This window comes from Pipistrellus hanaki (assembly GCF_964339955.1).
Source record: "Pipistrellus hanaki genome assembly, chromosome: 11".
Taxonomy (NCBI): Eukaryota; Metazoa; Chordata; class Mammalia; order Chiroptera; family Vespertilionidae; genus Pipistrellus; species Pipistrellus hanaki.
This window is the reverse complement of record NC_140513.1, coordinates 66,810,371-66,881,402: the sequence shown is the minus strand read 5'-3', so window position 1 is coordinate 66,881,402 and position 71,032 is coordinate 66,810,371. Positions and strand designations below refer to the sequence as shown.

General features: G+C 46.8%; 2 protein-coding genes across 2 annotated transcripts; one reads left to right on the top strand and one right to left on the bottom strand.

Moving 5' to 3' along the window:
- The first annotated feature begins 18,974 nt into the window (after positions 1-18,974).
- Positions 18,975-23,238, top strand: LOC311629981 (procathepsin L-like). The gene is made up of 8 exons (XM_084898617.1): positions 18,975-19,095; positions 19,570-19,706; positions 20,001-20,123; positions 20,226-20,372; positions 20,562-20,786; positions 21,208-21,370; positions 22,220-22,337; positions 22,825-23,238. Exons 2-8 carry the CDS (start codon positions 19,581-19,583, stop codon positions 22,922-22,924), a joined length of 1,002 nt encoding a protein of 333 aa, XP_084754743.1. The 5' UTR covers positions 18,975-19,095; positions 19,570-19,580; the 3' UTR covers positions 22,925-23,238.
- Positions 23,239-28,450: 5,212 nt separating this feature from the next.
- FBP2 (fructose-bisphosphatase 2) lies at positions 28,451-56,092 on the bottom strand. The gene is made up of 7 exons (XM_084898994.1): positions 55,800-56,092; positions 50,508-50,670; positions 46,274-46,366; positions 39,403-39,543; positions 33,690-33,827; positions 32,294-32,413; positions 28,451-29,157 (listed from the first exon to the last, which is right to left on the bottom strand). Exons 1-7 carry the CDS (start codon positions 55,967-55,969, stop codon positions 28,963-28,965), a joined length of 1,020 nt encoding a protein of 339 aa, XP_084755120.1. The 5' UTR covers positions 55,970-56,092; the 3' UTR covers positions 28,451-28,962.
- Positions 56,093-71,032: the final 14,940 nt, after the last annotated feature.

Here is a 71,032-nt window from a genome sequence, read left to right as displayed (position 1 = left end):
GACATATCAAGGGAACAGATTACAGAGTCCACAAATAGATCCAAGTTCATATGGACTTTGATATGTAATAAAATGGTTTGCAATTAATAAAATAATAATTATGGATTATAAAATTATGACACACTCTGTATTAACATTAATTTTGGAGGGAAAAAATACCAGCATTACTCTTTTAATTCTTATTCCAAAATGATTTAAATGCATCCAAAGATTTAAAGAGAACACATAAAATATCAGAAAAAATAACAGGTGAAAATGTATACATCTTGAGTTTGGATGGCCTTTCAATGCCTGCCAATAGTGAAAAAAAAAAAAAAAAAAAAAGACTCACTATGTAAAAACGTAACACTTTTACTTGGCCAACAACAACCACAATGAGAAGTTATAAGTAATGTTCCAAAACAGATGCCAAAGATACTGTGCAGAGCAACTGCAATACAATAAGGAAAAGCTCATTTGTAGAGAGAAAAGTGATGCAAACTCAACAAAAATATGAATATACAACATAAACATTGAATTCATTGAGCTCTTAAAGGCTAGCCAGTGTTGAAAGGCTGTGGGGAAACAACATAAATTAGCACTTTTTAAAATTTTTTAATTCTCACCCGAGGATATTGTTCCATTGTCTTTTAGAGAGAGTGGAAGAGAGAGGGAGAGACAGAGAGAAACATCGATGTGAATGAAACACATGGATTGGCTGCCTCCTGCAGAAGCCTTGACTATGGCTGGGGCTGTGGAGGAGGCTGCAACCGATATGTGCCCTTTGGTCTGCAGGCTGACACTCTATCCACTGAGCCAAACTGGCTAGGGCAGCACATTCTTTCTGAAGATGATTTGTTAACATTTTCCAAATTTTTACATGTACACACATTTCAATGGAAAAAATCTTAGGTTTTTGGTATTTGTACCGCAGAAATCACATAAATTTGCAAAAATATATGGATAGAGATATTCACTGCACATTATTTATGATGATAATTGGAAAGGAATTAAGAATCCAGTAAAGAGGTATTAATTAAATAAATATTCTATACCCTTACATGGAATAATATGCAGCAAGGGAAAAAATGTTCTACAAAGCATGTCCAGACAACTGGGACAAAACATTGTAAGTGAGAAAACAGTAAATGGACACAGTACTTTTTGAGAAATGTGTGTTTATTTGTGTCTGCACTGAATAAAGCCTAGTTAACATTGGTTATGTTTGGGAAGAGGGATGGAGAGTGGAAGGGAGCTTCTATGATCCCATAGTGCACTGAAGAAAGCATCTACCTAATAAAGGAGTAACATGCTAATTGATCAATCCTTCAGGACTCCCACTAGCCAATCAGTAGTGGGTACACAAATTAACCCAACAAAGATGGTGGTTAATTTGCATACATAGGCGCCAAGCAGTTGGGGACTGGGCAGGATGCTTGCATCATCACCATGGAGATGACGCAGGCATTCTACACCATCCCAGCCACTCAAGGCCTCTTGGCACTGTGGGAAGGCAGAAAGGTGGCTCCAGTTAGAGGGAAGGCGGTGCCAGCAGCCAGGGCGACAAAGGCCCATTCCTGCATCGTACCACTAGTGTTTTATAATTCAAAAGTAAATGTTTAAATGTATTTATATGAAATAAGGAAAATGGGAAACATCTATGAAGTGTTTAAGGAGTAACAAAACTCACTAACAGACTTGTTCAGTATAGAATTTCAAGGGGGATGAAGAGAACCAAGTTGCAAAACTTATTCTTGATTTTCTGTGAGCATCTTGTTTACATAAAACAAATACACATGACAGGGTTGAAGGTTTATTAAACTGCCACCACTGTTGGTCATATTTACCTTTTGCATTCGGTTCATATTTGCAAAAAAAAAATGGAAAATTCAATCCTTATTAAGAAGGCAAATCCACGACCTTTGGGGATCCATGGACACACAGGACTGTTCCCAGCTAGGGCAGCGCCCAGCAGGGCCTGTGGAACATGACAAGGACATGGCACGGTGGGTAGTGCACCAGAGTGGCTCACAGAGGACACGTGCAGCGAGGTCACATAGAAGGGACGGGCTGGGGGAGTGGATCTCTATTCCCACTTTGCTGAGAGTGTTTATCAAAAAAGAGTGCTGGATTTTGTCCAATGCTATTTCTGTGATATTGATATGATCATGTGATTTTTATCTTCTATTGTGTTTATGTGATGTATGGTATTTATTGATTTGTGAATAATGTACAAGTCTTGCATCCTCTGAAAAAAATCCCACTTGATCATGATATATATTTACATATATATTTAAATATATTTTTATTGATTTCAAAGAAGAAGACAGAGAGAGAAATATCAATGATGAGAGAGAATCCTTAATTGGCGGCCTCCTGCACGCCCCCTACTGGGGATTGAGCCCACAACCCGGCATATGCCCGGACCGGGAATTGAACCCATGATCTTTTGATGCACATACCAATGCTCAACCACTGAGCTAAGCTGGCCAGGCTGATATTTTAAATATATTGCTGGATCTGACTTGCTAATATTTTGTCAAGGATTTTAGCTTCTGTGTTCATCAGGAATGTTGGCCTGTAATTTTCTTTCTTTGTAGTGGCTTTATCTGGTTTTGGAATTAGGATAATGCTGGCTTTATAAAAAGAGCTTGGAAGTGTTCCTTCCTCTTGAATTTTTTTTTGGAATTGAGAGGGCAGGACAGGGCTAACTCCGGACTCCATTTTGTACTGTGTCCTCCATCTTGTATAACTATGTCACTGTGTAACTAGACCCTAGTCCTCGCCCAACCAATCGGGGTCAGCCAAATCAGTGATCCAAGCTTCATCCCACCACCCATCCCCTAGACCCAATAAATCCTTTGTTCTGTAGAAGCTCTCTCTCTCTCCACCTCGCTGCTGCATCGGTGTGCGTGGGATTGAGCTTGGGCTAGCTCGAATAAAAAGGCTCTTTGTTTTTACATCGGACTCAGCTCCCTGGTGGTCTTTGGGGATCACGAAATCTGGGCATAACAGGAATAATTTGAGGAGGATAGGTGTTAGCTTTTCTTGAATTTTTGGTAAAATTATTCTTTAAGTCCATCCATTCTAAGACTTTTGTTTGCTGGGAGTTTTAAAATTACTGCTTCAATTTCATTAGTTGTTATTGGTCTATTCAGGTTTTCTGATTCTTTCTAATTTAGTTTTGGAAGATTGTTTCTAGGAATTTATCAATTTCACCCAGGTGTCCTGTTTGTTGGCATATAATGGTTCATAGTATTTTCTTATAATCCTTTGTTTGCCTCTTTCATTTCTGACTTTATTTATTTGGGTCCTTTTTCTTTGTTTCTTTATTTGTCTGGCTAAAGTTCATCAATCTTGTGTTTGTTTGCTTTTCAAAGAACCAGTTTTTGGACTCATTGATCTTTTATACTGTTTTTTTGTTTTGTTTTGTTTTTGTTTTGTCTCTATGTCATTTATTTCCACTCTGACCTTTATTATTTCCTTCCTTCTACTTCCTCTGGGCTTTTCTTGCTGTTGTCTTTCCAATTCATTTAGTTGAGGGTTAAATAGTGGCTCATTTTACTTAGCATAATACTCTCCAGGTCCCTCAGTGCTGCCTCAAAGGGTAAGAGATCCTTCTGTTTTACTGCTGCATAGTATTCCATGGTGTAACTGTACCACAGCTTTTTAATCCACTGGTCTCCTGATGGGCACCTAGGCTGTTTGCAAAATTTAGCTATTGTAAATAGTGCTGCTATGAACATAGGTGTGCATATATTCCTTCTGATGGTGTTTCGAGATTCTTAGCATCTATACCCAGAATTGGCATTGCTGGGTCAAAAGTTAGTTTCAGTTTTTATTTTGTAAGGAAACTCCATACTGTTCTCCACAGCGGCTGCACCAGTCTGCATTCCCACCAGCAGTGCACGAGGGTTCCCTTCCCCCTACATCTTCTCCAGCTCCTATTGTTTGTTGATTTATTGATGGTAGCCATTCTGGCAGGTGTGAGGTGGTACTTCAATGTAGTTTTAATTTGCATCTCTCTGATGATTAGTGACCGTGAGCATTTTTTTCATATGTCTCTTGGTCATCTGTATATCTTAAGGTGACCAGACGTCGGGACAATCCCAATTTTTAACAATTTGTCCCACGTCCAGTGGAGTTTTTAAAAAGTCCAAAAGATTTAAAAGATTTTTTCCAAAAATCGAGACTTTTTTAAAACACCGAGGGACGCGGGACAAATTGTTAAAAATCGGAACTGTCCCGCCAAAAGCGGGACGTCTGGTCACCTTAGTATCTTCTAGGAAAGGGGTTACTGGACAGCCTCTTGAAGGGGAGGGAGAGGCCCCACCTCAATTCTTGCTCAGAGCAATGAATTCAAATGAGTGATGGGTAGCATTGTGACGAAGCTAATTTATTAAGAAAGGACTGCATGCTGATTTATTAAAGGAGCTAGGCAAGCAAATTATGCAACATAATGCTTGGCTGGGTTCTTTTTCTAATCTGAAGAACGGATGGGGTGGGGGGTTCTGCCTTATATACTTTTCTGTCTACAGATTTTAGATTCCTCTGCCGGATATCTTGATACAGGTTAATCTTCAAGAGCCCCTTTTACTTTTTCTCAGCTTTCCCAGGATTTGTGAGGTGCACCTGGCAATTTCATCTTGCCAAGCCCGAGTCAGCTGGCTTCTCTGTGTAGGGAGTGAAAAACAAACTGTCCTTTCCCCTGCTCCCCTTCCCCCTCCTTCCCTGCGTTCTCTCCTAGGGGGGCGTTTAACGATTTGCTCTCAGGGGTCCTCGCTTTGGGGAAGACAATGGCGTGTTCTTTATAAGCCAGCTGCAAGCTGTCCGAACGGCGTGGCCTTAATTTTCTTTTTTCAGTTTCATTATTCCTTCTGCCTTGAAGTTTCTCCAGCTTCTCCCTATCCTGTAACATTTGAAGAAGTGTCTATTCAGGTCCTTTGCCCATTTTTAAAATTGGATTGCTTGTCTTCCTGGTGTTGAGTTGTATAAGTTCTTTACATATTTTGGAGCTTAATCTGAATATGTTCTTCATAAACTGGGTTCCCTTTTCTTTTGCTAGTGGTTTCTTTGGCTCTGAAGAAGCCTTTTAGTTTCGTGTAGCCCCATGTGTTTCTTTTTCCTATGTTTCCCTTGCCCTCGGAAACATATTGGCCCAAGTATTGCTCCGAGAAGTATCTGACATTTTCCTGCCTATGTTTTCTTCTAGGATTTTCATGGTTTTGCAACTTACATTTAAGTCCTTTATCCATTTTGGGTTAATTCTTATGTGTGGTGTAAGGAGGAGTAAGAGAATTTTTGCAGGAAAAAATTTCTATACAACTTTACTGGAAAGACGTGTCATGGTCGAGATTTGGTCCAGAAAAAAATCTTGAATTTTTACAAATTTCAAAATGGGTTTTCATAACCACCCACAGGCTCCCGTCCTGAGGATGTACCCAGTGAGCACCTAGAAAAGACTAATTCTTTGTTGGAGGGAGCTGCACTCAATGACCAACTTGCTTTACTAATGTGTAGGTATCAGGAGAAAGAGGAGGAAAGTTGGGTCCATTAATCAGTCTATTGTTTGCAAACTATAACTAATCTGGAAAACCAAAACCTGTGTGATCATCAACAGCAGTGAGCCAGCTTCCAGGGGGGAGGTCAGAGTCCATTTAGCCAGGAGTGGGCAGAGTTCACAATCCCTGCTGTGTGTGTCCTGAATCTGCAATGACACCGCAGCCTGAGTTCTGTGTGTGTTCTTTCAGCACAGATTGCAATCTGAGGCTGAAATAGCCTACAGCAGGTAGAATCAGGTTTCAGTTTGGAGTCAGGTACCAGACAGTTATTATCTGTAAGTTAGGATTCCAAGAAAAACCCCTGCACAGCCAGGAGCAATGTTCTAAATCCAAGTGACCAGCAAGGCTTTCCTAAATCCTCTTAAAGCTTATTATTAGGGCCAGTTGATCCATTCAAAAAGGGCAGAGGCCGGCGTGGCTCAGTGGTTGAGCATCGACCTATGAACCAGGAGGTCATGGTTTGATTCCCCATCAGGGCACATGTCCGGGTTACAGGTTCAATCCCCAGTGTGGGACGTGCTGGAGGCAGCTGATCAAGGATTCTCTCTCATCATTGATGTTCCTATCTTATTCTCACTCTCCCTTCCTCTCTGAACTCAATTAAAAATATATGTATATGTGGGTGTGTGTGTGTGTGTGTGTGTGTGTGTGTGTAGACCAGAAAATGATCAGCCTCTATTAGATGTCTGATTTTACAAGATCTCATTAACAACTAAAAACTGTTTTTTAAAACCCCAAAAGTAGAAATTACCTCTCTTTTCAGGCTGTCTCCCTTGTTTTCAGAGGCTCCAATAGGCAGAATTATAACAAAAATCATCACCTATGGAAATTTATATTGTTTTTTGTACTCAAGTCAATTGTAAACATGGCAATGGTGAGAAGGCTAACTCCTATTTTGTAAAACTACTGTTTAAAATTCTCTGTTATTTAGACAGTCCCTTATTCTGGAAAAATAACTTTGCTTTCTAGCCGGCTTGAATAATAAGGAAGATAAACTTATCTGTCTGACATTGTAGAGCTGGATACTCCCAGGCTCTCATGCCAGATGTGTTTTTCAACTGAATAGAACTGTGTTGTTCTCAAGGCCACAAGCTCCGAGCGAGATAACTACTAAGCACATGTAGGCCTGACTTTTTTTTTTTTTTTAAATATGTTTTATTGATTTTGTACAGAGAGGAAGGGAGAGAGATAGAGAGTTAGAAACATCGATGAGAGAGAGTCATCGATCAGCTGCCTCTTGCACACCCCCTACTGGGGATATGCCCGCAACCAAGGTACATGCCCCCGACCGGAATCGAACCCGGGACCCTTCAGTCCCCAAGCCTTTGAGCCAAACCGGTCTCGGCTAGGCCTGACTTTTTAATAAAAAGAAAACGTCTGCCTGTTGCTTTGCTCAGAATTTGAAAGACATTTTTTTTTTCCTCTCTGAGCTCGCTGACATAATAATAATAAAGTGTAACTCCATTTCTTTAAGTGTTGCTTGGTTTTCTCTGATCTTCTGTAACAATAGACTCACCAGCAACCAAAAGCAAAGAGGTGTGCAACATTTGAGGGGTTTGGGGGTTGTTGGTTTTGTTTGTTTGTTTGTTTGTTTGTTTGTTTTAGCTTTACTGACCAGAAAATTATTTATGAAATTACAAGCATAAAATATTTTGTATTAGTTATTATCATGTATCCAGATGCAATAGCCATAAAATACAAAACATAAAGCCACTTTAAAAAATCTCCTAAAAAATAAAATTAAAAAATAAACCTCCTTTTCCTTTCATTGTAAATTTACTTAAATCTTCAGAGGCAAATTTGGCATTTATGGGGTTAATAATTTCACCTGCTGGCTAATGCCTAGGAATTGGGGGAGGGGTGGGGAGGTGTTGAGAAGGATCTGAAGTGGGATTTCTCCCTGCCCCCTTTTGGATTTCTCCCTCCTTTCCCCCTTCCCTCTTTCCCCCACCCTGGCTTACCTGTGCTTTGTTTGATCCCTGGAACCTGATTTAAATTTGAACCCTGTCCAGCACCACCTGAGGAAGAATTAAAGAAAGCGGAGTAAGAGAATACAGTCGGGGCTAGGTGGATCACTGCCTGGATGAGGAAACAGTGATCCTTGCCTATAAGCAGGATCTTTATTTTATAGTCAGATCACACAAAGCAAAACAAGGTCAACATGTTTACAATATTCTTGCGAGTTTCAAATCTATTTCCTTTCTCAAGCCTTGTTTTGGCAGCACTTGCTGCACCTCCCACAGCCCATTAGCTACCTAGGAACAAGGGAGGACGATAAGGTCAAGCTCAATTGTGCTGGAGGGCTCTTCCCTCCAAGCTGGGACTTGTAGGTGGCTCTGCCACAGGTCAGTCCGAGGCTTGACCCTATAGCCGCTCCCTACAATTGTTTTATAGGAGAAAGAAACAAACTTCTAACAGTTTTGGCCCACTCAGAGCTCAACTCTGGGAATGTTTGGGCCCGTCTCCTCCCACCTGGAGGAGAGGAAAAAAAGAAAGACAACACCAGGACTATGCTCTTTATTCGTTTTGTTTTGTTCCTTAGGCCTGCTGAAGGTTGGACCAATGTATCCTCGAACCAGCAGTATTTGAGAGAAACCAACCCTTTAGCAAGCATTCCTTAAGAGGTTGTAGACAATACTGTGTGGGCAGGAGCTTTTGACTCTACACTGTGTGGTATTTTATATATTTTTACACTATAGTAAAATAAATATAACATAAAATTGAAATAAGAAATTAAGAATATGCAATTCATGTAAAGACTGCTGTTTGAATTTTAAACCCTGCTAAGGCAATTTTCCTGTGCCTGGGACCATAACCTTTGGAGATTAACCACTGAGTTCTGCTTCTGCAAGATAGGGCCACATTCTAATGTCCAGCGGGATGTGACTGGGAACAACCCTGCGGGCTGACCCCAGTTTTTAGAATATAGTCTTTAGGATTTAGAATTTAGAACAAAGGAAAATTCCTGTGGTTTGAACTGTTGCAGAGTTTCCAAGCGGTCGGATGGTGCAGGGGGAGAATTTGAAGAGATTTGCTTTGTTTATCGTGCAATGGGCTTAGGGAGGATGAGTTCAAGTTCTGGGCAAGGTTACAGGCAGAACTTTCTTTTCCATTAAAGAGCCAGCCCTATGTACACTTAGTGGTTATCTCGATGCTGGCCTTGGAAACAATGCTGTTCTATCCAATTGAGAAGGTGCACCTGGCATGGTATTGAAATTGTGGGCATATCTGGTCTCCGGCCCGCAAGGTCAGACAGCTGAGTTTATCTTCATCATTCTTCAAACAGGCTAAAGCAAACTAGAAAGTAACATTTTATCTAGGAAGAACAACAGAGAATTCCAAACGACAGTTTGCTGCAGAATGGGGGTTTTCCTTCTCAGAACCTTTAAAATTAACTACCTGCTCCTAAAGCGGCGCAGTTGTGTAGGGTCCGCCTGCGTGCGGTGCTCTTGCGGCTGCCCTGACCAGTTCAATAAATTCTTGTTTGCTTTTTTTTAAAATAAATTATCAGCCTCTGGTGGTCTTATTTTGAACCCAGGGTTCGACCCCACAACAACAATTTGCCATTTAAACCATTTATAAGTGCATCTAGTTCAGTGGCATTAATTACGTTCACAAGGTTGGGCAGACATCACCACTGTTTTCAAAACTTTTCATCATCCCGAATAGAAACTCTGTATCCAATAGGCAATAAGTCCCTATTCTTTCTCTCCCTCAGTTTCTGGTAACATCTATCCTCTGTTCCACTACGTTCTATCTCTGTGATGTATCCATTCTAGATATTTCATAGAAATGGGATTGTTGGCAGTGAGAATGACACCAGGTATTAGATAGATGGAGTCAGATCAAACTTTGGTTCAGCAACCTTGGTACTTGAGTTCTGGCTAAGAACAATTCAGAGCCAAGACTCAAACCATAAGAGAAAGTTTATTTAGAAAGTCACAGAGGTAGAAAGAAGTGAGCTGTAGAAGAAATGGGCTCAGGAAACAAGTTACAGAGACAAAAGAAGGGCCCTTGGACCTTAATGAAGAGAGGGCAAGGAAAATGTGCCTGGGGGAAGGAGGCTGGGAAAGTCGCAGGCATACTCCCTGAAGAGCCACCTGGGTCCTCTGTCTTGAGGGTATTTATCTGGGGGTCTCAGGGGAGGATCCCAATAGACTATTCATCAGCTTTCCAGATGTGTCTCCACAGCATCCTGGTCTCTACTGGTTGGTTGGCACCAGGGCAGGAGGTCATATGTTAAGGAGGCTGGTCCTGATATCAGTCTTGGCATTGCTTGTTTGGTTTTGCTGCTTTTCTAGGCCTGGAGTTGAAACACAACTGAGACCTATATGTTATCCCTAAGGGTTAGTGCTTAAGGGAGTGGTCCTGCAAGCCACAAGGCCACTCTTTGGCCCCTTGTTCCTCCTTCAAGGGAGTCTATCGCAATACTAGTGACATGCGAGGGGAGGAAAAGTTTGAACCACATCACAAGCAATACGCACTGTCAGGAGGTCTAAGTCACATGACCATGAGTGCTAGGGGAGGAAAGGTTACCCTGGGGATGTGGTCCTTGTTTTCCCAGCTTTGGCCATTCCTAGGCACCTGGGGCTTTCCACCCTTCTGTACCTGGCCCATTGTCGTTGCTCTGCTCATGCCTGTCTGTCTACCACGGACACAGAAAGCATGTGACCTTTTGTGTTTGGTTTAGCACAATGCTTTCAGGTTCACCACATTATAGGTCTTTTTAAGTGTGAAAAATAGTCTATTGCCTATATATATCACACATTTTGTTCGTCCATTCCTCTGTTGCTGGACATTCAGGTTGTTTCCACATTTTGTCTGTTGTAAATAATGGTACAATGAGCATTTCTGTATAAATATTTGAGTTACTGTTTTCCCTTCTTTGGGGTATATAACTAAGAGTGTAATTCCTGGGTCTCCCACACTATTTTCAGGTGCAAATGATTCCCTAAAAAGACTCCCAGGACCCAGAAGTTATTGTACCCATGTTTATTCTTTATTACAATAACAACAAAAAATACAGATGAAAATTAGTAAAGGGAAAAGGCCTATGGCAGGGATGGTGGTGATGGTGTGTGTGTGGGGGAGAGAGAATCCAGCCATAAGCTTCCAAAAGTTGTCTAAGTGGAACTGCCCAGGATATGCTCAATTCCTCCTGCACTGACATGTGACAACACTGATAGGTTGTCAACCAGGGTAGCTCATTAAGATTCAACGTGTGGCCAAAACCGGTTTGGCTCAATGGATAGAGTGTCGGCTTGGGGACTGAAGGGTCCCGGGTTCGATTCCGGTCGGGGGCATGTACCTTGGTTGCGGGCATATCCCCAGTAGGGGTGTGCAAGAGGCAGCTGATCGATGATGGCTCTCATCGATGTTTCTAGCTCTCTCTTCCTTCCTCTCTGTACAAAATCAATAAAATATATATTTTTTAAAAAATTCAGTGTGTGCTATGGACTGAAAGTGGGTGTTCCCCCACCCCGAAATCCATATGTAGGAACTCTAATCCCCAGTGTGATGGTTTTTGGAGATGGGCCTTTGTGAGGTAAATAGATCTTGATGGGATTAGTGCCCATATAAGAAGAGACATGAAAGACCTTGCTTCCACTCTCTGCTCTCTCCCACGTTGGGATACAATGGGCAGACGGCCACCTCCACACAAGAGGCAGGAGCACACCAGCCCCCACATCAGCTGGCTCCCTGGTCCTGGCCTCCCCAGCCTTTAGTGCTTGCTGTTAAAGCGACCTAATCTTTGTGGCTTTAGTTTGTGATAGCAATCCAAAACCAGTATGACAGTGCCCAAGATTTGTATGGGGGCTGGTCACATGGGCACCCTCTGCCTAACATGTACCAAAATCCCAGACTCCCAAAGGAAAGCGGGTAGGTGCTGAACATAGATCATAGATTGCACAAACAGCTTAGGCACACTAAACCACCCTTATTAATTAGGGAAATGGTGGGAACCCTTAACAATCTGTTTGCAGATGGTAGCGATCAGACAATCTTGCAAGCAGACCTTTCTCAATATGGCTAGCTCAGGCTTGCTATGTTAACTCTCTTTTACACTGTCACTCCTAATAACATCCAGTGAATATTTATAGTAGAACTAAATAGCTTTTTATGGAATACATAGGTACAGGAGAACTCTGTCAAGAAAAATACTTGGATATTATACACATACACACACACACAGTGAGGGAAGTAAGCATAAAAATATTTTAGAAATTCATTCAGGTAATTTTGAGAGTACATTTATTAGAGCTGGGGTCAGTGAAACAAGGAAGGGCTTAGAACAAAAGAAGCAACAGGAGAGAGCCTGGGTGGGGCCGCTTTGGCTCACAGGAAAGTCAGAGGAAAGGGGGCCTTGGAGACAGGTTCAGGGGGTTCGCCCAGGTGAGCTGCTTCTGCCCGTTGCTCTTTTTTTTTTTTTTTTTTTTTTTTTTAAGAAAACTCCCTATTTTTTTCCAATTTTATTATTTTTTTAATTAAATTATTATCTGTGTACATATTTTAACATTGTCCACCCCCCCTTACATACCCTCCCTCCCCAGAGTTTTGTGTCCATTGGTTGTACTTATATGCATGTACAATATATAAGTCCTTCGGTTGATCTCTTATCTCCCCCAGATCTCCCTCCCCTCCCCACTTTAATTTGACAGTCTGCTTGTTGCTTTATTGTCTTTATATCTGCCTTTTGGTTCACCAATTTATAATGTTCTTTAATATCCATAAATGGAAAACTCCTTATTTAAAAATATATATATATATATATATATATATATATATATATATATATATATATATATATATATATATTTAATTGATTTTTTACAGAGAGGAAGAGAGAGGGATAGAGAGTTAGAAACATCAATGAGAGAGAATCATCTATCAGCTGCCTCTTGCACACCTCCTACTGGGAAGTTCCCGCAACCAAGGTACATGCCCTTGATCGGAATTGAACCCGGGACCCTTCTGTCTGCAGGCCGATGCTCTATCCACTGAGCCAAACCGGTTTCGGCGCCCATGGCTCTTGTGGTTGTAAGCCTCACGGGGGCCCTTAGAGGTTAGGAGATGCACACCTGAGATGGAAGAAGAAGGGAAAGGAAAGGGCATGCTCACAGGAAGCTCCTTCGCGGTGAGGCTTTTTAAAGGATGGAAATAAAGGGGAGGTCTCAGGGAAGGATTGCAATAGCATGTTCGTCACTTTTCAGGTGTCTGCTTTCAGGGCAGTGATCCTCACTGATTAGGATCATAAGTCACCAAAGCTGGTCCTGGCATTGCCCACCTAGTTTTACTGTGTTGCTGGGCCTGAAGCTGACATACAATTGAGACCTAGATGTTCTTTCTAGGGAGGAGAGGCCAGGGGGTCTAAGTCACCTGACCAATGACATGAAAGGTCAGAGATCTAAACTGCATGATCTGCCAAAACCGGTTTGGCTCAGTGGATAGTGTTGGCCTGCAGACTGAAAGGTCCCAGGTTCTATTCCGATCAAGGGCATGTACCTTGGTTGCGGGTGTTGTGGGGTCGAAATCTGGGTTCAAAAATAAGACCACCGGAGGCTGATGATTAATTTTTAAAAAGCAGGCAAGAATTTATTGAAATAAAAACTGGCCAGGACAGCCGCGAGAGCAGCACCACATGCAGGTGGTCTCCACACGACTGTACCATCTCAGGGGTAGGCAGTCCCTCTTAAAGGCTCAAACCACAGGAATTTTCCTTTGTTCCTAAATCCTAAAGACTAAATTTTAAAGACTGGGGACAGCCCACAGGGTTGGTTCCCAGTCACATCCTGCTGGACATTGGAATGTGGCCCTATCTTGCAATAGCCCATAACACAGAAGCAGAGCTCAGCGGTTAGACTCTAAAGGTTATCTACAGTTTCTATCTCTGAAGCTACTGAGTCAGTGGGAATCAATCTCCTGTGGTCCTGGTCCCAGGCAAGGGAAAATTGCCTTAGCCTCCAGGTCTCCACCTGGAAGCTGAGGTAAGTATTCTGTGTTTAATCAGGCAGGAGCCAGACTTGGCAGGGTTAAAATTCAAACAGCAGTTTTTACCAAAGTATTATTGCCACTATATTTCAGCGGGCAAGTCCCCAGTACAGGGTGTGCAAGAGGTAGCTGATCGATGTTTCTCTGTCATCGATGTTTCTAACTATCTCTCTCCCTTACTCTCTGTGAAAAATCAATAAAGCATATTTCAAAAAAAATAAACTGCATGATCCGTGATATGCTAGGGGAGTGAAGTATGGCACCAGTGTTACCCTTTGCGAGGCATCTGAGGCTTTCCACCAGTTTGCTCTGCTGATTTTTTCAGCTACCTGTTTTGGTTTCCCCATTCCACGGGCCAAGGAGTTTTCCTAGATTCTTACTGTCCTCCCTCATAGTGAGTGAAACCAAGGCATGAAGAGGATACGTTACCTGCAAAACATGATGTTGAAATTATTTACATTTCAAAGCCAGTGCAATTGGGCGATAAAATAATGAAGTCAAGGTGTTTGTATCTTTTTTTATTTTATTGATTTTTTACAGAGAGGAAGGGAGAGAGATAGAGAGCTAGAAATGTCAATGAGAGAGAAATGTCGACCAGCTGCCTCTTGCATGCCCCTACTGGGGATGTGCCCACAACCAACGTACATGCCTCTGACCAGAATCGAACCTGAGACCTTTCAGTTCACAGACCGACGCTCCACCACTGAGCCAAACCAGCTTTGGCAGAAGTCAAGGTGTTTGAAAGCTGTTGTCTCTATGAAGGAGTGGGGGTTGTAACCCCACGCACCATTCTTTTGACTTTGTTTCTGTAAACGTTGACTGAGTCATATGTAGCTTATAGAGGAACAGCGTGTTTGCATTAGAATCTTAGGAACTAACTTCAGAAGGTACAGATGTCAACCTTCAGTTACCCAGTTCTGGGCAATTTGCTGACCTTCCAGCATAGAACCAGGAGGACACAGAACCAGGGTGATGAAGCCCAGGATGACTCACACCAGACCATCACTTGAGCAGTTTCAATATCCTTATTGGAATGGACTGTACTGGCTTGCAAATAGAGAACTTTTCAACCCCCGCACCTGATTTATTTGTTTGGCTTTCCCTCTCCTCCTTATAAAAACCTTGACCAGGGTGTAGCGGTCTGGCAGACTCGGGATGTCAGTGACCGAGTTGTCTGGTTAAGGGCCAGGGGCCATTCCCCCCCACCACCACCACCACTTTCCAGTGAACTTGACTAGTTCTTCCCCCTCAAGAGAGATGGAGAGAAGCATTCCCGCCACCCCCCTTCCCCCAGCAGATCCAACCTTGGGGCTTTGGAGACCCCCACCCACCTGACCCCTAGTGGATCTACCCTGCTGAGGTTGGGCCAAAATCCAGGACAGACTGAGCCATATGACTGTGGTAGGTAACATACCCACCATCTTCCCAGAATCCTGACAAGCACCTGCCTCAGGGGAGATCCCCTAGCCCCAACCTCCTGACTCTGCCAGGGGCTATTTCAATGACTGAGCCTAGCAGACAGCCAGCAGAGAGAAGCTATTTTCAAGGTGCCTTGGGACTTCTGGTGACCTACCTCTGGACGTGGGACTGAAAAAAGCCATCCTTGGTGTGCTGCTTGGACCTTCCCGCATACACCCAATCACATCAGAGGCAGCCACACACTGTGGATAACTTGTCACTCCAAACCGGTGGCTGAAGTCAGGCACAGATAGCATTTGCCATTGGTCTGCTCCAGAGTCCCTCCCAACAGGCTCCAAACCAACACACGCAGTACCAGCCTCAGACAACATCACAATAGATCCAATTAGCTTCAAAAAACAGCATATCCACAGGGAGATACTGGTGGGCACCAAACCCTGTTGAGGCTAATTCCACTTCGTGTGGTCAGCACCAGCATACCAGCTGACATGCAATGGTCGGGGTGGAGCCTCACAGGCAGGTAGTTTGAGAATGGATCCCAGGCACAAATGCACCAGCAGCAATCAAGATTCAGTTACAGCAGGCAGGCCCACATATCCCACCCCAGGGGCATTCCTATGGTACTCAGCTCAGGTGATCAAGGACACTGTGCCACTGGGTCCCACCAGACACCTACTACATAAGGCCACCCCACAAAGACTGTGAGTCACAGATCTATCTACTACATAGAAACAAACAAAAAGAGGCAGCCAAAATGAGGAGAAGAAGATACAGACCCCAAATGAAAGAACAGGAAAACACTCCAGAAAAAGATCTAAATGAAATGGAGTCAAGCAACTTATCCAACACAGAGTTCAAAGTAATAGTTATAAAGATGGTCAAGGAACTTAGTGAGAACTACAACAGCATGAAAAGGGACATTCGAGAAGTATGTTTTGGAGAGGAGAAAATGGCGGCTGAACAGGCAGACCTGTTGGGCACCTCGTCCCAGGGCCAGGCTGGAAATACAACTAAATTGGAAAACATTCTCCTGGAATTTCTAGCTGAAGAGGTGACTTATAACAAGGAAGAACAGAAGGCACCTGCAGGCGGGTAGGAAGGGTGAGATCATGAGGGGGGATTGCCCAGAGCATACACACCCACCTGCGGCCCGAAGCAGCTGACCTGTGGTGCCTCCGGACCTGCGGCAGCCTGACCCTCAATGCCCATATCATCCAAGCAGCTAAAAAGGTCGCAAGACCCAGCAGACCTGAGCCACTAGAGGAGAAAGCTGCATTTTTTTAATTCTTAAATTTTTTTTTTAAATTTTTTATCTCTAAACTCAGAGCACAGGAGTTTTCCTTTGCAACTATACACCCAAGGCATTGGTGCAAGGAGGCAGGTGTGAACTTGAGGGCCTGAGGTCAGGTGGGGGAGAGGAAGCAGTAGACAGAAGTCCTGCATTGGATCCCTCAAATGCTTCCAAACCAAATGGCGATTTCCTGCCCTGTGGGATCAGCCTGCCAGCCCCTGCATTTTGAGTTTACTGAGGGGACAAAGGCAGAGGCAGAGCTTACGGCCTGAACTGTCTCAAGGAGCCCTCAGTGATAGGTGCAGCGTGTGGCCACCCCCCTCCCCCCCCCACTGTTCTAAGAACCAGACTGTTAGACACTCCAGGGTTCCAGCTGACAAATGATGCTGGGAGAATGGGATATCTACATGCGAAAGAATGACATTGAACTTTTACCTTACACCATATGCAAATATTAAAACAAAGTGGACCATTGCCCGACAGATGCTGCACAGATCTTTAGCTAGAGAACTCTCTGGAACCATTAAAGAGATCCTGGGGACTGCCCAGTCTGTGGGGTGCAATGTTGATGGCCGCCACCCTCATGACATCATAGATCAGGGGTCTTCAAACTACGGCCCGTGGGCCACATGCGGCCCGCAGAGGAGTCTGATCCGGCCCGCCAGGTTTTTTGGGCAGTGAGCACAGCCGAGGTGTTACAGTAGGAATTAGTAGTTCATATAGTCCGGCCCTCCAGCTCTCTGAGGGACCGTGATCTGGCCCCCACTTTAAAAAGTTTGAGGACCCCTGTCATAGATGATATCAACAGTGGTGCAGTGGAATGTCTGGCTAGTTAAGAACTACAAAGGAAAAGAACTCAAATAAAGATCATTTTGACAAGCAAAATGAATAAATAAATAAATAAAACAAAATGGACCAAAGACTAAATGTAACAGCTAAAACTATAAAACTTTAGATGAAAACCAAAGGCTAGTCCAATAATAACCAAAGAAAAAATATATAAATCAAACTTCATCAAAATTAAAAACTTTTGGGTATCAAAGGATGCTGTCAACTTAATAAAATACAATTCACAGGATTTGAAAAACTGTTTGCAAATCATATCATATTCAGATTACAACCCTTTGAGTATAATTCTGGAAAATGGAAAATGTTCCAGCTACTGTGGAAAACAGAAAAAAAAATTAAGCATAGAATTGCCATACCCAGTAAATCCACTTCGGCTATATTCTCTAAGCAATGAAAACATTCTGAACATGGATGGTGGTGATGGTTGCACAACAATGTGAATGGAGTTAATGCCACTCATTGTACACTTAAAATTGTTTAAAAAAAATACATCACATTTTTGTTATATACGTATATCCAGAGTAAAAATAAAAAGCACACAAAAAATACTATTCATCTGGTAGTGCTTCTGGAAGGTTTATTAATTAGTCTTAAATAGGAATTTTTATCAAAAGATTTCAAAATATGCATAGAAAATGGTGAAGTGGGAAGGGAAATGAGATATTGATAATATTTTTTTTCCTAGAAAATATATTCAGCAATGAATATTTTTTGTAATAAAATGAACAAACTTATTTCTGGTTTGTGTCCCTTAAAGTCCTAATGATATACATTAATATTTAACATGTAAATATATTTTCCCAAGCTGTCATTTAAATCCTGATATTAAATGCAAATTAAAAATCATTGCCTGGCAGGGGGACTCAGTGGTTGAGCTTTGACTTATGAACCAGGAGGTCACGGTTCTATATATTCCAGGTCAGGGCACATGCCAGGGTTGCAGGCTCATCCCCAGTAGGGGGCATGCAGGAGGCAGCCAATCAATGATTCTTTCTCATCATTGATGTTTCTCTCTCTCCCTCTCTGTCTCTCTCTCTCTCCCCAAAATCAATTATATATATATATATATATATATATATATATATATATATATATATATATTTAAATCATTGTAGTGAATGTCACTAAAGTAAAGTTCTTAAATTAAACCTCAAGAAAAGCTTATTGAAGAAGACATAACAATCCATAACGCAGAGAGTGGGGAGGTAAAAGCAGTTTCTATTTCCTCCTTTATTAAACATTTTTCTGTAAACAACTCCTTTCTGTGGATTTTGAGAGAAGCCTGTGATGGAGAAAATCCCTGCCTGGGGAAGACTGGACAGGGGCACTAGGAATGCCAGCCTTCCCTGGAGACCCTCCCGTGCGTCCCCTCTCCTCCCCAGGAGATGGACCGTGACCGACCACCGTGTCTGCGTTGGGGCACTGTCACTCCGCTCCGGATTCTTCCCAAACCCGCTGCGCTCCCCTGCGAACAGTGAGCGCCCATCCGTCTGCGGCTCCGCTCCCGCAGCCCCCGGTGTGTGCGGGATGAGCCGGAGCCTCGGGACTGGATGGTCTGTTCCCGGCGTCCCGAGGTTTAACCAGGACCGGGACCAAAGGGCACTGGGTTACACCGGAGTCCGCCGGGGGCATCCCATATCTTTTTTTCTCGTAAACCACCCTCTGCGCACATAAACTCGGGGTATTTGTTGATCCAGGTCCCCCGGGAGGCGCGGGACCCTCCTCACAGTTGTCCGGAGGCGCCCAGCTCGCCTCCCCCCAGCCCACTGAGGCCCCCGCTCTGTCCGGGACCAGCTGGGGACCCAGCGGGGTCCGGAGCCAAGTCCCCGCGCCCGAGGTCCCGCCCACAGCCGGCTCCGCCAATCCCGCTGCGAGCTGGCGGTGGGGGCGGGGCGGGGCCGGGCGGATCCCCGGGACCTTAAATGGGCGCCCGGAGGCCCGGCCTAGCTCCGCAGACTCTGGACCCGCTCCGGCTGGCCGCTGTTGGCACAGCTGCCCCCTCCGCAGGTGAGCGCCCCCTCTCAGCACTCCCACCCCCCTCAAGCCGGGGCGTGGAGCGGCAGGGCCACCCGAGAACTAGGGCCGCCGTCATCCATCCTTGGGGTCGAGGGTTTGGTGGGGGGGTCCCCGGAATCGAGATCCCCAGGTCTGACCGAGCGGACCGCTGGGTTGTGGGGCCGCTGCTCCCTGCACCGTCAGATCCTCTGGCAGCGCCTGTTTGCGCGGAGAGCGGGCACGCGCAGCACGCCTCTGGCAGGGCGGGGCTGCAGCTGGCTCCCTGGCCCCCGGGAGCCTCACCCTCTCCAGGCTTGGGAAGGGGGTCTCTGGGCTGTTTTTCTCCACCCACATCCTCAGCCTTCCGCCACAGTCCTGTGTGCTTCCTTGGGAGGGTCAATTAAATGTTTTACTCCAGGTCTCCGAGGAAGGATTCAGGGGAAGGATTGGTCTAATCAGATCACTCATTTCCCCCCTCCTTTCTAGGTTTTTGAAACATGAATCCTTCGCTCCTCCTGACTGCCCTTTGCGTGGGAATAGCCTCGGCTGCTCCAAAACTCGATCCCAGAGCAGACGCACAGTGGAACCAGTGGAAGGCAACACACGGGAAACGCTATAATGAGGTTGCTAACATCTGAAAAGGTCCAGAGGGACCCCCTAGAACACGGTTCTTGCTGTTGGGAGTTTATAGCGGAGAGTAGCTTCTGGAGACTGGCTCTTAACAGGCCATAACGTCATGGCCCCCATTACTGACACCATGGGCCACGCACCCTTGCCGCCAGGGTGCTGGAGGACAGCTCCCAGGGGTGCAGAGCCGCCCCAGACAGTGGTTTGTGTTCTGTCTGCAAATCCACGTGGTGAAGGTGAGTTGGGTTTTCGGTAGAAATGAACACGTCGTGGTCTGTGCTTGCCTCTAGAATGAAGAAGGATGGAGGAGAGCGGTGTGGGAGAAGAACATGAAAATGATCGAACTGCACAACCAGGAACACGGCCAAGGGAGACATAACTTCACCATGGCCATGAATGCCTTCGGCGACATGGTGAGTGCGGCCTCGGAGGCTTCGCTTTGTGTGCTTCCTCTCCTCGGTACTTTTAGCAGAATAACTCTTCCTTTATAACATTCTGTGTCTTTTTCCTGGAAGACCAGTGAGGAGTTCAGGCAGGCAAGGAATGGTTTTCAAAACCAGAAGCACAAGAAGGGGGAAATGTTCCAAGAACCTGCCTTAGCCGAGGTGCCCCGATCTGTGGACTGGAGAGAGAACGGCTGGGTCACGCCTGTGAAGGACCAGGTATGGCCGTGCCCGCAGATCACCCGCTCCCCACGAGTACGGCCGTGCAGGCCCTGCTCTCCGTGCTGCGGGAGGCCGCGGAACTATGTGCAGTTCGCTGTTTTTAAAAACAGTTTCCAGATAGGTCGTCTGCTGCCAAAGAATTGCTATTTGTTTTATAGAATGAGCACTTTTGAATTTTGTTTTCAGGGTCAGTGTGGTTCTTGTTGGGCTTTTAGTGCAACTGGATCCCTTGAAGGACAGATGTTCCGGAAAACTGGCAAACTTGTCTCGCTGAGCGAGCAGAACCTGGTGGACTGCTCCCGCGATCAGGGCAATGAGGGCTGCAATGGTGGCCTCATGGATAATGCCTTCCTGTACGTCAAGGACAACCAAGGCCTGGACACAGAGGAATCCTATCCATATTGTGGAACGGTAAAACACATGCCTTATCATTCTAGCTCTGCTTTTGAGTGTTGAGCACTTCAGAGAAAACACTTACCATATTTAGAACTCACATTTAAGCCTGGAGAATCTGTATCTGTAAACTGTCCAAGCTGCCAGGTTCTCTGTTTAGATGGTCAATGTATAGCTGTTCCTGCTTCTGTGTTACATGAGATTTACATATCATTCTCTTTATAGGAGAAGTTTCTCATGGCCAGGGAGACCGAGACGATCACATTGAATATACATATTCCAGCTAGTTTCTCAATTTCAAAGCAACCGATAGCCCTTCACCTCCTGGGATGCTTTATATCAAACTTGGCCTAGAAATCATTAAACTGCAACTTGACTTGAACTCATGTTCCCCGGGAGGTATGATATAATCACGTCTCTTCCGTTTGGCCTTTAAAAGGATGACACTTGCAAATACAAGCCTGAGTTTTCTGCTGCCAATGACACTGGCTTCGTGGACATCCGTAAGAACGAGAGGTCCCTTATGAGAGCAGTGGCCAGTGTGGGGCCCATTTCCGTGGCTATCGATGCAAGCCTTGCATCCTTCCAGTTCTATGAAAAAGGTGAGGGTTTGTCTTTACATAAATTCAGGCAGAAATATTATAAAACCACCCTGACATACAGCAAGACCGACTCTTTGGCATGTGGAATTCCTGGATGTGTGGGTTTAACATAGATGTGCATTCTACACATGTAATATTTGTGCCAGATATTGTCCATCTGACATGACTTAAACCATATGCCCATGATCTTAAGTGCCTCATAAATAGATCAAATACCTACATAATTTGGCTGATATAGCTTCATTTACTTTACTTTTTAAAAAAATATATATTTTATTGATTTTTTACAGAGAGGAAGGGAGAGGGAGAGAGAGTTAGAAACGTCGATGAGAGAGAAACATCGACCAGCTGCCTCTTGCACACCCCCTTCCCAGGGATGTGCCCGCAACCAATGTACATGCCCTTGACAGGAATTGAACCTGGGACCTTTCAGTCCGCAGATCGACACTCTACCACTGAGCTAAACCAGTTTCGGCCATTTACTTTACTTTTAAGAAATTGTTAGACCTTTAAAATATTCCGAGAATTTTACTACTAAATGAAAACTGGAAGAAACCTTGGCTCAGGTAATTTTGTGTTTTGTTTGTTTTCGTAGGTTGATATCCTAAAAGTAGAATATTTTCAACCAGTGGTCTTTTATCCCTCTTGACAAGATGTTTCTAAAAATGATAGTATTACAGGAGGGCCTAACTCCCAGCCTCGGTTTTTAAAATCTTGCTTTTAAATCTTACCTGGATTTGTGTAATCTAACTGAATTTTGAGACGCCTCTCTTACTGTGGTTGGTAGGCAAACTTACTGTCAGTTCTTACCTGGAGATCTGAACCCCAGCAATGACTTCTGTCTCTTAGGCATTTATTATGATCCGGACTGCAGCAGCGAGGACCTGGATCATGGTGTTCTGGTGGTTGGCTATGGCTTTGAAGGAGGAGAATCGGATAACAATAAATATTGGATTGTCAAGAACAGGTATAAAATGCCAGAAATACTTATATTTTATTGTGGAAAGGGAATCCTTTTCGAAATCAGTATTTGGACATATGTCCTCAAAACTTGGAGCACAATTCTGAAACCCCAGAAGTCCTTATCCCACTTAGGGTGAACCGAGACATGAATGTTGGATTGTAACATTAAGATACGGTCCCAAGCTTGCTAGGGCGTTGATACCGTTTTGGTACCAATGCATTTCTAAATTTGAAAATGTTCTTAATTCTGAAACACACCTGGCCCCAAGAGTCCTCTTTTTCAGTCTCTAATTTTGCAGTTCTGTGCAAGATTTAGGGATAGAAACATGTACAGGTTCGGAACCCAGCCCTGAGCAAGAGCAGCGATCTCTCCTGCTTCTTTCTGAATCTGTCTGGGCCTCAGGTGCGCTGTTTATGCATCTGGTGTTATTGTTGATAAACATAAATGTGTCTGGTTGCTTGTGTGAAACGGAAACCCTCTCTTCTTTCAGCTGGGGCACAAAGTGGGGCACGCATGGCTACATAAAGATGGCCAAGGACCGGGATAACCACTGTGGGATCGCCTCCATGGCCAGCTACCCTACTGTGTGAGACGGTGGTGATGGAGATGTGATGAAGAACAGAATAACCAGAGGATGAATATGATCTCAAAACTCGTCAGAACCCTGGCCGATGTGGGTCAGTGGTTAGAGTGTCAGCCCAAGCAACTGAGGGTCTCGGGTTCAGTTTCCAGTCAAGGGCATATACTTGGATTGTAGGTTTGATCCAGACCCCCGTGAAGGCCTGTGTGGGAGGCAACCAATCGACGTCTCTCTCACATCGATGTTTCTTTCTTCCTCTACTCTCTCTCTCTACCTCTCTCTTGTCCATTCTCTTTCTCTCTAAAAATAAATAAATAAATAAATGGGAAAAAAAGTCCTCAGGTGGGAATTATCAACAACAACAAAATAAACAAACAAAAAACCAAAACCCTGCTCAGACCTGTGGGATAAAACAGTTGAGTCATTGAATATCCAAGCTGTGATTTGAATTCTGCAACATTTTACACTGGCAAAATGTTTCACTTCTTTAATTATTGTGTTAACAGTTTGTATGATTGACTTGCCTAATAACTTTTGCATTTTTATGTTTTAAAAAAATGTACACATTTTTATCTTTTAAAATAAAACTTAATTTTGAAATAGAGGTGGAGCTTCTATTTGTTTTTAAGTCATGAACATTTTGTATAGTGAAACATACAAAACATGTGATTGGGCTCTGGAGGCATAACTGAATGTGCTAGTGGCCATTCTACTTATAAGCAGACAGATCTGATGTTTGTTGTCCATTGGCTGTGTCTGACTCAATGCTTAAATGAAGCAAAATTTAACAAAGAATCCATAAAGGACAAAAGTACGTTATTTTAATAAATAAAATTCACATATTAAATAAGAGATTACACATACAAAGGATTTCCAGAGTAGAAAGGAGCTTGAGAGGTCATGGCTATTGCACAAGATGGTTACAGTCCAGATGAGTGACAGGGCAAATGTCACAGGCCAGTTTCTGAAGCATCATCTCCAACTGTTCCTAAGGCCATGGGGCTACTTTGCAGTTGAGAAAGGACACAACCTAAAGGTTCGCCAAGCAACGGCCACCAGGGGTGAGGGATGAGCTCTGGATTTGAGGCTGGGCTTCAGAATTAGTGCTGTGGTCTCGGAGGTGGGCGATGGGTGAGGGTCAAAAGTGATAGGCCTGCCAAAACCGGTTTGGCTCAGTGGATAGAGTGTCAGCCTGGGGACTGAAAGGTCCCGGGTTCGATTCCGGTCAAGGGCATGTACCTTGGTTGTGGGCACATCCCCAGTAGGGGGTGTGCAAGAGGCAGCTGATCGATGATTCTCATCGATGTTTCTAACTCTATCCCTCTCTCTTCCTCTCTGTAAAAAGTCAATAAATATATATATATTAAAAAAAAAATGATAGGCCTAATTCACCTAGCTACCTTATATCTGAATTTATTTCAAAACAAAAACAGCAACCTAATTCTACATTCTGCAGGCTAAAGAAGCACATAGTTCCATTTGTTGTCTATTTCCACTCAAGGAACTATGAAGAGCAGGTGGAAGTATTTAGTTAATAGACCCCGCAATTACATAGGAAGACATGGAGTATAGGCAGCTGGGACTCCGCCCCCAGGCCTCCAGCAGCCTCTGTTCAAGTCCGTCTGTGCTGGACCATGTGCCCTGCAAGACCCTCATGTGGCCTTCCCTGGCAGGTCTTTAAGTTTATGACTCTGTGACCTGAAATGACAAATGTGTTTAGAGTGAAACCCTGTGGGTTCTGTGATCAGACTAACAAGTGTGTTCACAGGAAGATTGGGGAGCCTTCCAAGCTGAACCCCTCTTGCTGCTTGGTACCAATGTTGAAACATGTGGGATCGATGTGCCCCCACAGTGCCCCAGTCATCACCCGTGGGAGTCACAAGTGGGAGCTGGTGCTTTAGGGAGAGGAAGGCCTGGGAACACCAGCAGGAGGAGGAATCTGACAGGAACCCAGGGGAGCCAGGCAATGAGACAGGATAAAGGCGGTGTCTGAGCAGAGACTTGTGATCAGCATCTCTGAGAAAAGAGAAGCCACATTTAGGGAAAGTGGGGAAAGAGTGAGCTGAGGTGTGGGAGATGAGGCCGGGTCCACACATGGGTTTTACAGACACGGGGGCCCCTGGGAGTGCGGTGAAAAGACTGTTCTGGTTAACTGTTTCTGTAAAAATCTACCCTAAATATCACAGCTTCACAGTAACCATCTTTCCCATCTCCCGTCTGGCTTAGCTGGGGGTTACCGCTGGAAGTCTCTCCTGCATTGTGCCTAAGTTGTCTGTAGGTCTGGCGGGGCTCACAGCCAAGCGGACTCATGTGACCGTCCCGGATGCTGCTGACCAGAGATCACTGCATGGCGTGGGCGCCCACAGCACAGAGACTGCCTCTGAGAGGGCTGTCTCTGGAGGCAGGTGCCAGGGGAGGACTGGCCAGGCTACTTAGGACCTTGTCTAGTCCCCAGTGGGGTTTCTGCTGCTGTATTAGAGGATGTCACAGAGAGAGCCCGGGTTCCAAGGAGGGGGCTGGGGCGAGGTCACTAGCAGAAGAGTCTGTGACATGGAAGCCATGGCGGTGGCCATCTTTGGAAAATGCAAACCTGCACATTTCGTCTTGGGAAATCCACTGGAAAGAATGTCTTTGGGAATGTCATCTTGCTTCACCATAACAGGCCAGCTCAGGCTGCTGTCCCTGGAATTCCGGAAGTTCAGACCAAGATTCTGAGAAATGGCCCAGGTGCTGAAAGGAATGAAAGACTGGGGCCTCTCAGATGTCCAAATGATTAAACACATTTTATAAGGTGTTGCCATTTTTAAAGACATACATATTTAAACTTAGGGAACGTTTCAAATCGAACGATGTCTAAATGATTAAACAGGTATCAGAAGTTTCTGGAACTTTCAAATTAACTTAACTTGTGGAGCGTTCCAAGCCAAAGCTATCATATTTTTAAAATAGGTCAATGAACAAAGATTAAATAAAGCAGAAAACAAATTTCGATTACACAAAAGTCTTGTCTGAAACATAAAGTTACTATCAGAAGCTGGAAGAGGCAACAGAACTTTCAGCTTCTGCAACCTCAGAGGGAATATTGCCCCGCAGACACTCTTGGTTGGAATTCTAGCCTCAAGAGGGTGAGCACCAAGCCTGCAAGTGTATGATCAGCGAATGTCAGCTGGGCTCTGACGCTCCTGGGCACCGCTGGACTCATGTTCTCCTCAGCTGCCCAGGGCACAGCTGGCCTCCGCTGAGCAGGACAAATTAGACTTGCTAACCAAGGAAAAGATCTGTCCACTCCACATGGTTCGCATCAAGATCGAGTTTTCTTTTCACAGGTGTTTATTTAGTGTCTTAGGCTTCTGCTGAGCTCAAACAATCTTACCCGTCCACAGGGGAATCAAGTAAGACAGGAGACATTTAAGAAATCCATCATGATGTAGCATGGGTATCACGGGTAGCAGGGAATTTAAGGATCTGCCACACAAGAAAAAGGGCACAAGAAGGGTTGGAAATCTTTTGCCTCCTCACATATCCTCTCGTCTAAATCCAGCACTGGCTGGGTTCCACACCAGAGACCATGATACCTTATGGAACAGCATTCTCACTCATCAAAATGCACGTAAGACACACGTGGCCTCTTTATTCTCTGGTGAAATATGGTAGCAACCATACTTTGGTAAAAACTGCTGTTTGAATTTGAACCCTTCTAGTCTGGCTCCTGCACCTGATTATACACAGGATAGTAACCTCAGCAATTTTCCCTTGCCTGGGACCAGGAACTACAGGAGATTGATTCCCACTGACTCAGTAGCTTCAGGGGTAGAAACTGTAGATAACCTTTAGAGACTAGCTGCTGAGCTCTGCTTCTGTATTATCGGCTATCACAAGATAGGGCCGAATTCCAATGTCCAGCGGGATGTGACTGGGAACGACCCTATTCCTAGCCTTTAGAATTTAGAATTTGGAACAAAGGAAAATTCTTGTGGTTTAAGCCTTTAAAAGGACTGCCTACTCCTTTAACGGGGTGGTCGTGTGGAGTCCATCTGTGTGTGGTACTCTTGGGTATCAGTCTTCCTTCCAAGGAGAAGATAGGTTCCTGGGGATGAGCTGCATTCCCCAATGGAAAGCCCAGAAAACACAGCCTCCAGAAGAGTCAACCATTTCCCTGCTGGGAACCTTCATTTATCTTCTTCCCATGCATCTTCCCAGCTATCAGACGTGGTTCAGGCCATTCTAAGAGGCGGTGAGATACCATCAGGGAAGAAGAATGCCTAAAACCTCGAATACAGTATTCTGTAATGTTTTGAAATATTCTTTTACTCTAATTGTCTTTGTGTGTGTTTTCTGTGCCCTTCCCTGTAGGCTTCTCCGCGCCGCGCCCCCCCCCCCCCCCCCCCGCCGTGTGTACCAGGCTCCTCCCTCACATCTGAAAGTGGCTGAACTGTCACCCTCTCCATGAAGCCTGTCACTGCCCAGAACAAAAATTAGAATAACCTTCCCTAGCATTGCTCTTCTCTTCCCTGTTTACTTTCCCCACAGTATTCATACCACCGGACACACACTTTCATTTTGATTGCTTTTGTTTATTGTGTCTCTGCACACATTAGCACTGAATCTATATAGAGATCAAGAAGTTTTGTTCACCTCTCTATTCTCAGCACTAAGGATAGGACCTGGCAAACAGCAGGCACACAAGAAAATCTGCTGCCAGGAGGAAATGACCTGCCTGAGTTATGTGTGAGGACATTGTCAGGGTTTTAAGAGTCAAGCAGTGAAATAAAGCTAAGTCCCCTTTTGGTACTCTATCCTCCACACACATCCCTCTTCCTCAGGGAATTGCCACAATTATTAATTCACCGATAGAAAGAGTCCTCTTTTTTTGGTCTTTACCTGAAAACACATGCAATTTTGTTGTGTGCTTTTTAAATTTTTTACAAAAATGGCATTCTGTCATATCTATTTGCAAAATGCCTTTTCCACCTACCATTTATAGCTTAGTCATAGGCCCTTATTTGTATTTCAGACTGAGATGGCTAATTTTTTTAAATCCTCACTCAAGAATTTATTTATTTGTTTATTTATTTATTTATTTATTTATTTATTTTTAGGGAGAGAGGAAGGTAGAGGCAAAGAAAGAAACATTCATCAGTTGCCTCTTGTACACACCATGACAGGGATCAAACCCTCAGCCTAGGTGTGCACCCTGACCAAGGATCAAACCCAAAACGTTTTGGTGTCTGGGATGAACCTCCAATCACCTGAGCCACCAGGTCAGGACACTGAGGTGGTTACGTCCAGTTGTTCTGCCATTTGGTCTATTTGCATATTAGCCTTTTATTATATAGGACACACATTTAAATATACATATAATGTATATATTCAATATATATTTTTATTTTATGAGAAATAAAATGAATCACTACAGGATAAGACACTAGGTTCAAATTTTAAGCCAACCACGGTAAATCTTAACTGATCACTGTCCTTTTTTTTTTTTTTTTTTAATATATTTTATTGATTTTTTTTTTTTTTTTTTTTTTACAGAGAGGAAGAGAGAGGGATAGAGAGTTAGAAACATCGATGAGAGAGAATCATTGATCAGCTGCCTCTTGCACACCCCTTACTGGGGTTGTGCCCACAACCAAGGTACATGCCCTTGACCGGAATCAAACCTGGGACCTTTCAGTCCGCAGGCCGATGCTCTATCCACTGAGCCAAGCCGGTTTCGGCTGATCACTGTACTTTTTGCCCCAAGTAGATAGCTACCGATTACTTGAACTGACATAATTACAACCCTTTTTTTAGCCACTGTTCATGACAAAAGACAAATCCAAGCTGTTCTTTTCACATGTGGATCTTTATTCTTAGCCATGTACACTGAGGACAGTCTCCTCTGGCCTCTAGACCTGTCCTGAGCAGTTTGATGCTGCTCTTCTGTTTGTGGTTGGGTGGACTGGCCTGTTGGGACTCATCAGCCCTATCTCTGCCTGTCAGTCACCTAGGGTTCTTAATACAAAGGACAAGACTGAAAGAAGAGGGCTTGCAGGGTTAAACGCACTACTTGCCTGCCTGGTTTCTCTGAACACAGGTGAGATATTCCTGCACATCATCCGGGGACCCCAGAATAAGGGGGACTCGTTGGTGAATGGCCTCGGGCTTCACGTCCAACACCGGCTGGGTACCCGTGGTCGCCAAGCCCCCCGCCTGCTCAATGATGAAGGCCACAGGATTGCACTCGTACAGGAGCCGGAGCTGCAGAGAAAGGGTCAGGCAAATTGCAAGTTGCCCCAAATCTCAAGCCCTGCCCCTGAGGCTGGACACGGAATTCCTACGCTGGACTTCTGCCTGGTTGGCGCAGGGGGCTCGAGCCCCTCCGCAGAGATCTAGCACCTCGGGAAGGCAGCTGGGTACATTGGCTGCTAAGCAGGGCATGGGCCTTCGCAGGCACCTCTGCTCAGCAGCTACCTGACTTGTGACCTAGGAGAGACCTGCCTCTTCACTCGGCAGAGGAGACCTCGGTGCCCCTTTCTTACCAGTTTCCTAAGGAGGGGAACTGAGCCTGGTAAGAAGCTCTGTCTGTGAGAACGGAGGCTTGGGTGGGGTTGGAGGGTCCCCTCAGAGTGCTGGGTGCTCTCCCAGGCTAACCATAGTATCCCGGGGGGTGGCAAGGAACTCCACTTCTCAAGTGTCCACTCGGCTGAACAGTGTGCTGGTACTTAAATTGCCTTAAAATAAATGAACCCCCTTTGCTTATAGTACACAGCATCCTGCATGTCCCCCTCAGGGTCTAGCAGTGAGGTTTGCTCGTGGCCTGCCTCTCCTGTGCCACCGCCCTGAGAGCAGGCACAGCTTCTATCTGGGTCAGTGTGGCCTCTCCAGTCCCTGTGCTGTCTGACACAAAGGAAGTGTCCAAACAAGGCTACCACAGACCTCGCTCCAGGGCTCCCAGCAGATGGCAAAAATGGGGGTGCGGGCAAAAGTGGCCCATGCCCTTCTTGCCAAGCTGCACCCGTGGACCCAGGGCCGAGCCTGTACTGAACAAGGAATACCTTTTGTAAATGGTATGATGGAAATTAGCAGGTGACCTCCCGTGTCAATAATTCATGATGAGTTGGACTGAAATGGGCTGGAATGAATGTTCTTTTTGGGCTTATTTATGTAATTATGTTGTGACTCCCTCCCCAGAGCACCACCCACCATACACACACACACACACACACACACACACACACACACACACACCATTAGATACAAGGTGACATTCTAGCTAATTTTTCTGAGTTGGTACCACTCTATCTTCTCCTTCTTCCCCCATAGATGCAAAATCTATAACTTTTTAAGTCCCTTTTTGTTGGGAGCCAGCAGAGTTGAGGCAAGCAACTCAGTCTTAAGGAAATAGAATTAAGTTCCTTCTAGCAGAAGTTACGCGGTGCCCTGAGGGCTTGGCCAGAAGATAAGATAACCTGCAGCTTAGCATCTTCCTGCCACTTCCCCTTCCTGATCCTCCCCCCTAGATGGCCCAGCCTTGGAATGTTGCACCTTGGAATGTCACACTCCCCCTGGCAGTTAGCCAATCCTGTGTTGCCAGATACCAAAGACCCCCCTGCATAGGCAACCCTGCCCCCCTTTGTTTCTGCTGTATAAATACAGCCATTTCAGAGAATAAAAATCGGAGCTTGATCAGAACCTTGTCTTGCTCCCATTCTTTCTGGTTCCTGCGGGCCCCCGTTGTTGCCCCGCAGGTTGGGACACCTTTTCTATAATCAGCTTAGGAAGTGGCTAACCCAGCGCTATGCAGCCTTTTTCTTGCTTTCCTTCACATCCATTTTGAAGACATATTGAAACCACTTGGAGAAACAGCCACATCTGGTGCTGATTTTTTGTTGTTGTTGTTGTTTTGTTGTTGCATGGAGAGGAATAAAGTGTGTCTGGTTTGGGTTGGACAGCCAGGCACTCAGGAGAGAGTATGTTAAGACTCTGGGGCATTAACTTGCCATTTTGGTAAAACAGAGTACAATGCCCTCCCCTAGACCTCCTGCCCTTAGAGCTGTGGGCAGCCTGGTGGGGCACAGTGGAGCCCCAGCGCATGTGGACACCTGGAGTCGCTAGTTTTGTCCCTGATCATCCACAGGAGGACACTGGAGGCCCTGCTGTTCCGGACAGGGCACCAGGGAGACTCTGGCCGGCCACTTGTAGAGCTTGGCTCTTTCCGCGCCTCTCCCTGGCCCGGGGGTGAGGGCAGGGCTTCTGGGTGTCAGACACGAACGTCCCAGGTTGTAACCAACTGACCTTTGTTTGTACCTTGTTGACTCAGACTCTTCTAAATCAAACAAGCCAAGCACAGCCTTCACATAGTTGGTCCTGGAGCCAAGGTTTGCTCTGACCGTAAGATCCCAGGGCTGTCACTGACTGCTCCGAAGCGCAGGCCAGGGCTTCCTCTGCCTTGGCCTGTGGCCCTTACAATCTATTCCCCCCCCCCCCCCCCCCCGCAGTTAACATCTACACGGCTCTACAGAGGCAAGCAAACAGAGGAGAGTTATCCTCTCCACACACACACACACACACACACACACAGATGGGGCCACAGAGACCCTGAGAGCCAAAACATGGAGGTCGGAGCCAATGGTACTCTGACTATGGGTGGTGGCTATGGTGCTGTGCACATCAGTCTATGTAGGCAATTATGGCAATGTTTATATAATTATATATGTGCATTTTTGACAAATATGAAATCATTTTAATAATTAGTAATAATTAGTCTTAATGTTCTCCCCATTGAAACTGAGAAGGTGGCAAGAATGGTTGTATCTAAGAATTTCCTCATCTCTTGCTTGATCTCCTTTACTTCTCCGTAACACTTCTTTTAAAAAAATATATATATATTATTGATCTTTCACAGAGAGGAAGGGAGAGGGATAGAGAGTTAGAAACATCAATGAGAGAGAAACATCGATCAGCTGCCTCCTGCACACCCCCTGCCAGGGATGTGCCCACAACCAAAGTACATGCCCTTTGTGAGTCCCCTGAACACGTTTGTAAAGTGCGTGTTAAATGCATTTCTTTTTAGGAAGCGGGGCCATAAGTTTATTAGATTCTCAAAGGGGTCTATGATCCAAAATGAGTTGATGGTGTAGCTGAAAGTCAGACAGAACCTGTGGGAAGTGGGAGATAAATACACTGACTGGTGGTGAGTGAAGGGCAGAAGGCAGAGGAAGGGAAGGCCAGGAAAGTCACCACTCGCACTTCAGCCTTCTCCTCCAGACCACAACAGCCCCGTTCACTCACACACCTCACTGTTCCCTGCTGCCCACTCACAGGCGGCAGGCCCAGGGCAGCAGCAGCCGAGAAGCAGGTGTGAAGAGAAAAGGGGTGGACGAGGGAGAATTACCTTGCCCTTGGGATTCTTCTGGTTCGCCGGGTACAGGAAGATCCCTCCATAGACCAGGGTGCGGTGCACATCGGCCACCATGGAGCCCACGTACCTGGCCCCATAGGGAGGCCCGCTGTCCTGGAAAGCAGAGAGGGAGGAGACAAGATGCTGTGAGTTCTGCAATTGGCTACACCCACCCCCGGGCACACGTCCAGCTGGTGTGGCCTTTGCGTTCCAGGTTCTCATCCTGCACCCAGGAGCGGAGGAACTGAAAACATTATGTAATTAAGCATTTCATTCATTAGGATTCCCCTTAGCTGGACCAGTGATTGAACTATTAATTAAGTGAGGACTGCTTAAATTAAGACACTATACCCTGAAACAACCTTACGAGAACAGCTATTTTAAAAAAAGGAAGTATATACTGCAGAAAAGCAGATATGCCACCCCAAGTTATGCCACTGTAGAATACTGATTCTTTTCAATTAAAGTCCACTGAGGCATAGCCCTGACCCACCTCTGCCCCCGAAAGTGGGAAATAACTCCCTTGCGAAAGGTACCCTCCCTGTCCCAGGAGGGAGGGCCAGCCTTACCCCAGAGGCAGGGAGGATTCAGCAGAGTGTTTAGGGCTGACAGGGCTGGTTACATCCTCACTAATTTACGACCCTACAACCCCTTCTCTGTCCTCTCAACTCTTCACACATTTGTTGTTTCCTTGTCTAAAAGGAGCTTTTGTCATTTCACATTTCCATGGAGCTCCTATAAGTGCAAAATGAAATTAGTTTTCTCCTGTTAGTCTGTCTTATGTCAATTTAATCAACACACCAGCAGGAGACTCTAGAAGGGAAGGAGAGAAAGGTTTTCCTCCTCTGTGACTCCCTGGCGCCACACCTCAGAGTCCTCTTCACTTCCGAGAGCCAGGCCCCTTGACAATGACAACATTTGCACTTAACCCAAAAGTCTCCCACTGGCAAACTTTTAAGCAGCTTTAGAAACCATTTCTCACTTAAAATAGTGCATCAAAATGTTATCACGTCAATGTGTGACCCACAGAGAACAGAACCCAGTCTGTATTTACGTTCCAAGCCTGGTGTGTCTCCTAGCACCTCTCCCATGGGGCTCGGCACCGCTCAGGTGTTCCATAGCCTCCTGTGGCCATTGTGTGTTAGTGCAGATTTCATTACAACCCTTTCCTTCTCATATCTCAAAAGGGGTTAAAGTGCGGAATATTCTCTATGTCCTTTTGGGAGGGGGAGGTATTTTTATTTTTTAATTGAATTTATTGGGAAGCAACCAATTGATGCATCTCTCTCACATCAATGTTTTCCTCCCCCCCCCCCCCCCCCCCCCCCCCCCCGCCATTGAAACAGGAGCCCACTGAGACAGCGTTCTGCCTTAGGCTTTCTTCACTCACCTCGGGGAATTTCTTTTTCTGCACGTATTCCGTGGTGGCAGCATCAAAATACTTGGCATAGCCCTCATTGAGGCTGTAAATATTTCCTTTCTTTTTGATTTTGACCTCTTTTTCTACCAGAACAAATTCACCAAGAGCCTAGAAAGTTGAAGAAAATTACCGGTCAGAAGAGAGATACCAGGAAACAGAAGCCAGCAGCACGCACCCCAACAATCCCAGAACATGAGAAGATGTGGGCCTCCTGCAAAGACCAGGGGGTTGCCAAGTCCTTCAGCAGCCTGCCCAGTGATATTTGCATGAGATCTGTAAAGAACAGTGACAATATGACTGCACAGGAAGCATAAGCAGCAATATAATATAATTCAAGAAGAGAGAGTTTCCTTTGTAACATCCACAGTCAGCTAGACTACTCATTACAAGGCCCCTCGCTGTGTTTATCCCCCCACTTACCACCCTCAGCTAATTCCTAATGTTTTCAGGAAGACTTGAGCCATTGCCAGTGAGAGGAACAAGTTACACAAATGAGGGTTTACCATAAAGGTGGAGAGGGCAGTTCTACCACTAATTTGTGGTCCAGTTATTTTATTTTAATAATTCAGTCTTGGAAACCATTAAAAGCTCCTGGTGTACCAGTTCTTATATGGGGTAAAGGAGAAATCCCGTCAATCAGAAACTGTATGCACTTGGCATAAGGAATAGTGGATAAAACTTAAAGAAATCCTCAGAATTATTAATAGCATTGTGCCCAGCCCCGCATGGTCACCATCTGTAGGACACTCTCGGGTACCCCGGTGCTGAGTGCAATGACGTCAGTCCCTGTGGACATGATCAGCCAGGGCACATTTCACTCAAAAGGCTGGATGTCTCCCTAAGTCACGGGAAGGGAAGTCAGGGCCTGGAAATCCCATCAGTTATGATACGGCAGCTGGACTAGGAGGTTCCTGGTGAACATAAACGACATTTCCAGAATATAAAGAGACACGGCCATACCTGCTATGTGAGAAGTGAGACAGTGACAAGGATACTCAGCTCCTGTGGAGTGTGAGTGATGACTGCTTCCCTACCAGTGAGTCCCTGCCCTCACTTTAATCTTCCCACCTCCTAGAGAAAAATCACTGAGATATAGAATCATTAAGTGCACCCACTTCTTGACAACACCCAATCTAGAACTGACTTTTCTCAAATCCTCCTAGAATCATCAAGCAAAATATGTGTCATCATAGCCGGTCCCATGGTTCCTCCATCGTGCATTCTCTGTTGCTCAGTAAACCTAACTTATTTTTATTATAGGTATTTTTTTAATTTCTTTATTGATTATGGTGTTACATATGTGTCCTTATTCCCCCATTACTCCCTCTAACCCCCCCCCCTTTCCCTCACCCCCCTGTTGATGGTGTCCATTGGTTAGGCTTATATGCATGCATACAAGTCCTTTGGTTGATCTCTCCCATTACCCACACCCTCCCCTACTTTCTTTCTGAGGTTTAATGGTCTGATCGATGTCTCTCTGTCTCTGGATCTATTTTTGTTCATCAGTTTATGTTGTTCATTAGGTATGTTCTTGATGGTCTCTGGTTCATGAGCTTTAATATCCTATGTGCACATTTGTTGCTTTGGAGCAGCCTAGCACAGAGTTCTACTTCCTAAAAGCACCTTAATGTCCTTTGGTGAGTGATTTCTTCCCATTGGATGCCAGTCTAGGAAGACACTAAGCTGGACCTCCCTCAGCACAAGGTCAGGCACTTGACTGAGCGTGGCAAATTAGATACTCCCCCCTATCGTCTGAATGAGAGGCAGAATCCGCAGTGGTGTCCAAACCAGACTTGTGGTGATGCCAGTCCATTCCTGTGCGTCTTGTTGCCTGGTCCCCTAGGCCCGCCCATTTCTAGCCTGGGTCTCCAGCTTTCCCTTGAATGCCGTGGCATCCTTTACTCAATTGTGCCAGAATCCCTTTCTCTCCTGCTTAACAGTAAGAGTGAGACATACACAACTGTTGTCTAACTAATGTCATTCACTTGTTCAATCCATCCCTGAGCCTGGGGTAGGGGTACTCAGGCCCCTAGAGGGTTGTTTCCTATTGTGGGAAGGAGATAGTTGTGGAGGCTTACCGTAACCTAAAAAATATGTCCCTTTGTTTTGACTCTGTGATCACTAACAACCACTGATTATTAAAAAGCTTCCCATGGCTTTGAGGAGAAGGTGCCTCATTATTAGGCACCATATCTTTGTCATTCAGAAACACCTCTGCCATTTGTAAATGGATGCCTTGACATTGTGGTTTATAGCACATTTGAGTTTGGTTAACACGGTGTGGTCCCTTTCTGACTGCACAGGACGTGTTCTTTGACAAATCAAATGATCAGCCCTGCAAACAGGCTCTGGTTGACCATTTCACTTTGAAAGCCTCTGGCCTGTGAGTCCCTGCCTAAGGAATCTGCTGGCCCCGCCCCATGATTTCTCCATCTGTGACCAGAAGCTACTTCAACTTGAAGTCAACCTCCCAAACAAGCCCTAAACTTCCCACGCTGGGTCTTTGCTGACATTTCCTTTTTAATAGGGTCATGTGATCCAAGGCGATTTCAGGCTAGTGAAGAAGGATCAGTGTGCCTCTTCTTTCTGATGTGCCATCAAACTCTCTGCTACCTATGTCCAGACCGAGCCCTCTGTCGTGACTGAAGATGGGAACAACCACTTCCGAATGTTCTTGGAAATATTTTGTTTGCAATCAAGAGCAGTTTACTCAAAATTGATATAATAGTTAAGCACAAGACTGCCTGTAAATAGGTGTTCTGGGACCGATTTGTGTGTGTGTGTGTGTGTGTGTGTGTGTGTGTGTGTGTGTGTTTAGGGCACATCATCAGGTTTGGCTGAGAATTCAAGTTCATGCAACTGAACTCTGACACTATCTCCTTGGAAACCGCATGAGATTCCAAGGCCCTCCACTTCAGATGCAGACCCAAGCTCAGGTTGTTTCCTACGGTTCTGACCAACCGGCTATAAACCAGAGGTTTTTGGTTTTGTTTTTAAAAAATATAATTTCTATTGATTTCAGAGAGGAAGAAAGTGGGGGGGGGGGGAGAAACATCAATGATGAGAAAGAATCATTGATTGGCTGCCTCCTGCACACCCCCCACTGAGGATGCAGCCCAAAACCTGGCATGTGCCCTTGACTGGAATGGAACCCGGGACCATTCTGCCCACAGCTGACACTCTATCCACTGAGCCAAACCAGCTATGGCTAAACTAGAGACTTATAGAATGCCTATTACCACCTCCCCAGATTAATTTGCTAGTGTGGCTCAGAACTCAGACAAATACTTTATTTGTCAGATTACCACTCAAGAACAGCCAGATGGAAGAGACATGTAGGGTAAGGTAAGGGCAAACGGCTCAGAGCTCCCATACTCTCACTAGGCATCTACTCACCCCAGTCTCCATGGGTTCACCAGCCAGAAAGGTGGGGGGTATGGAGGCTTCATTACATAGGTATGATTGGTTAAACCACTGGCTTTTGGTGACTGAGTCAACGCCAGCCCCTCTCCTCTCCGTGGAGACCAGAGGGTGGGATCAAAGGCTCTGAGCCTTTGGTCACATAGCTGCTCCATTGGTGCTTTCTGAAAGTCACCCTAATAGCATAGGTACCTTACCATTCCCAACACCTAGGGAGCTGTGAGCCAGGAACTACGGGTGAAGATCAAATGTATATGAGAAATACATTTTGGTCCTCTGAATGACCAAATACATATTTTTCTTTTAAATTACAATATTGAAGCCTGAGTGTGACTCCTGGCTCCAAGTCACTAGCATGACCTTGAGCAAGTTACTTACCTTCTCTGTGCCTCACTTTCCTCATTTGAAAAATGGGAATAATAGTAGGACCTACCTCAGAGGACTGCTATGAGGTTTTAACGCATTCATACATGCAAATTACTTGGAACAGAGACCTATCCCCACTTAACAACTGTCAGCTATTATTCCAGAACAGTTTTAGAAAGGCTGTTTTATGGTCTGAGAGTAATATTTGTGAACCACAGAAGTTCTCCAGTTTTCCTGCTTCTTTGAACATTAGGAGAATTTAGAGTACCAGCAAACTGAGACCTCAGTGGGTTTTTATCTGATGAGTTTATATGTGAAAGGTCTATATTTAAAGAGATACTGGGTTTCCCTACTATAAAGTTTGTTTTAACTGTTTGGAAAATTTGTAGCCTCCTCCCCTCCACACACACACCAACACGTGAGCTCCACCAGGGCTGGAGTGTCTGTCTGCTTGGCCAGTACTATGTCTCCGCCTAGAACGCTGCTTTGGGGCGTACCAGATGCTCAGTAAACATTTGTAAAGTCAAATGCAATGGAACTGCTGAACAGGTGCTTTTGACTTACCCAATACTAGAAACTTGGAAATGACCTTTGGTCTAAATTCTTTTAATGGTCACAAGACCTGACCGTATTTGGCAAAGTAATTCACAAATGATAGGCAACGCATCCAGATTTTGAAGAGAAATTCTCTAAGTTACAAATATTTCCCAAAATTTCTGCTGAACATTTTCATTGTACACTTGCCATGAAAGCCCAGCCTTCCTTTTTGAACTCCTGCGTCTTTATCTAATTATTTCTTCCTTTAGTCAGCATCAGGCTATCGGGTTTTTCAGCTACCCTGAGGCTGTGCATGCTTTCATCGGGAGAAACAGGAGCCTAACACAGAATCTGATACAGCAGTTTCCACATCGCGCCTCCTATGGGGAAGTCCTCCAAACCCAGGCTGTCCAATCGGGTAGCCAGCAGCCACAGGTGGCTGTTTCAGTTAATTAAAATGAAGTAACATTTTCAAACCCGGTTCCTGGATCACACTGGCGTCATTGCAGGTGTTCACCAGACACATGAGGCTAGTAGCTCCCGTGTTAGACAGCATGCCACCCAAAGCATGCCTACACCAAGCACGTGCTAATGCGTGGTGCTGCGCCAAAGAACCCATGTTTCTGTCTGGAAATCGGCAGCCCTGGGATTCTTAAGCCACTATATTCCCGTAAACCAAAGAGGAATACATTCTTTTTTTCTTTCTTTGTAATTTTATTTTTTAGTATATTTTATTCATTTTTTTTACAGAGAAGAAGAGAGATGGATAGAGAGCCAGAAACATTGATGAGAGAGAAACATCGGTCAGCTGCCTCCTGCACAGCCCCCACTGGGGATGTGTCCGCAACCAAGGTACATGCCCTTGACCTGAATTGAGCTTGGGACCTTTCAGTCCACAGGCCAACGCTCTATCCACTGAGCCAAACCAGTTTCAGCAGGAATACATTCTTTAATGGACTGGCCTGAGTTGAGAGGACTGAACCTGCAGAACCCCTCTCATTCCCTCTCTTGGACAGAGGTCCTTAAAGTTTTTTATGACACTGCTGGTGCCCCAAACTAGACTCTGGCTCCAGAAGCAAGTATTAATAATGACCAGGGCCCTGGCTGGGTGGCTCGGTTGGTCATCCCAATACCCTAAGGTTGTGGGTTCCATCCACAGTCAAGGTACATACCAATAAATAAGTGGAACAACAAATCTCTTTCTCTCTCAAACAAGCAAACAAACAAACAAATTAAATAAGTAAAATTAAAAAAGAAAAAAATTATTTCAGAATGACCAGGAACTTATGCCAGGTGACTAGAATGGAAGTACAGAGCCACATGGAGTCCCAAGCGCTGAAGCTGCCATATTGGTACTTACTGGGTCAAGCATGAAGAGGTCCACTCCTTGCCCAGTGGAAAGAGCCACCAGGGTGGCACTGCCGTAGAGGGCGTAGCCCGCGGCCACGATGTTGCGGCCCGGCTGCAGGGCATCCTTTTCCGAAGGCTCCTCCTCTGAGGTCTGAAGAAGAGAGCAAGAAACAGTGCATAGTCTCCGGAGAGAGCCTTTGCCAAGGTGTGAGCTTCTTAACTCTCCTGAGGAATATCTTTTAAGGGTAAAATAAAACGTTGTTTTGACAGGAAACTCTGTATCTTTCAAAATATGCTCACAGCATGTTTCTGTGAAGCAGTGGAGAGGCTCTACAACCCTCTTGGAAAGAGAAGGGTCAGAGGTCAGAAAGGTACTCACATAACATCTTGAAACAGAGATCAGTAAGGCCGGGGCTGGACCCATGTCTCCCATAGCTAAGCCAGCCTCGTTCTAAACAACTAACAAAATATGGGGCCAGCTTGCCCTGCGCTAGTAACAGCCTAACAACTTTATTTTAAAAGCAAATCTCATCTTCTTTAAGGGTTTCTTTAAAATGTCACTTTCCCTTTAATATTTTTCTAGGGCTACAAGTTAATTTAATTAGAAATGGCACATTCCTTTTAATGTTTTTCCTTACTTTTACAATCTCGCATTTTTTCTAACACACACTGTACAAACAATTATGTTTTCGTTGACTTGTGTGTATGTGCTTAACAACTTGGCTTTGTTCGCAGATCCCCAGGCAACACACAGACCCTGAGAGGCGGGCCCCAGAGCAGGGGAAGCAGCATCAGCATCACTTGAGATCTCACTGGACATGCACCTCCCCAGCCTCCAGAGTCAAATGCCGGGCCCTCAGCATCAGCCCTCCAGGTGATTCCAGGACCACGGCTCCAGAGCGTGGTCTCCTCAGAGATGTAGATGGCAAAGGTGGTATTAGGTTTTTAAATTCAAAATCTTTAGTCATCCCCATTGGAGATTTGGAAATACCTGTGCTCATCCATCAAAAAGATCACATTTTCTTCATATGAAACCAGTTTTCCCAGAGCGGAGGTTTTCCTTTCTCTGAACTGTGAGCCCGCTGCCTCCGCAGGCATCACAATCTCCCCTTGGTCCTTGGAAGCTTGCACTGTGGGTTAAAGATAATCCCTCCTCTCCAACTGGCTCCACTGGCCTTCAGTTACTTGTAGAATCCCTGTCCTTGAAAAAAAATGACAAGAAATACTTTCTAGATCACAAGACTTCCCTCCTATTGCCCTGACTCTGTCTTCATCTGTATCCTGGAGACCAGGATGTCTGTCTACACTGCCTTCCTTCTCCTGTCCCCACAGCAGGCTGACGCTACCTACTACCGTGTTTCCCCGAAAATCAGACATCCTCCGAAAATAAGACCTACTTACAGGTTTCCTTCTGAGTGAAATATAAGGCTCCCCCCCCCCCTGAAAATAAGCCCCCCCCCACCCCAAGGCTAAACATGAGAGATTTGGTCCACTGATTCTGAAAGAAATGAAGTCACAAGAAATTCACCAGGAAATTCAGGAATTGGATTGTAATGATGATACTCCAGAAGATGACATGATTGTCATCGAATAAATGAGTAAATTCTTGATACTGTAGGATTCACAGTTTGTCTGGTTTGTGTTGACAACTATCGTATTACCGTACCGTATACAGGTAATAAATTTCCTTTATTTTCATTTAACAATAAATGTGTACCATATTCTTCTTCATGGAAAAATAAGACATCCCCTGAAAATAAGACCTAACGCATCTTTGGGAGCAAAAATTAATATAAGCAATGTCTTATTTTCGGGGAAACAGGGTAAATCTGATGCATATCTTCCTGTCTTCCTCTTACCTGACCTCTAGGCAGTGTTGGATCCATTGGCTGCTTCCTCCTTCTTGAGATGCTCCTTCTCCAGAGCTTCTGTCCACTTCTCTCTCGTCTGGCTTTCTTTCTAACTCTCTAGATGTTTCTTCTCCCTTGCTTTTTCCAATTCCTCTTCTTAAATGTTCGTCTTCCTTCTGGTTCCTCCCCATTGTCTACCCAGTGTAAAATGGACCTCACCCTATTCAGAATGGGGATTCTCAGCTGCTGTATTTGTGCTATGAGTCCCAAACCCTCCCCAGAAGTTTAATGGGGTCTGGGATAGATTCCTGCCCCAAACTGGCCCAGAGTTTCTGCTCCAGAAATCTGTATCTGGGGCTAGAACATTCTGGCTGATGGCAACTTAGGAGCATTGGGGTGACCATCTTTCTTCTGTCATTGGCCAAAGAATCAGAAAAAAAACTGGCCCGCAGTGAGAGGAAAGAGTGCAGCAGCCATGGGAAGATCAGATGAGAGACTTTGACTCTTCTGTGGCCCAGGCCCTGACTCAGGCTGGCCATATTTCTGTCTTGGGGTTTCCTGATTTGTTCCTGCCATTTACACCAGAGTCCTGACTAATAAAGCTCTCTTCTCTTCTTCGTCTACACACTTCTCAGCCACCTCACCCACAACCAAAGTTCCAACCCCTACATAGGTGTCTGCACTTCCCAAACCTCCATTTTCATCTCTCCTGATGGCCCAACTCTTGGAGCCACCTGCCCAACAGACATTCCTATTCAAGTCCCACAGATGTCTCAAGCTCAACATGTCAAATATGGAATTCTTCTGCTCTGTCTCACTCCCCAAAATTTCCACTCTTCTTCCATTGCTCCCCATCTGAGCAAATAGCACCATCATCTGGTCCCTCACTACTACCCATTGGTTCGAGTGACCATCACCCCCTGCCTGGTCCTCTCACTCCATCTTTGCCCCACTCTGATCCATGTCACTTCTCTATTTAAAACACTTCATTGATTTCCCATGGCCTTGATGTCCAATGCTCTTCAAATATAAAAAGAACTCATAACTCAATAGCAAAAACACAAACTATAAGATTTAAAAATGGACAGAGGAATTGCTAGACATTTTCCAAAAAGATATACAAAGGACTAACAGGTACATGAAAAGATGGTCAAAATCACCAATTATTAGGGAAATATAAATCAAAATCACAATAAAATATCACCTCGTACCTGTTAGAATGGATATGATAAAAAGATAAGAGGTAAGTGTTGGTGAGGATGTGAAAAGAAAAACCCTGTGCACTGTTGATGGGAAAGAAAGTTGGTGCAGCCATTATGGAAACAGGTTCTTCAAAATTAAAAATAGAATTATCATATGATCTAGCAATTCCACTTTTGGTTATATGTCTAAAGGAAATTAAATCACTATATTGAAGATATATCTGCACCTCCATACCTCCATGTTCATTGCAGCATTATTCACAAAGGCCAATACATGGAAATAACTAGGTGTCCATCAGTGGATAAATTGACAAAGCAAATGTGATATATATATATTGGAATGTTGGCTATAAAAAAAAAAAAGAAGAAGAAAATCCTGCCATTTGCAGCAACATGGATGAAACTCGAGGGCATTGTGCTAAGTGAAAAAAGTCAGAAAGAGAAAGACAAATACTGTATGAGCTCACTTATATGTAAACTCTATAAAAAATAAACTCATAGAAACAGAGGACAAAGGGTGGGGGGTTGGGGAGAAATGGGTGAAGGTGGTCAAAAGGTTCAAGTTTCCAGTAATAAGATAAATAAGTTCTTGAAATGTAATAGACAGTATAGTAACTACAGTTAATAATGCTGTATTATACATTTGAACATTGCTGAGAGAGTATGCCATAAAAATTCTCATCACAAGAAAAAACATTGCAAATATGTAAGGTGATAGATGCTAAATAAGCTTATCATGTTGATCATTTCACAATATATACATATACTAACTCATTATGTTGTACACCTAAAACTAATACAATGTTACATGTCGATTATATTCCAACTAGGGGCCCGGTGCACAAAGATTCATGCACAGGGGTGGGTCCCTCAGCCTGACCTGCACCCTCTCCAATCTAGGGGCCCTCAGGGGAGCCCTCTCCAATGCGGGAGTTTCTGTCTGTCTTTGCAATCATATGAGCGAATTGTCTGAGACCCCAATCCAGTTTGATTCGGTGCCCACAGAATAATAGAGGCTTTTTTTTTTTTGCTCCATTGGTGGAGATTTCTTAGAAGTTCCCTTTAATTTTTCCTTGACACTGTGACTTTACTTATATCTCTCACCTTTGCTTTCCCTCCATCTCCCACCCACAACAGTAACTTGCTCAAGGCTCACTTTGCTCTAGTTCAGTGGTCGGCAAACTCATTAGTCAACAGAGCCAAATAACAACAGTACAAGGCTTAAAATTTCTTTTGAGAGACAAATTTTTAAAACTTAAACTTCTTCTAACACCACTTCTTCAAAAATAAACTCGTCCAGGCCATGGTATTTTGTGGAAGAGCCACCCTCAAGGGGCCAAAGAGCTGAATGTGGCTTGTGAGCCGAAGTTTGCCGACCACGGCTTTAATCTCTAGGAGATCCCACTACGCATCTGCCACCAGAACTACGATTCCCAGCATTCCTGCTGTTCCCCATACTCTTGGTTTCTGCTTCCAGTCCAGGGGCTGCACAAACCAAAAGGACTTCAAACTCCAGCCGCCCCCAGGTCAGGCTGACAGGCCTGGACACTTCAGTGGTGTCCCTGGGACCCCAGCTCTCGGCGTCAGTGCACACACGCTGGCCACAGGCTTGAAGCAGGCGGGCTCCCAGCGATGCCTGCCTCATCACCCCGACTATGCGGAGGGGCGGGGGGGCATCCCACCAGCCCCCCGCCACTGGGTGTGTGCACACTGCACACAGGCCTGCCATCTTTGTCAGGTTAATTTGTGTACTCACTCCTGGTTGGCTGCAGGAGTCACAGAAGTACGGTCAATTTACATATTTGTCTATTCTTGGTGCAGACAACACTGGGGGAGGAGCTATTAAGAGCTGTGATGGTGGCCAGGACCGGTTTGGCTCAATGGATAGAGCGTCAGCTTGGGGACTGAAGGGTCCCCCGGGTTCGATTCCAGTCAGGGGCATGTATGTTGGTTGCGGGCACATCCCTGGTGGGGGGTGTGCAGGAGGCAGATGGTCGATGTTTCTCTCTCATCGACATTTCTAGCTCTCTATCTCTCTCCCTTCCTCTCTGTAAAAAATTAATAAAATATATTAAAAAAAAAAGAAAAAAAAAGGGCTGTGATGGTGAAGTTAGGATGCCTGTTTGAATCCCTGTCCTGCCTGGTGATATTAACTGAGTTACTCACCTCCTCTGTACTTCAATTTGTTCACCAGTTTCTAAAAAACCGGCAGAGGTATGTGTGCCTCCCCCGGGGCTGAGGTGCGGACTCACCTGGAGCCCTGTGCTGACTCCTGCTCTCTTCCAGGATCTCATAAATATCAGCCCAGCGATCTCTATTTTTATCTGAAAGCTGCACCTCCAAGGGGGAACAACGCTCCTTCACTCACCTAACTCATTTCTGCTTAAACCTCAAACAGCATCTTAGTTTTAACTTTCTCCGATACCAGAGAAGTGTCTGGAGCCCTTCTCTCCTCCCTCATGAAAGTCTCCTTGTCTCTCTTCAACGCAAAAGGAGGCACACCGACCCCGCGGCGGTGTCCTCTAGCCCACGCAGGTGTGGCTTCCATTCTGTCCTCCGCGGCAGGAGGCAGGGGCCACTGGTCTGCGCCTTGCTTTTCTTCTCAGAGAGAAAGGTTGGGCTAATTCATATATTTCTGCCAAGGTTAGTTTTCTGCTAAGCTTTTGCCCTGAAAATCAAATCTTTGCTCCTTTTTGGGACAACCATCAGCCAAGCATCATCCATGTGTGCAGACGGCACCTTGGCCGGCCCTGCGCTGGTTTGATGGGAGGGAGAGGAGAGGAAAGAGTGTGTACCGGGCAGCCAGAGAGCGGGCCTCAGAAAGCAGGCCCTGGGCAAGTTACCAAATGAGCAACCTTGAGACCCTCATGTGCCTCCTTCTGCCCTGAAGCCATCCTGACTGGGGCAGGACCCACTCTCGGGAGGAGGAGGCGTGTGGAGAATGTGGTTGTCTGCAGTTTCTGGTGGCCTCAGACTGAGGCAGCTGATCTCACTGTGGTTAGGTCTGTGGAGCAGAGCCTGGGGTCATGCTGTGTCACATGGCAAAAGGGGCCTTGAAGACGGAATCAGCCTTTTACCCACTTAAACAGCAGCTTCCCGGGGACTCTCCCGTGGGCCCAGTCATGTCTGCGGCCCGGGCCTCCTCCCCGGGCCTCCTGAAAGCAAAGTCATGTCTGCGGCGGGGGCAGGGCGATGGGGCAAAGGGAAGGTGCCAGAGAGGCCCGAGGAGTGAGAAAGGCTGGTCCTGTCTTTGCTGGCTCTGCGGGAGGAGCCAGGAGCCCCCTCTGTAGGAAGCCTCCGGGAGGGAACTGAAGGAGCCCGCACCCTGGCCAAGAAGCCAGGGCCCCCCAAGGCCCTTGAGCCCGGAAGCGCTGCTGCCCCCACAGCCCCGCCGCTCAGCCCGGTCCCAGGCCAGGCTGGCACGGGTTCGAGTTCAGTCTGGGGAGAGGCTCAGCAGAGAACCGGCCGCACCTGCCAGGCTCCCAGCCCAGGACCAGGAGTCGCTGGAGCGGCGTTTGAGCGCTGATTGGGGACATGGAGGAGAAACATGCCCGGAGCCGCCCCGGGCCTGGCGTCTGGGTCTCATTGGGGCTTTTAAGGCCGGTCTGTGCCCTCCCTTTGCCCCGATCACAGTGCCCTGGAGCGAGGCACGGTCCCCCGTCCCCCAGCGGCCACGGGGCCGAGCGGCCCCGCCCCCGGGCTTCTGCTTGGCGGGGGTGTGTGTGTGTGTGTGTGTGTGTGTGTGTGGTGGGGGGTGGGGGGGGAGGTAGGGGGTGCACCTGCAGCCTCCGGGATCCCAGGGGAAAGGCAGAGGCCAGACGCCGCTCACCTTCCGGTAGATGGCGAAGATGGTCCCGATGGAGGCCAGGCAGTCGATGTTGGAGGAGCCGTCCAGGGGGTCGAAGCAGACCACGTACTTCCCCTGCGGGCAGAGGGGGCCGCCGGTCAGCGCCGCCCCTGCTGACAACACGGCGCCAGCAAGTGATGGCGGCAAAGGGGCATTTTACAAATAAATCAATTTCTTAGGAAAGCAGAGCACACCGCCTGTGTGCCCTGTGCCCTCCGCGCCAGCCTGCCACCACAGAGCGGCTAATGCCACACAGCGCCACGGAGCCCCCCCCCCCCCCCCCCCGCCTCCGAAAAGCATCCCCCTGCCTCCCTAGGCCTCCTCCCTGGACCCTCCTCCCCGGGCCTCCTCCCCGGCCCTCCTCCCCAGCCTCCTCCCCGGATCTTCCTCCCCGGGCCCTCCTCCCCGGACACTCCTCCCCTGCCCTCCTCCCCGGGCCTCCTCCCCGGCCCTCCTCCCGGACCCTCCTCCCCGGCCCTCCTCCCGGACCCTCCTCCCCGGCCCTCCTCCCCGGGCCTCCTCCCCGGCCCACCTCCCCGGCCCTCCTCCCCGGCCCTCCTCCCGGACCCTCCTCCCCGGCCCTCCTCCCCGGGCCCTCCTCCCCGGGCCTCCTCCCCGGGCCCTCTTGCCTGGGCCTCCTCCCCGGCCCTCCTCCCCGGGCCCTCCTCCCCGGGCCTCCTCCCCGGCCCTCCTCCCGGACCCTCCTCCCCGGCCCTCCTCCCGGACCCTCCTCCCCGGCCCTCCTCCCCGGGCCTCCTCCCCGGCCCACCTCCCCGGCCCTCCTCCCCGGCCCTCCTCCCGGACCCTCCTCCCCGGCCCTCCTCCCCGGGCCCTCTTGCCTGGGCCTCCTCCCCGGCCCTCCTCCCCGGCCCTCCTCCCCGGGCCCTCCTCCCCGGGCCTCCTCCCCGGGCCCTCCTCCCCGGCCCTCCTCCCCGGGCCTCCTCCCCGGGCCTCCTCCCCGGGCCCTCCTCCCCGGCCCTCCTCCCCGGGCCTCCTCCCCGGGCCTCCTCCCCGGCCCTCCTCCCCGGGCCCTCCTCCCCGGGCCTCCTCCCCGGGCCCTCCTCCCCGGGCCTCCTCCCCGGGCCCTCCTCCCCGGCCCTCCTCCCCGGGCCCTCCTCCCTGGCCCTCCTCCCTGGGCCCTCCTGCCTGGCCCTCCTGCCTGGCCCCGGGGCGGGAGCCACTGAGGCCGGAGAGGAAGGCCTGAGCTGGGCATCTTGCAGGGAAGAGGCGGGGAAGCTGAAGATGGACTTGGACTCACTCCTCCCACAGCCACAGTAGGGCCAGTTGGAGACTTTTTTTTTGTTTTTCAGTTATAGGTTTATTGATAATGCTTTCTGACTCTGTCCCCAGTGTTTTTCTTCTTCATTTTGGAACATTTTTGCCAAAAACAAAAAATCAGAAAGTCTCAGAGCAATGCCCAGGCCCTGTGGGTCTTACTAAGAGAGCTGTGTGCATAGATACCTCAGGAATAAAGACGCTCCTCGGCACCCAGCCCTGCGGACGGAGGCCAGTGAACGGGGAGGGGGCGGAAGGGCGGTGTCTGTGATTCCTTACGCCCCCCACTCTGCTCTCCCAACCGGGCCAGCCAGCACTGCAGGAGGAGAGTCACCAGACACTGCCTCCAGGCTCCTCTGCGGGGCCTATGCAAGCCTGAGGGGAGGGCGGAGTCCCCTGGCTGGTTACACTCGGTAATGACACGTGAGCCTTGCCTGGCCGGTTTGCTCAGTGGACAGAGGGATGAGGGTTCAATTCCCGGTCAATGGCACATATCTCAGCCGGGAGTTCATCTCCAGCCCTGTCCGGGCACGTGTGGGAAGGCAGCTAACTGACGTGCCTCTCGCACGTGGATGTTTCTCTCTCTCTACCCCCCTCTGCCTCCCTTCCACTCCGTCTAAACATCAATGGAGGAAATATCTCAGAGGAGGAGGAGAACCCCACAAACGTGAGCCTGGCTGGGTGGCTCAGTTGGTTACAGCATCATCCAAACACGCCAGGATGTGGGTGTCATCCCTGGTCAGGGCACATACAAAAGCCAATGAATGCACAATAAGTGGCACAACAAACCGATGTTGTTCTCACCCCCCCCCCCTTTAATCACTCTCTCTCTCTCTCTCTCTCTCAAATCAACAAATAAAAATTTGAAAAAATTCATTAAAAATTTTGAAGTAAAATAGGGGTCATTTCTGCTGCCACTAAGATTACTTTCCCATGACGTTCCAATGGGTGACGCCCTCCCTTAAGTTGAGATTTATTCCCCCCCCCCCCCCCCTTGCTCAACAGGGGGAAAAGGACACAAAAAAGTGGGGTAATTCATAAACTTGGAAATTTCCCATTCTCCCTGAGAATAATCCAGCTTAGCTCATTCATTCATTCATGGTTTCAATTAGTATTTCTTGGGCACCTATCATAAGTTGGAAAGTATTTTGAGGAACTTATATGGAAAGAGGCATGGAGCATTCAACAACTAGCATGAAGACATGTGTACCTCAGGCCAGCTGGCAAAGAAAACAGTAGATGAGACTGAGAGAGAATTGAGTGTCACATCAGTGAAATTGAAAGTTGAAAAGAATCGGTGTGATTTAACTTAAATCATATGACCAGAAGAGTAAAGTGCTTTTCATACTCCCTGGCACACAGTAGGCACTTAATAAATTTGGCTTCACCTTTTCAGTCCTACCAGCTAATCATAAAGAAATGGCACGTTGTCCCTAACACCCAACGTATAAACCAAGGGCCAGCAGTCCCAGTGTGTGTTTTGTATTTCTGTATCACAGCCGAACATAGTTGAATTTTTTGGCCACCAGCAAACCTCTCTCTTTATAAACTGTCCATGAGACCTAGTGAAAATGGACCCTCCCAGCCATGCGCTGACTAACCATGTTGACCATTATATTAATGCAGAGAGCCGCCATCTTTACGACTTCAGTATTAGTCTGACCGTGTGTCAGGAATGAATATTGAAATCATAACCTCCTTGAGGAAGTGGGGGGGGGGGGGGGGGTCTGGAAATGGGGAAGGAAAAAGTAAGAGGCTCTTTCCAGGAACTCTACTCTCTTTACTGAACTTGATGATTTTCAATCTCTCCCCCCCTCCCCCCATGCCAGTACTAGTCACCGATGGGTACATTAAATGAAAATCCATGAACCCCACTGCAAAGATGCTATATGTCTCCAGCAGTAAGGGCTTCTGGGAAATGCTGGGCCTCTGTTTAACCCTCTCTGCCTGTTTAACTCTCTGTAGCCTCGGGTTTGGCTGACTACCCAAAAGCCGGAATGCCAGGCCCCAGGAAGGAGGTTTACGAATGTACAGAGTGTGGATAACTGCCTGACGTTACCTGTTAACTCAGGAATGCCCTGTTCTTTCTAGTGGTCTATGTGACTACCCACCACACGGCTTTCTATTAACCCCTGTGGGAAAGAGACCCTGTCCTGGGAGGGTGTCTTTGGAGTCAGATGGGATCAGGCAGTTTAGGGCAAGCTCCGTGGGGACAGAAGATGGTAGTTAAGGAGGGAACGAGCCGGATGGTCAGGATGTGAGCAAGATAGGCGGAATGTACCAGTCAACCGGAGAGCTGCCCTCCCCTCCGGAACCCAAGAGTGGGAAATGAGGGCAAAACGAGATTGGCTGGCGCTTTTCTGAAAGAGCCAATAGAGGGCAAGAGAGAAAAATGAACCTCAAGACTAGTGAGCTTCCTCAGGTACCCTTTTCGGGATCCCCTTCCCATGCTGAGAGTGTTGTTACTTTTACTGTAATAAACTATTTCCCTTTGCCTACCCCTCCCTTGTCTGTGAATTCTTTCATCAGCTTCTGGAGACAATAAATCCAACAGCTCAGACTCAAGTCCCACAACCACTGGGAGCAGCTGCTTTGCTTGTCTGTGAGTTTCTCCTATGAGAGCTCAGGAATTTGGATGAGGTTCTGTGTCAGTTCTTCAGAATCCATCCGGAAGTTAGGCTTTTGGGGCTTTCCCCTGACATGCATTTCGGTAAACCACTCTGATTTACATTCTGAATGAGTCACTGTCCTGCTATGGAGTAATTTTTTTGCAAGATAACATAAGACTTCCAACTAAAGAAATATGCAGTAGTTTACGGAAAACAAGTAAGCTAAGCAATAGAGGAAAACCCCAGAAACAAGAAATGCAAGGCAACAATCTTCTCAACTGATTATCGCCACCTAGTGGTGATGAGCAGAACTGCACCCCTTCCGCACGCACCCTCTTGTCCTTGGCGGTGATTATGGCCTCTTTATTCTCTTCTGAGACCAGCACACAGGTGCTGTAGGAGGACTGCAGCATGTTGATGACCAGGGAGTTGGACAACACATCCAGTTTCTTCACCTCATCCCCTGTCACGTTCACACTCCCCGCAATCCCATACCTAAGAAGACAAAAAAAAAAAAAGAAAAAAAGTTGATTAACATCCCTGAAGGATTCTGAACTCCAACAAACAAGTCCAGACACTAACACACCACCAGTATGTCTACCTTTCCCTTCATGGCTCCGGGGTCTCCAAATGATAAACACAGCCCCAGTGTGGCATGTGCCCAGCACAGACTCCGCCTGCTTCCTGTACACCTCCAGGACATATGGTCCTGGTCCCTGTTCTCCCGACACGCTAACCAAAATCCAGTGCTGCTAACTCCCAGCCCTGCCCTGGGCCCCTGCTGCTGCGGAGTATGAGTTCTAAAGTCAGACAGCCCTCTAATAATTAGTCTAATTAATGATCCAGAAAGTAAAGAACCGTGACTTTCCAGCCCTGGAATTTTTTAAAAAATAATCTTTTATAAATCATAACGTGTTTTTAAATATATATATTTTATTGATTTTCTTTTCTTTTTTTTTTTTTTTACAGAGAGGAAGGGAGTGAGCTAGAGAGCTAGAAACATCGATGAGAGAGAAACATTAACCAGATTGGGGATGTGCCCGCAACCAAGGTACATGCCCTTGACTGTAATCGAACCTGGGACCTTTCAGTATGCAGACTGACGCTCTATCCACTGAGCCAAACCGGTTTTGGCTGGAATTTCAATATTTGTTACTTATCTCAAACAGTGGCCTGCTGGGCTGAATTAAAAACCACCCTGCTATCAAATGGTTTTACTTGAATAAGAAGGAAATGTGGAGACAGACTTCACTAACTGAATATGGTTTTTCACTCTCTCTTTTCAAACGAATCAGAAACAGCACGGCTCTATACTCCTACCTGGGTTTTTGTGTTTTAGAGTATTAATATGCAAAGGTCTCAGACCTTCCCTCCTATGGGAGGGATCCTTCTAATAGTTGAGTCAGATCACTGGTCCACTCAGAGTTCCCAAGTCCCCACCTGGAAGGGGAACCCCTCAGGCCACCAGCAATGCCTGTCCCCACCCTGACACTGTCCCCGTGCCTCAGCCTCCAGCCCCGCTGGACTCACAGCTGCCTTATGGCCAAACCCAGGTTTGCTGCCCGCCCCCATGCTCTTCCCTCCAAGAGCCACGCCTTCTGCGTTGTTCCAGCTGCACAGGTGCTGCGGCCCCCAGTGCCCAGCAAGCTTCCTCTCATTTCCACCTTCGCTCAGGGCACTGCCCCACAGGAGCACTCCCCGCACGGTCCCCTTCATGTTCCCACCACACGCCAGGCACAGCCCTGCCATCCCGGTCCAAAGACATTCCCATCTCCTCATGGGAATGTCTTTCCTGCTCGGTACCCGCCCACTGAAAGCCTGTGTTTACTTCCTCCGCATTCAGAGTCATGGGAGATGCTCGGGGCCTATCACTGAATGGTGACGAAAGGATGCAGAACAGAAACTTCTCTCCTCTCCCTTTTAAGCACCATTTATTTGCTGAAAAAAATCCCCAGGAGGATGAACAGGTAGCCTGGGTTAAGAACCTTGGATTTAGCCCAGTGGAGACAAGTCACCCTCTTCCCTGATGGATAGATTCCCCTCCCCTGCAGCCCTCCCCCATCATCCGCTGTCTGCTGCGATGGCAGGTGCTGAGCCACCGCCTTGGAAAACAATACCGACAGCTGGGTTCAAAATAAAAGCAAAGAAACAAATAACAGCAACAGCAGAGCTGGTTATTGTGCGTCGGAGTGTAATGTGGATTCCTGAGGCGGATGCTGAGGGGAATGAAGAGAGGGAGTTCCCCAGGTCTCCGGTGGGCAGAAATGAACAATGGGCTCTCTGCCCTGTGCTTGCAAGCCCCCCATACCCCACAGAACACACCCTTACCCACCCCTCAGCAGGCCCCTTCCCCTCCCCCAGGCACTGGCCTCCCTGCACCCACACCCCTGCCTCCAGAAGGGATGGAGGCTCATGCACAATGAGGACCAATTGCCCAGCAACCCCTCCGAGTGAGAGCCTGGGTGAGCTTCATTGCCCCCAGAACACTCTAACCACTGAGCAGCCCTAAAGCTTTCCTGACCATGTTTATGTGGGATGTCCCATCATCACCTACATTAATAAAAGAACAAGATGCAAACTGACTGCACCTTCATGATGCCCCACCAGCCAATCATGAGTGAGTATGCAAATTAAAGATGGTGAGTTGATTTTCATATTCAGGCACTGAGCGGCCAGGGTCGGGGTGGAAAGCAAGCATCGCACCCCACCCCAGCTGCTCCTGGCCTCTGGGCAGCGTGGGAAGGCAGAAAGGCGGCTCTGGCCGGAGCAAAGGGGGTGCCAGCAGCCAGCGGAAGGAAGGCCCATTCTTGCATGAATCTTCATGCACTGGGCCTCTAGTTGGACAAGAAAAGCCTTAGAGATGTTTTCAGGGAAGGCCTGCTAGCATTCCCTTCTTCCTTCGGAGAGGGGTGGAGGAAAAGGAAGGAAAAAGAGAATGTCTGTCCGCTTTTCAGTTGTATGCCTAGAGCCTGTGCCTAGAAATGTCTCCCCAAAAAGAGGAAGCGAAGGGTGAGGGGCTGGAGGCCCCTGAAGGGAGGTGGCAGGAGCCTGTGGAGAGTGCCCCTCCCCTGAGCAGAGTTCCTCCGGACAGAGTGCAACCCGTTCGCTCTCTGAGAAGCGATCCCAGGGGCCTCTTCGAATCGTCTCAGCATCTTGCTAGAAAGAAGGGATTTCCACCCAATGGACTGCTCCCACTGCACTGTGGTGCTGTCCCAGAGGAGGGGGAAGGCTGCTGTCTGCCTGGGCAGAAGGTGGAGTCCTCGGCCAGACCCAGGAAAACTCAGCCCCCAGCCAATGTGGGAGCCTGACGTCTCGTTTCCACGGCCTGCGCCTGCCACCTAGTGGTCAGTCTGCAGCATCGACCAACCCTTTGGCGAATTTCCCCAGGTCTGGGCTGTGAACTACGGTAATAAAGAGCATTTACTGAGCTTTGAGGGTCCGCACTGTCGCTATCATCCTCACATGGACTTACCCTTACCACAGCCCTACAAGTGAGGGGCTATCAATATCCCCTCCATTTTACAAACAGGGAAACCGAGGTCCCAGCGAGAGTAGGTGGGGTGCCCACGAACTCACGGAAGGAAAAGCCAAGTCAGGTGAGCCCCTTAATTATCCAATTCCTGAGTCCACTTCATCTGACATTCAACGGCCAGAGAGTCAGTCCTGCAGCCGAATGATCCCACCATCCACAGCAGCTGCTGCCTGGCGCGTCCTGCCAGAGCAGAGCCCCTGGGCGTGGGCGAGTAACCCTTAGATGCCAGCGGGAGCGGCACCGAGCAAAGCCAGGCCCTCATACAGGGCGAGGCAAGCCACTGCCTCGTGTCTCTCAGCAGGCCCCTCGCCTGGCAGGCGCAGGGCAGAGGCAAATGGCTGCACTCACATTCCTGAGGGTCCCTGAGTGTGGAGCTTAGCATTGTCTCCAAATGACAGCAATGCACAGTGTGGAAAAGCTGACAATACAGCGTCTTTACCCAGATCCCGTTAATGGGTCACAAAATCTTATGCAAGTATTTACCTAATTATCTGTGGTAATTATACTTGTCATATAATGCTGTCACATTTTTGTGTTAAAAGCACTATATTGTCTTTCTTTCTTTCTTTCTTTCTTTCTTTCTTTCTTTCTTTCTTTCTTTCTTTTTTTTCCTGTGTTGTTTTGTTAATCCTCATCTGAAGATATTTCCCCCCATTGATTTTAGAGAGAGTGGAAGGGAGGGGGAGGGGGAGAGAGAGACACATTGATGTGAGAGAGACACATTGAATGGTTGCCTCCCACATGCTCCCTGACTGGGGCTAGGGATTGAACCTGCAACCGAGGTATGTGCCCTTGAACAGAATCAAATCCCTGACCCGACCCTTTAGTCCACAGGCCAACACTCTAACCACTGAGCCTGCCAGCCAGGGCTATTTTATTTCTTTCATTTAGTTTATCGTTAATGTTGAAAGTATTACAGATGTTCCTTAAAAAATAAATTGTTAATAATAAAATTTTAAATATGGGCCTTTGTTATTTCTTCATTTTAGAGTAATAATAATCCTATGTAACAAAAGGGTAATATGCAATTCAACCAAATGGCAGAACAATGGGTCACTATGATGCGCACTGACCACCAGGGGGCAGATGCTCAACGCAGGAGCTGCTCCCTGGTCATCAGTGCGCTCCCACAGGGGGAGTGCGCTCAGCCAGAAGCCGGGCTCACAGCTGGTGAGAGCAGTGGCGGTGGTGGGAGCCTCTCCCTTCTCCACAGCAGCGCTAAGGATGTCCGGCTGCTGGCTTAGGCCCACTGGCCCACTGCTCCCCGCACCATCAGTCAGATCCCCTGAGGGCTCCTGCACTACAGAAGGGCACAGGTCGGGCTGAGGGACACCCTCCCACCCCCCAAGCCCCAACCAAGTGCATGAATGCCATGCACCGGCTCTCTAGTAATAAATAACAGGCCCCTTCAGCTCCTGGGCGGTCCTCACTGGGGTGACTACAGTGAGACGTGAAGTCCAAGGAAGACTGCTTCTTTTTATCACAGACAAACCCTGTGTCGGTCAGTGCCCGTGGCCTGAACTTGGCTTCATTCTGTGCTTGAATAAAGCACCAACGAGAACCACGTGTAGAACGCTGTACCCTAAAAAGTTGGTTTAAAGATAAAGGGCTCCTTTCGGTGTGAGAAAGGAGGTGGAGCGGGCCCTGAGAAGTTATCTGTAACTGATTCCTAGCTCCTGAGAACTGGCCAAGGTCAGGAGAATAAAACGCCCCCCTCTGCAGAGGGCACAGTCCCCTGGCTGTTTCTCTGTGCCAGTGAGAACGCAAGGACAGAAGCCACAGTAATTCAACGTGTTTTAATGTAACAAGTCCCTGAGCTTGCTATCACTATAATGGCAACTGGAAGCACTATATACGTATATACTTTTTTTCTCTGGAGCACGTCTCCGAGTACTTTGTTCCCTTTTTGAAAAAGGCCAAAGTCCCCTTTGACAAAGGAGACAGAAACGTGAAGGCAACTTCCGTGCAGGGCACACAGGCAAAGCACTTTGGCCGGATTCCCTGCCAAGGGCCTGCTGCCTCACCTGCCCTCACCCTTCAGGGCCCTGTCCCCCGGCCGGGGCTCTGCGCCCGCACCGGCTCCCGCACTCACAGGTTGGCCAGGCCGGCCTTGCGCACGGCCGAGGAGATGGCCTTGATGGCCGTCAGCATGGAGTTCAGCAGCTGCGTGAGCTCCCCCGTGCCTCTCGCCTGGCGCCCCCTCTCCATCACATAGCGGGTGAGGGTGAGCATGTCCGTCTCGAAGGGGCTTCTGTCCGTCATTGTGGCCGGTCCTTTTCCAAACCCCCCGCCTTTCCCCGCAGAAACCCTTGCGTGCCTCCGAGAGCGGTCGCTCCGTGGCTGCAGAGCTGGCAGGACCTCTGAGGAGCAGTGTCCCAGCCCACGTGGTTGCGATCACTGGGCAAGCTCTCCGGATCTCTCCGGGCGTGGCTACCCTGCAGGCTGCCAGGCCACAGCAAGCTGGAAATAGAACCGGGAACCCGGGGACATGGACCTACGTTCTCTTGTGAGCGGCTCTCTTTAAAGACCCAAGAAGCGCCATTTAGCAATAGGTGGAGAGGAGAAATCCAGCCACTGAGAGACCCACAGAGCCCTTTCATCCCAGGACTGCAGCCTGAGGGCACGGGGGCAGATATCTTATCTGGGGTCCAGGTGACATGTTAACGTAATGGCAATCCTGGGACCTCTTAGCCAGGGTTCTGTCCTGTAAGTTTGAAGGATGCTTTTTATTTCCAAAACATAACAAAACAAAACAAAACAAAACAAAACAAAAAAACAAAAAACAAACAACCCCATAAACATGTATGACTGGACGGATTGCCCTACGAGATATCCAAACCTGGGAAACATAGGTTATATTCCTAGCACAGTGCCTAGCACCAGGGTTGTTTGATCCATTTCTCTAGATTTGTACTGTTAAGACAAAAACGAGAGGCCTGGTGCCAGATTAGTGCACTGATAGGTCCCTCGGCCTGGCCTGCGGGGATCGGGCAGAAACGGGCTCCCAACACCACCCGAGGGGTCCCGGATTGCGAGAGGGCGGTGCTCGGGTGATGCACCCTCCTCTGGTTCTGGGCTCCCTCCTCTCTGGTCCTGGGCACGTCACCGGAGAACTGCCGCTGTACAGTGACCACAACGTGGCAGCTCCTGCACTGAGAGTCTTCCCCCTGGTGATCAGTGCATGTTATAGCTACTGGCTGGTAGGCCAGTCAGTGTATTGGCTGGTCGGCTGGTTGACTAGTTGCTAAGGCTTTTATATACATAGACTAGAGGCCTGGTGCACAACATTCATGCATGGGGGACAGGGGTTTGTTGTTCCTCAGCCCAGTTTCTCCAATCTGGGACCCCTCAAGGAACCTTCATTTTTTTCCTCCAGGAATGTGGTGGAAAAACCCTAGATTACCTTCTTGGATTCTTATAACCCAAATTACCAAGAACACTGCAAGTGGCGGCCTACAGGGAGCTTAGCCAATGAGCTGTCAGAAAAGGTATTTACTCTCAAACTGGTTTGACTCACTGGATAGACTGTGGGCCTGCAGACTGAAGGGTCCCAGGTTTGATTCCTGTTAAGGGCATGTACCTTGGTTGGAGGCACATCCCCAGTGGGGTGTGTGCAGGAGGCAGCTAATCAATGTTTCTCTCTCATTGATATTTCCTACTGTTTTCTGTAAAAAAATATTTTAAAAAAATTAATAATATATATATATATTTTTTTTTTTTTTAAAAGGTGTATCCTCTGCAGCTCATGCAGCCCCTGGGTTGTGTCCATTGGGCTAGGAGCATGCCTCTGTCACCCGGTGGTGGCCGCCAGGGTCTCGCACACACAGAGGCCAGCAGCCAGTCCCCGGTCTTGGGCGCCTGGCTGGGGGCGTGGACCCAAACTGCTGCTTCGTTTCCTGTGCGAGCCTTTGCAAGCCGCTGGGGGTGGGACGGAAACAGCTCTGCTATAGCGACTTGGGGATGTTCCCGCCCGCCAGGCCACTTGGTGCCTGCACCCATAGGCTCCAGGTGGCCAGGGGGCGTTCTGGGAGCCCTGCTGCTCAGGTCCTAAGTGCAGGCCTGCAGACGAGGAGCGGCATGGGTCCGGAGGATGTTTCCGGGACCCAGGCTGCTCAGCACCTGCGTATGCAAATTAAAAGCCATCTTTGTTTGGGTTAATTTGCATATTTGCTCTGATTGGCTGTAGGCATGGCAAAGGTACTGTCAATTTGCATGTTTCTCTTTTATTAGATAGGATACTTCCTTGTTACAAAGGAAACACTGCAGAAATATATAAAGAAAAAGTCCTCATCATCAGCCCATCCCCAACCCACTCCCTAGATATAACTGCCATGACAGCTGGTGGGGGTCAGTACTGGCAATAGCCGGCGGGCCTGCCTGGGGAGGGCCAGGCACTTTCCCTATGGACGGGCAGACCGCGCTCGGAGTCCCCCCTCATGTGGTGCTGGTTGTATAGAGCCTCGGTGTCCCCACTTGTAAACCTGCTTATAGAGTGGTTGTGAGGATTGAAGTGTAAGATGTGCCTGGCACACAACAGGTGCTCAACACTTGTTAGCTATCATTACCCTTCTAAATTTTTAATGTACATATAGCTATTATTTATGTATATATAATTTAATTTTACAAATGAGAATATGCACATTGCTCTGCAATTTGATTGTTTTCCTTTGAGAGTTATTTCAATCGGAATGTGTGTACACGTGATGGAAAACGCAGAGATGTAAATATGGGGGGGGTTATTTCCCTCCTATCTTCTCACGTGCGCTCAGAGGCGGCGGCTGCTGGCCTTTCGTCAGCCGTTCAGGTTCCATTAGGGACTCTGTCTCTTCTCTGGGGTCCTTGGTGCTGGCTTTTGCCCAGGTTTGTCACTTCGGGGGCACAAAACGGCCACCACAGCTCTGAACATCGAGCCCAGAGGGAGGAGAGAAAGGACAGCTCCAGCTACACCAGTTCCCTTTCATTAGAAAAGAAAAATTTCCCCAGGACACACCCTCGCCCCCACCCCAGCAGACTCCCTCTTACCCAGGATTGGCGGGGTGCGTGTCCCCGGCGAACCCTGGCTGCAAGGGTCGCGTCAACATCGCGTGCCTGTGCCCGCGTGGGCCAGAGCCGCCTGCAGCCAGCTCCCTCCTCGCGGGCCGGGACTGTGTGAGGGCGTCCCTCTGTCCCGCTCTGTCAGAACGAGCTCCTGTTGACATCACCAGGACCTGACCCAGAAAGCTCTCTCTCCCTGCAGCTTCCGGAAATGGCGAGGACTGTAGAATGGAACGTTCTGAGGTCCCGATGAGTCCTGTTACCACCAACAAATAACTGACTTTTGTCCTGCGATTCTTCAGACAGAATCATAGGACGCGCGGGCTCGCACCAGCGAATGGCTACGGGGGGGAAGAGAGAGGCCAGGCTCACAGTGTCCAGGTTTCCTTTGAACTCTGGCCTTCTCCTCTGATGAAGGAGTTCCCACAGGACTGGTGCAAAGCAGTCACTCAGGGTGGATGTCACACCTTCCTTACGGAAATGAACATGTGGGTTCACACAAACCCATCCACACACACCTACGGCAGTTCTGGTTATAATTGTCGGACACTGCAAGCACACCATGTTCTCCGAGGGCGAACGGGAAACCTAGAGCAGATGGAGACGATGGGATAGCGTTCAGCAGCAAAAGGGAACAGCTGTTGTTACACGCAGCACTGACTGTATCGCAAAGGCCCTGCACTTGCAAAAGAAGCCAATCTCAAACGAGCCTGTGCTCTGATTCCGTTTGTGCTATGCTCTCAACCAGACATGCCACGGGGTGAGAGAACCAGTCCGTGGCTGCCAGGGGCTGGGAGGGAGCGGAAGAGACGGAAAAGAGGAGTGTTTTCCCTGGTGGGACTGTCTATACCCTGATTGGGGGGGTGGCAACTTGAAGCTGTGTGTGGCAGTTCCTGCAGCTGTACATTTTTAAAAATCACCTTATTGCAAAGCAAAGTACAAGTGGATCATGGACGGTGTGCAAACTGCCCAGGTCTGTGGTCAGGTAGGCAGGAAAGTTGAGAGTATTTATAGCCCCTTTCAAATGTTATGCTTGTTCTATTCGTAGTTATTAAAATGTAATTTAAATTCAACAACAAAATGTAATTTAATTTTAAATAAAATTGCTACCTACCACTACACAATCAGGGCCTATGTTTTATAACTATTTTTAAATTTCACTATTTCCAGTAATTTTTTTCCATTTTAACTATTTTTAAGTGTGTAATTCGTGGGCAGTAAGGTCACTCGAGTTATTTTGCAAACACCGTCCATCTTCAGATCTTCTTCGTCTTCTCAGTAAACTCTGTGCCAGTGAACAGCAATTCCCACTCAGGCCCCGGTCATCCCCGTGCTTTCTGTCCTATGAATTCAACTGTTCCAGGTACTTTATATCAGTGGAATCACGCAATATTTGTCCTTTTGTGACTGCCTTATTCACTCAGCATAGTGTCCGTCCATACATTTGTCTGAGTTTTCCTCCCTTTTAGTTAAGTCTGAGCACCAGTCCATCGTCTGGATACGTTTTGTTTATCCATCCATTTGGCGGTGGACACTTGCGTTGCTCCTACCTTTTAGCTGTTGTGAATACTGCTGCCCTGAATGTGGACATCTCTTGGAGGCCCTGCTTTCAGTGTTTTAGGATGAGTCCCCAGAAGTAGAATTGCTAGCTCCTAGGTTAATTCTGTATTTAATATCTTGGGAAACTGGACCATTTTACATCCCCACTAGTGGTGCACAAGGGTTCCAGTACCTCTACATCCTGCCAACTATTGCTACTTTCAGTTGGTGGTGTGTGCGTGTGTGTGTGTGTGTGTGTGTGTGTGGTTTTGTGTGTGGGTGTGTGTGGTGGGGGTTTTGTGTGTGTGTGGTGGGGTTTGTGTGTGTGTGTGTGTTTGTGTGTGTGTGTGTGTGTGGTGGGGGTTTTGTGTATGTGGTTTTGTGTGTGTATGTGTGTGTGTGTGGTTTTGTGTGTGTGTGTGGTTTTGTGTGTGTGTGTGTGTGTGTGTGTGTGTGTTATAAGAGCCATTCTGATGAGTTCAGTGAAATATCTAATTTGTGGCTTTGGTTGGCATTTCCCTAATAACCGGTGATGTTGAGCACCTTTTCACGTGTTTATTGACCTTTCCAGTAACCTTTTTTATTATGCTTTATACCACATGTGTCAAACACAAGGCCCGCGGGCCAAATCCAGCCCGCCAGGCCTTGCAATGTGGCCCGCACCGCGCTGTCATCACTGCACTCCGCTGTCAGTTTATGACATTGTCAGTTTATGACTGTTCAGTAAACCATTCGGCCCGCGATTTAGGCTGGATTTTAGATTTTGGCCCCTTCTCTGATTGAGTTCGACACCCCTACTTTATACAGTCTTTTCCACACGAGACTGGAAGTGAAACAAACCAACCCCTGCTTTAAAACGCCTGTGGGAGAAGCCGGGTGCCTGGCAGCGGTGGATGTGCGGAGTGAGGGGAAGGCTGGGCATGCAGAGGTCAGGGGTCGGGAGGGAGAGGTACTGGTGAGGGTCCTTTCTCAGCGTCAACTGCTTTCCCATAAAGGCCCGCGGGAGGCTCTGCTGCCTCTGCCACCACCTCTGACAGCCGAGTGCAGCAATCACGGTCCCTGCAGCTGCGCTTCGATGTTAGACGCCCGAGTTACCCGGTGATCTAAAATTGCAGCCGATGACCTTTCAGCAAATGCCAAAGTTCTCCAGCACACAGGCAGGAGCCAGAGCAGCTGCGGCGGAAAGCCCCGGAAGGGAGCGGCGCTCCCAGCTCACATTTCTCTCCGTCCCAGGGCTGCTCTGGCTGCGAGGAGCTGTCTGCAGCCTCCCTCCACTCAGTGCCAGGGGCAGCCTCCCTCCACTCAGTGCCAGGGGCAGCCTCCCTCCACTCAGTGCCAGTGGACGAGCTCGCAGGCCTGCCTCTAGGTCCTGAGGACAAGCAGGCCCTCCTGCCAGAGGAGCAGTCTGCCCTGGGGCCACCTTTGCTAGCAATTCTGCTCATAGGCTTCTCGTACCCGCATATGCTTTTTATTTATTTTTTTAATTTAGTTTTTTTTTTTTTACATTTTTTTAACTAAACTATTATCTGTGTACATATTTTAACATTGCCCCCCCCTTCCCATATATACCCTCCCTCCCCAGAGTTTTATGTCCATTGGTTGTACTTATATGCATGTATACAAGTCCTTCGGTTGATCTATTATCTCCCCCAGATCTCCCTACCCTACCTGCTATAATTTGACAGTCTGCTTGTTGCTTTACTGTCTCTATATTTATCTTTTGGTTCATCAGTTTATAATGTTCTTTATTATAATGTTCTTTAAATGAGTGAGGTCATGTGGTGTTTCTCTTTCATTGCCTGGCTTATTTCACTCGGCATGATGTTCTCCAATTCCATCCAGGTTGCTACGAATGATGAGAATTCCTTCTTTTTTATGGCAGTATAGTATACCGTTGTGTAGATGTACCATAGTTTTTGGATCCAATCATCTGCTGACGGGCACCTAGGCTGTTTCCAAATTCTGGCTATTGTAGATTGTGCTGCTATGAACATAGGGGTGCATATATCCTTTCTGATTGGTGTTTCTAGTTTCTTGGGATATATTCCTAGGAGTGGGATTACTGGGCCAAATGGGAGTTCCATTTTCAGTTTTTTGAGGAAACTCCACACTGTTCTCCATAGTGGTTGCACCAGTCTACATTCCCACCAGTGGTGCACAAGTGTTCCTTTTTCTCTGCAACCTCGCCAACACTTGTCGTTTGTTGATTTGTTGATGTTGGCCATTCTGACAGGAGTGAGATGGTACCGCATTGTTGTTTTGATTTGCATCTCTCGGATAATTAGTGACTTTGAGCATGTTTTCATGTGCCTTTTGGCCTTCCTTCTGTCTTCTTTTGAAAATATTTTTTTTAGGTCCATTGCCCATTTTTTAATTGGATCATTCATCTTCCTTTTATTTAGTTGTATAAGCTGTCTGTAGATGTTGGAGATTAAACCTTTATCAGTGGTAACATTTGCAAATATCTTCTCCCATACAGTGGGCTTTCTAGTTGTTTTGTTGATGGTTTCTTTTGCTGTAAAAAAGCTTTTTATTTTGATGTAGTCCCATTTGTTTATTTTCTCTTTAGCTTCCATTGCCCTAGGGGCAGTATCAGTGAAGAAGTTCTTTTGGCATATGTCTGAGATTTTGCTGCCTGTGGATGATTCTAGTATTTTTATGGTTTCCCGTCTGATGTTTAAGTCCTGTATCCATTTTGAGTTTATTTTTGTGTATGGTGTAAGTTGGTGATCTAGTTTCATTCTTTTGCATGTATCTGTCCAATTTTCCCAACACCATTTATTGAAGAGACTGTCTTGACACCATTGTATATTCGTGCCTCCTTTGTCAAATATTAATTGAGCATAGTGATTTGGGTTGATATCTGGGTTCTCTATTCGATTCCATTGATCTATATGTCTGTTCTTGTGCCAGTACCAGGCTGTTTTGAGAACAGTGGCTTTGTAATACAGTTTGAAGTCTGGTATTGAGATCCCTCCTACTTTACTCTTCTTTCTCAGGATTGCTGTGGCTATTCGGGGTCTTTTATTGTTCCAAATGAACTTTTGGAGAGTTCTTTCTAGGTCAGTGAAATATGCCGTTGGTATTTTAATGGAGAGTGCATTGAACCTATAGATTGCTTTAGGAAGTATGGACATTTTGATGATGTTGATTCTACCAATTCATGAACATGGTATGTTCTTCCATCTATTTACATCTTCCTCTATCTCTTTTTTCAGTGTCGTGTAGTTTTCCGCATATAGGTCCTTTACTTCCTAAGTATCTGCTTTTTAAGAAAAGTTTCCAATCAGAAAATGTTTTATTGTAAGAAACAATGTAATCCTGTAAAAATGCAAAAAGTTACACAAATATATCAAAATTTTAAAAAAATATCCATTGGCCCCATTGGACTACAGACTTACTACCTACTCGAGGGGTGACACTGACTGCCATTTTACTCTGCTGCCCAAGGGAAATCTGGTTCCTTGCAGATTGCACCCATCTTTCTCACGCACCAATGAAATCAGCTCGATGCGTAAGCACTGGCTTTGTAGGATAACAGGAAAGAAAGCTAGTTACACCAAGTCCAGTTTTCAATGTGTAAAAGTTATGTAAGAAAGTGTTGCAAACATCCTTCAAACACAAAACAAAGTTAAAGTGGGACTGGCTCATATTAAGCCTGTATTTTGATTTTGTAGTGTCCATTGTGTCTTCTACTTATATTCCCATCGTGCTCTGCTTTTTTTTTTTTTTTTTTTTTAATTTTTAAAGACAAATTTTTAACAGCATTTTAGGTTTACAGCGAAATTGAAAGGAGGTATAGAGATTTCCCATTCCTTTGCACCCACACATGCATATCCCCCCATTATCAACGTCACCCACCAGAATGAATAGATTTACCAAGGATGAAACTACATTAAAACTTTATCTGCCCTAGCTGGTTTGGCTCATTGGATAGAGGGCCAGCCTGTGGACGGAAGGGTCCCCGGTTTGATTGTGGTCAGAAACTTGCTGGGGCTGATCAGCAGACAACTGAGAGATGGGTGAATTATTACTCTGACACATGCTTCTATAAAGAGAGGGCTAAGGGGCTGCTTGGCTAGAGAGACCAAACAGCCTCGTTCATCTGCCTCCTTAGGCTTTTATTGTAACAACAGCTTGAACTAAAATTAACTCTTAGATACTATCAGCAGGGTAAGCATGTATCTGTAGTGTCCTTTAAGCAAGAACGTTTTGAAGTCTAACTGTAAAGATTCCAATAAAACACCTGGGGGCTCAGACTTGGTTGTAAAAGACAAGGCAGGGGCTGCCACCTTTGGCGAGCTCCTCCCAGGAGCCCCCTGACCTTTCAGAGAACTCTTCTTACAGACTTTCCAACCAAGTCCCATGCTTACCTGCGAGTGTTCCCCCCACGTCCCTAATGGTTCAGGGTTCAGGTTCAGGGTTTGGGCTCTGGAGGAGGCTGCACACAAATGAAAGAAACTAGAAAATATTAATTTGGAAATATTGGGGGCCAGGTGGGAGCCCAGCTCCAGAGGAAGGACTTGGCATTGCTCCCACCTTGCCATTCCTTTTATCCAGGTTTTGGGGTCCACCCATAGACCTTGGGCAGGCAATTCCAGTGATAGCTTGGTGACAGCCCATCAGCAAGGATTTACCTGAGACTAAAAGGTGGAAGTTGCTTCAGCTCCCTTTGTTTCAACTAGACAGTGGGTGGCTGGCTCTGACCTTTCAGAGCCTTCAAGGTTGACTAGCCTTCTGGGTTCCTTGTCCACACCTCTCTGCTAGCGAAGGAAATGGGAGGCTTCCAACACTTACCCACAGAAACTTATTATTTTATTGATATTTTTAAAGAACCAGCTTTGGTTTTATTGATTTTCTTTGTTGATTTTTTTGTTTGTTTGTTTTCAATTTCATTGTTCTCAGCTCTAATTCTTATTATTTCTCAACCTATGCTTACTTTGGTCTTAATTTGCTCTTTTTTTTTTCTTCCCAGTTTCTTACAATGGTTAACCTCAATGGTTATTTTTTTTTCTAATATATACATTCTATGCTATAAATTTCCCTTTAAGCACTGTTTTCACTGCATCCCACAAAGTTTGACAAGTTGTGTTTTTATCTTTTAATTAGCTCAAAATATTTTAAAATTATTCTTGAGATTCTTTTCATTCACATATTATTTAGAAGTATGTTGTTGACTCTCCATGTATTTTAGTGTGTTCCAGTTCATTTTCTGTTATTAATTTCTAATTTATTTCTATTGTGGTCTGAATGCAGATATTGTATGACTTCTATTCTCATAAATTTGTTAAGGTATGTTTTATGGTTACAAATAAGGTATATCTGAGTGTGTGTCTGCTATTGTTGAATGAAGTAGTCCACCAATGCTACTTATATGTTTTTTCATTTAATAAAGTTTTATTTTTCAAAATGTACAGCAGGTGGTACCTGTTGCTCATGCATCTTCACCAGCAGCTGGGGCCTCCCACCTTGGGTGTTTCTGGTGCAAATCACTTGAGCTCCATGGTTTGGAACTAGTGTAATAGATCCTTAACTAAGGAGCTCCTGAAGGGCTGGCCTGGCTAAGGAGCTCGGATCTCCAGTCTCTGAGGCAGCAGCTGGGTTATAAGCTGATAGTTGGGAACTTCCTTACAGAGTTTGTCATAGATTGCTTTGTCAGACAAGACTAGGTGATTGAGCTTGTCTGAAGTTTGCCTTCGTATGACTTCTTCTTTTTAGGCTTGCCCCACAATTTGTTCACTGGGTCTTTGTCTTTCTTGGCTGTCTTTCTGGCACCTTCTAGTTGTCCTTGGGTGGCATAGTGAACTCGAAGAGCAGCTGCTACCACTGAAACATCAATCAGATGTCGAGCCAACGAAAGCCCAGTTGTATCTTATTGATTGACTAGTGGCCCAGTACATGAAATTCGTGCATGGTAGGGGTGGTGGGGTTCTTTCAGCCAAGCCTGCAGCCTCTCTAATTGGAACCCCCTTAGGGGATGTCCAACTGCCAGTTTAGGCCCGATCCCACTCACAATCTGGACTACTGACTTCTAACTGCTCACTTACCTGCCTGGCTGATTGCCCTTGCCTCTGCCTACCTGCCTGATTGTCCCTAACCCCTTTGTTTGCCTGCCTGATCACCCCTAACTGCCTCTGCCTGCCTCTCTGATTGCCCCCAACCACCCTCCCATGCCAGCCTGATCTCGCCCCCAATGGCCCTCCCATGCTGGCCTGAACTCGCCCCAACAGCCCTCTCTTACCAGCCTCATCTTGCCTGCAACTGCCATCTTTTGCTGGCCAATTTGGTTCTGATTGGTCAGTTTCTATGCCAGTCAGTGTCAAAAGTTCTGCCTCCTAGGCAGCCATTGAATCCTCACAACTGATCCAGATTTTGTTCTGCTTGGTCAGTTTCTATGCCAGTCAGAGTCAAAAGCTCTGCCTCCTAGGCAGCCATTAGCTCCTCACACTTCACCCAGATTTGGTTCAGATTGGTCGGTTTCTATGCCAGTTAGCATCTCTGTGCCTATTAGTCTTTGGTGATCAGAAAGGCAGAGCTGATCAGCAGCCCTGGTAGAGGCCTGGAGAGAAATGGAGGCCTGGCTGCTGGCCAGTCTGGGAAAGAGAGAGGCAAGTGCTGATTAAAAGCAGCCTCAGAAGCAATGGATCAGTCCCTGTTTCTCTCTTCAGGCCTCTCTCTGGCCCTGATTTGCAGTCCCCTCAGCAGTAAATGCTGGGCACTGATCCTGCAGCAGAAGCAGTCAGCACTGGGTTGCAGGACTGACTTCTGGTTAGTCAAACCTTGGTGGTTACTGGTCATTACAACCTAGGGTTTTTATATATTAGGATGGTATTAAGTTCAACTATGTCCTCACTGATTTCCGGCCTGCTGTATCTGTCCATTTCTTCAACTATTACAGTGGTTTCATCTATTTCTTCTTACAATTCCATCAGTTTGGACTAACGTAGTTTGACTCTTGTTAGGAGCATACATGTTAAGGATTTTTATATCTTCTTGGAGATACATTCATAGGCAGACATAACCAAATTCAGTGTTGCTATTATTATTTCGAACAAACTGTTATATGCTAGCAGCTATTAACAGTTAGAAAAGTAAAAGTTTTTATTTTACCTTCAGTGTTTTCCCTTTCTTTATTTAGATTCAAGTTTCTGGTCTATATTATTTTTCTTCTCTCTAAATAACCGCTTTCAACGTTGCTTGAAAGGTCAGTCTACTGGCAACAAATTTCTTAAAAAATTCTTTTTGGCCTGAGAATGTCTTGCTTGGTATTCCCTGAGCTTCCTGGATTTGTAGTGTGGTGTCTGACATTAGTTTGTGGGATATCCTCAGTCATTATTAATTTAAATTTTTTTTTTTGTTCCTTTCTCTCTTTTCCTTCTGGTATTCCCATTTCACATATGTCACATCTTTTGTTGTTGTCCTACAGTCCTTGGATATTCTGGCTTTGTTTTCTCAATCTTTGTTTTAAATTTTCAGGAATTCAGAGATTCTTTCCTCAGCTATGTCCAGTCCATCAAAGGCATTCTTCATTTCTGTAACAGTAGTTTTTAATCTCCAGCATTTCTTTTCTTTCTCTCTCTCCCTTTTTCTTCCCTCCCTCCCTCCTTCCTCCCTCCCTCCCTCCCTCCCTCCCTTCCTCCCTCCCTCCCTCTCTTCCTTCCTTCCTTCCTTCCTTCCTTCCTTCCTTCCTTCCTTCCTTCCTTCCTTCCTTCTTCTTTCTCTTTTACTTTTTTTAGGATATCCATCTCTCTGCTTACATTGTCCATCTGTTCTTGATTGTTGTCTACATTATCATTAGAGCCTTTAGCATATTAATCATGATTGTTTTAAATTCCTGGTTTGATAATTCCAATGTCCCTGCCTTGTCTTGCTCTGGTGCTTGCTCTGCCACTTTGCAATGTGTGTCTTGCTTTTGGAATGCTTTGCAACTTTTTATTGATAGGTGTACATATGTACTGGGTAAAAGGAACTACTGTAAATGGCTTTCTGTAATGTGATGGTGAGGTGGGGGAGGGAAGTGTTCCACAGTCCTGTGATGAGGCCTCCATATTTCAGTGAGCTTATGCCTCTGGACTGTGAACCTCATAGTGTTTCTCAGCTTGCGCCGTCCCCTCCCCCCCTCCCCCCCTCCGCTCATTCCCCTCAGCTGAGACAGGATGGTGGAGTGGGCTGGAATTAGGCATTTCCCCTCCCAGGTCCATCAGGCTCTGGTAAGACCAGGTGAGGCGCTGGCTAACTCATTTTCCCTGAGGGCTGGCCTTGTGAAGAGCAGAGTGTTCTGCTGTTTTTCAAAATGGTCCCTACTGTCAGCCACTGCTGTTGGCCATGCCCCAGCCTAGTGACATCCTGAGACTCTGCCCTGAAACTCCGCCCTGCACAATCTACAAACACACCCAAGCTCCAAGCAGCAGCTTTTGCATATGAATGGCCTTCTCTATTGCAGTTTAACCTACCAAAGTAGGAGAGGACTGTGGTTCTCACTGTAGCCCCTGCAGGGTGGCCTCTGACAGTAACTAAACAGCACTCCATTAGAGATCCAGAAGCCAGTGTTCCTAGTGGTCAGTGTGAGACACCAGATTTCAACTCCTCACATCCATTAGTGACACACTTGGGAGGCAGACCCAGTGAGCACTAAAGCCCCACTGAAACAAGGCCTGCACCATAAGTGTGTCTGCAGTGCAGCAGTTCTTCCATTATAGACACAGCTGGTCCTCACAGCCAATTGGCCTGGCAGTCAATTCCCCCCAGTGTACCAACAGCAATCAAGGTTTAACTAAACCAAGACTTTGCACTCAGCCCACAAAGGGGTGTACCAAGAGCAACCACCTCGGGTGAGTGGGGAAGCTGAGCTACTGGCCCCTATAGGTCACCGACCACACAAAGCCACTCCATCAACACAGGGAGACAGCCAAAATGCAGAGACACAGAAGCATGTCATGAATGAGAGAGATGGAGGAAAGTAAACTACTGGATGACACAGAGTTCAGAATGACATTTATAAGGTTACTCAAGAATGTTCTAAAAACAGCTGAGAAAATTGAAGAGACCTTCAAGGACCGTAATGAGAATACCAAAAAAATGAAAAAGGACCAGTTAGAAATTAAGCATGCACTGTCTGAAATAAAAAATATACAGAAACTCAACTGTAGATCAACGTACCCCAAGAGTCAAACCAAAGATCTGGAATATGAAGAAACAAAAAAACACCCAACCAGAGAGGCAGAAAGAAAGAAGAATCCAAAAGTGTGAAGATAGTGTAAGGAGCCTCTGGGATGGCTTTAAGCGTACCAACATCCGGATTTTGGGGGTGCCAGAAGAAGAGAGAGAGCAGGATATTGAAGGCCTATTGAAAGAAATAATAACAGAAAACTTTGCCTACCTGGTGAAAGAAATAGACTTACAAGTCCAGGAAGCACACAGAACCCCAAACAAGAAGAATCCAAAGAGGACCACACCAAGACACATCATAATTAAAATGCCAAGGGCAAAAGATAAAGAGAGAATCTTGAAAGCAGCGAGAGAAAAACAAGGGAGTGTCCATACAACTGTCAATTTCTCAACAGAAACTATGCAGGCCAGAAGGGACTGGCAAGAAATATTCAAAATGATGAACAGCAAGAACCTACAACCAAGATTACTCTACCCAGCAAAGCTATCATTCAAAATTGAAGGTCAGATAAAGAGCTTCACAGATAAGAAAAAGCTAAAGGAGTTCATCACCACCAAACCAGGATTACATGAAATGCTGAAGGGTATTCTTTAAGAAGAGGAAGAAGAAGAAAAAGGTAAAAACTATGAACAACAAAAAGACATCAAATACATACCTAACAACAAGTGAATCTAAAAATCAAGTGAATAAAAAATCTGAAGAATAGAATGGACTGGTGAATATAATAGAATCAGGGACATAGAAAGTGGACTGACAATCCTCAGGGGGAAGGGAGTCTGAGGGGTGAAGGAAGAGATTGGACAAAAATCTTACACCTATCGATGAAGACAGTGGCAGGGGGTAAGGGGATGGGGTGGGGTGGGGAATTAGGTGGAGGGGAGCTATGGGGAGGGGGGAAGAGGAACACCTTAATAATCTGAACAATAAAGATTTATTACATCAAATAAAATAAAATAAAATAAAATAAAATAGTCCCTTCCCCCTTCCTTCCCCCCATGTTTGGAATGTTTAACTCACAGACCCACCCACACCAAGCCCACAGCAACTTTCCAATTACAGTTCAGGTTCTCTTGATGCACTAGTCCCCATGGTGGTTTCCCCTGGCGAGTCTCTCGTCCAGAAACCCATGACCCCTGTTGGTCTCTCTGATCTCAGGGGCAGCGGTTTGCCCTGTGTCCTCCCACAGCATTGGGATCCGAGAGGAACTGTTGTTCTTCAGTATGCTGGGTGTTTTGTTTGTTAGGATGGCGTTTCATCACGGCGGTACTAACCTAGTTGGGAATAACAGGAGCAGAGCAGAGGGGAGGCCAGATCACACAGGCACACCATTTGTGCAGCTTTGCCCGGAGGCTGCAGTGGAACTCTGTCCAGGGAACAACCGGGCTGGCCCCAGCGGGCTGGGCAGGGAGAATGGATGCCTTCTAATGCAGTGAGGACTGGGTGACATGGGAAGGTGCACCTGTCAGTCACACCTGGGAACAGGTCATTGGCCAGAGCAGGCGGGGCCCTGCGAGCGGGAAGGTTTGAGATCCTTACTCCCCTGAACAGAGGAGTTCACGCTCTTGGTTCTACACGCTTGGCTC

Excerpts from the sequence above, each read along its gene's own strand:
- FBP2 (XM_084898994.1), bottom strand. The coding sequence starts at position 55,969 with ATGACGGACAGAAGCCCCTTCGAGACGGACATGCTCACCCTCACCCGC. Across the intron at positions 33,828-39,402 it reads ACCTCTTCATGCTTGACCCA|GCTCTTGGTGAATTTGTTCT; the intron begins GTAAGTACCAAT and ends TCAACTTTCTAG. Across the intron at positions 32,414-33,689 it reads AGAAAAAGAAATTCCCCGAG|GACAGCGGGCCTCCCTATGG; the intron begins GTGAGTGAAGAA and ends TCTGCTTTCCAG.
- LOC311629981 (XM_084898617.1), top strand. The coding sequence starts at position 19,581 with ATGAATCCTTCGCTCCTCCTGACTGCCCTTTGCGTGGGAATAGCCTCG. Across the intron at positions 20,373-20,561 it reads TCACGCCTGTGAAGGACCAG|GGTCAGTGTGGTTCTTGTTG; the intron begins GTATGGCCGTGC and ends TTTTGTTTTCAG. Across the intron at positions 20,787-21,207 it reads CCTATCCATATTGTGGAACG|GATGACACTTGCAAATACAA; the intron begins GTAAAACACATG and ends GGCCTTTAAAAG.